Raw genomic sequence first — 60,678 nt, forward strand, 5'->3', positions numbered from 1 at the left:
TAGATTGAAGAGAAAGACTGAAGAGCCCATTATCAAATATTTGTTCCCCAGGTAGGTATGTTTAAACTGTAATTAATTCACTCCGTAATCTTCTCTTTGTTAAACTAAATAGATTGAGCTCCTTTAGTCTATCATTCTAAGATGTGTTTTTCTAATCCTTTAATCATTCTCATGGCTCTTCTCTGAACAATCCCCAATTATCAACATCCTTGAATTGTGGACATCAGAACTGGACACAATATTCCAGTAACGGTTGCACCAGGCCAAAGACAGAAGTAAAACAACTTCTTTACTCCAATTCAAGAATCCCTTGATTATGCATCTCAGGATCGGATTAGCCCTTTTGGCCACAGTGTTGCACTGGGAGCCCATATTCAGCTGATTATCCACCACAACCCACAAATCTTTTTCAGAGTCACTGCTTCCCAGGATCGAGCCCTCCATTGTGTAAGTGTGACCTACATTCTTTGGTCCTAGTTGTATACATCTACCCGTATTAAAACATATTGTTTGCTTGCGCCCAGCTTACCAAATGATCCAGATCACGCTGTACCAGTGACCTGTCCTCTTGCTGTTTACCTCTCCCCCAATTTTTGTGTTGTGTGTAAACTTTATCAGGGATGATTTTGTTTTCTTCCATTGATAAAAATGTTAACTAGCGGAAGGCGAAGAACTGACCCTACTAGAAACACTCCTGCTTATTTTGATTCTCTATGTACGGTTACATTTTGTACATTATCAGCCAGTTTTTAATCCATTTAATGTGTGCCATATTAATTTTATATCATTCTAGTTTTTTAATCAAACTGTTGTGCAGTACCAAGTCAAATGCGTTACAGAAGTTTAAGCATATGTCTAAGAAGTCTAAGTTTAACCCTCACTTAATTCTACCAAAACAAGCTAAATTGATTTAGTCAGACTAGTACAACTTTTCTGGCATAAGCAAGGTCTATAGGATTTGCAAAAGGTCACATTGTGAGTCTGGCAATTGAACCAGCTCTCCAGAGCCCCAATCCAGTGCCTTAACCACAAAGTCATCTTTGCTGTCTGATTGAAATTAAGGGAGTTATCTAAGTGGATGAGTTTGTCCCATTAAATTCAAATTGCCTTAAAGATGTAACAAAAAAGACTCTAGTATCCAGGATCCTGTGGCAGGGAAAGATCTGAAATTACAAACAGAAACCCTTATCAATGGATTTGAGAAGGGTCAGAAATGGGGATAGAAAAAGTCCTATAACAGAAGGCAGTTAAATTACAGAGTGGCCACAGAGATCTTAAATGCATTCTATGTCTCCTTTCTCATTAATGCAGCAGGCCAACCTGTGGCAGACTACAGTCCCCAGCATGCCCTCCTCCATATCGATTTGGAGTAGCATAGGGCTAAGTGGGTGTGGATTTCAGCATGCCAAACCTCATCTTGATCCAAGCGCTTTGTAGCCAGTAGAGGGTCTGAACTCCAGCATATAATGTTCGTATTCTATCTTGGTCCAAGACAGACCCTGGCACGCTGGGATCTGTGAATGTGTCGGCAGGCTGCCCATATATTAAAGATGAGAGTTAGGTACTCATTTTATGTTAATTAGGTGCTGTCTTCAGCATTTGCAGGCTGCCAAGCTGTCCCCCTTGGTTAAGCAAAATCTGGACATTCTCGCTTTAAAAAAAAAAGAGAGAGAGAGAGACATTCCAGCCAATACAGCATAGGAAGCAACAAAAAATGTCAAGCGTGCTGCCAAACGCCACGCCTTCCCCGCCTCCCCCACCCACCCACCCACCCTTCGGAGCTAGAAGCGTTTGGGTAAACAGTGGTAGTCCTGCACGTTTTCCAGCCACATGGGGCTTTGCATCATGCCCATCCCATGCGTGTGCAAGAGAGACGGAGACCCGGCCAGGGGTCTAGGGGGGAGCCAACAAGGGTGGCTTAGGAGCTGCTGGGCTGCACGTTGGGGTGGAAAGTGGGCCTTGAGCTGGTTCCGCTCCCCAGGGAGGGTGTGGCGAAATCTAGCCGGGACCTTCCTCCCTCCCTAGTCCGGTCACCGAATTCCGGGGGGAGGGAGAAGTTGGACAGTGAGTGTGCCTTGTTTCCCTGCCAGCCACTGTGTGTGTGTGGGGGGGGGGGGGGAATCACTAAGGGGGTCACCCCCCCTCCTTTAATCTCCCTGCTGCTGGGAGAGGAGAGGAGTGGGTGGGGGTGAAGCGGGCACAGAGCGGCTATCTGTCCCTCCCGCCCCGAGTGAGCAGCAGAAATGGAGCGGCTGGGTGATTTCAGGCTACTGGATGCAGGAACCGGGGGGCTGGTGGGGAGGGGATCCCCCCCCCCAGCTGCCATTCCGCAGAGTGCGCACCCCCCAAAAGCCCTGGCTGTCCCGGCTTGGGTGTCAGGCCACAGGCGGACTAGTGCAGGACTCGCAAGGGAGGAGCCAGGGGGAAGCCACGGCAAGCTCGCCCCAGCCCCGCACTGTTTATTTTCTGCTGGCTCCGGTGGGGGCGTGTATTTAAAGGGAGCCGGGCAGCCAATGCGCGGGAAGGGGCTGAGCATGTGGGCAGCTTGTTTACACCAGACCTTCCCGAAGCGCTTTAACCCGGCCGGCAGCCGGCAAGAGGCAAATCCCGGCGCTGGGAGCACGTGTGCGGCGTGGCGCTGCCTCCCGGGCCGGCAGCCCGAGGGATGGGCCTGGAGGGCGCAGACCAAGGTAAAGCATGCGGCGCAGTCGAGGCGGCAGGTAACCACGGAACAAGGGAGGATGCCCAAAGGGCTCCCAAGTTTGCCCTTGTCCAAAGTTACAGGGGCTGCTAAACCCAGAGCTGCACCTGCTCTGACGGAAGGGCACCAGTGGCTGCATCACATGCCCCCCCTCTTTAATGCAGGGGTGGCCCATGGAGACAGCTGGTCCCAGCTGCTGGTCCCACCATACAGGCCACGGGTCTCAGCATCTGTGCATCCATCTCCAACCCTGGATACCCCTGGTCTCAGTGGAGGTTGAAAGAGAGAGGGCCATGAGGTATAACTCTGTCACTGCAGACTGTGTTTGGCCCTCGGGGCTGCACTTCAGCTAGCCCTGGCCTGGATCAGGGAATAGCTTGGAAGGGAGGTGGGAGGATGAATTTTCCTGGCCTCCTTCTCCTCTAGAAAGACGTGACCAGCAAAGTGGCTTGAGCGGTGTCCAGGGTATTTGAGAGTAACCATTATGGGGAATAGAGTAACAGCCGTGTTAGTCTGTATTTGCAAAAAGAAAAGGAGGACTTGTGGCACCTTAGAGACTAACCAATTTATTTGAGCATAAGCTTTCGTGAGCTACAGCTCACTGCATCGGATGTAGCTCATGAAAGCTTATGCTCAAATAAATTGGTTAGTCTCTAAGGTGCCACAAGTCCTCCTTTTCTTATTATGGGGAATAGGCAAGGGTGCTGGAACAATGTGTAGCGTGGGGGTGCCCAGAGCCATTGAACCAAACTGTAAACCCTGCATATGATGGAAACCACTTCAAGCCAGGGGTGCTGCTGCGTTCCCCAGCACCCGTCGTTCCAGCACCTCTGGGAATAAGGGTGCAACAACGACTTTGTTTTTCTTTGCAAGGAAGATGGTTGGGGTTTGGCTGCTCCTGCCTGCAAGAGACCATGCTTGTCTTTGGGTGCACCGCTGTGCCTCTTTCTGTGGCTACCTAGCGGCGGTCTACACTGGTATAGCTTGCCACGCCAATAAAAGATTAACATAGTTGATTACGTTGTGTGGCTGCATGCGTGTGTGTGGCAAATTATATGTGTGTGGGCACACACAGATGAGGCTGCATATATGTGTGATGGCATCCAACCATGTATATGCACCGTGTGTGTACGTATGCCTGCTGTACCGGGCCTTGAGTGGGACCCATGGAGTCATGTGTATGTGGGTGTATGTATTGGTGCCTTGCCCTGCCGCGATCTTGATCTTCAGAGGTGCCGAGCACCTATAATTCCAAAGGAATCAAATGCAAACTGAAGATAGTCAGCACCTCCGAAGATCCGGCCCTGCGTATCTACTTAGCTGTATGCCTCTGTCTGCACGGACCAAGCCCCGTGTGTGTTCGCACGTGTCCGTGTTTGCCGGCAGCTGAGTGTCTCCCTGTTAGGACGGGTGTCTGCGTAGGTCGAGGTAGCTCCCGCTGTGTCCCTGGCCCCACAGTTGTAGCTGTTCTCTGCCTACCGCTGTCTCGGGGTGTGGTGTGTGTGTGTGTGTACACCTGTTCCCTGGCTCTGTAGCTCTCTCCCCGAGCATTGCGTCTCTAGCTGTGGTGTGTGGCCAGTGGAGTCCCCCGCAGTCCCTTCCCGGCCGGGACTCCAGGCCGGGGGCTGCCTGCAGCCGCGTACGTGAGGCAGCCTGTGCCGGGGACTCGGGGAGGGGGAAGGGGAAGGTTAATTTCAAAACAAGCCGAGCTCGGGAGGGAGCGAGCGAAGCGAGCGGAGCGGGAGGTAAGTGCCGCGCCGCGCGGCCGGGCAGGGGGGCCGGGCCCCGGGTACTGCGGGGAGGCGCCCCCGGGGGACCCGCTGCCTGCAAAAGGCGGGGAAGGGAGCAAGGCGGAGAGAAGGAGGCGGGGGCTCGGCAGCGCGGGCTGCAGGGCACCGGCCGGGGGGGGGTGTGTGCGCGCGCTGGGGCTGCAACAGGCCGCCGCGTGCACCCCGCGTTCCCCGTGCGCCCCCCGTCCCCCCCCCGCGTGCACCCCGCGTTCCCCGTGCGCCCCCCGTCCCCCCCGCCGCGTGCACCCCGCCTTCCCCGTGCACCCGCCCCGTTCCCCCCGCCCCGTGCACCCGCTGTCGCGTGCAGCAGCCCCGCGCACCCCTTGTTTCCCCCGCCGCGTCGCGCACCCCCTGTTCCGATCTTGTCCTGCCACACAACCGTCCCGTGCACCCCCCCATTCTGCGCTGCATGTAGTGGCCCCTTTACCCTTATTCCCATAGTCCCCCGCCGCATACACCCGCTGCATGCACCCCCAGTTTTCCCCGCCATGTACAACCTTATTCCTCCCTGCATGCAACCTCCCCTTTTAGTCCCTGTTTCCGTATTCCCTCGCTGGGTGCCACCGCGCCGTGCACCCCCCCCCTCCCCATGTCAGCTTCCTCATGCACCTTCTGTTCCCATCTGTGTCCAGCTTCTCCATGCACCCTTAGCCCCTTTGCTCTCAACCTGCTCTACACCCTCTGTTCCCCTTTGTATACATCTGCCTTCCGCACCCACTTTCCCCCCACGTGGAGCTGTCCCGTTTGTCCCCATTCCCTTGTGCACCCCGTTTCCTCTGTGTGCAACACACCCTGTAGTTCCATTCCCTCATGCACCCTTGTTCCCCTCTGCATTCACCCCCAGCTCCCTCCGTGGCACCTCTCTGTCCCCCTGTGCATCACCCCATTTCCTCCTGCACGTAGCACTGTCCGGGTATTCCTATTCCTCTTCTGGGCTTGTCTCCATTTCCCACTGTGCAAATCCTTGGAAACTCACATGTTACTTCTGAGTATCCCCCCATTTCCCTCTGCACAAAACCCCCATGCTTCCCTAGTGCCTGCTGCATGTCACCCCAGTGTCCCCCTGCTTGTTAACTCCTCAGTCCTCTGTGCATGCACCCATTCCCTGTTCCTCTGCACTCATGCCAGGCCTCCTCTGGCACCTCTTCCCTCACGTACAGCATGCTGCTTCCTATTGCACACCTGTCCCAGGGCCCTACCCCCTCCCTGCTGCACTCCTGCTCTGGGCACCTCCTCCTGGCTGCACTTCTTGCCCTGTTTTATGCGTGCCACGCCCCCTCTTGGCTGTACTGTTGCTCATTGCATGGGTGCCACGCCCCCTCCTGGCTACACTATTGCCCCGTTTTATGCACGCATGCCACACCCCCTGCTCTGCTACACTCCTGGCCTGGTGCACACATGCCACGCCCCCGCCATTTTGCTACACTCCTGGGCCCTGTGCACACACGCCACGCCTCCCCCTTCTGCCGCACGCCTGCCCTCGTGCACACACGCACACCCCCCTCCTGCAGCACCTCTGTTCCTGGAGCTTTACAGTGCATGCCACACCCTTGTCTCTGCCCTTTGCATGCATTTTGTGCTTGTCCATGACTCTTTGTATGCCTTCCAGACCCCTTCCAGCTCATCAGCTTGCATGTCAATCCCTTGTACCCCACTGCCCTCTTTTGCATGCACTTCAGCGTTTTCCCCAGTGCTCCCCAGTCTCCTGGCGTGCAGGCCACTCCTTCTCTCATATTTTTCTGTCCTCCAGTTTGCAGGCATGCCACACCCCCGTTCCAACGTGCCACACCCCCTTCTGTTGCTCTCCTCTCTCCTGAATGATTGCCACACTCTTGCACTGCCCCACTGCATGCATTCCACAATCCGCCTTACAGCCCCCCCCATGCCGCTTTGCATGCCCCTCGTGTTCCCATCCTTGCCCTTTTGCAAGCGTGCCACAGCCCCTCCTGTAGACTCATCCCTGCCCCTTTGCAGTCATGTGCTGAGGGTATCAGATGGGAGTTTGCCAGCTGTAGGCTTGGTTTTGAGAAAGTAGCAAATCTCCGCCTTTTCCTTCCCAGACTCTGTTACCTTAACCCCTTAGAGCCGGCTGTCTTTCTCAAATGCTAGCAGATGGCTGGTGTTGGTTGAGGGGCTTTCTTAGGGTGGTGGGGCTGCTGCTGTTTTAGGGACAGCCTGGTGAATGTGTAGGTGTATGAGGGTTTATATATGTTTACTGCCCAATTAAAAATTCTCTCTCCTCAAAATCCTTATCTCCTTCTTGAACTCAGCAGCAACTCAGACATTCACACCGGAGTGAAATGGGCAAGATTCTCCCCCCCCCACACTCACACTCAGGCTTTCGTCCAGGCCCCAAAGGGAGGGCCAGAGACCCCTACCCACCCTAAATTAAGGCCTTCGGAAAAATGCAGCAGAGTACGAAATGGCAAGTCTGAAGTTTTCTGTAACTTCAGTGCATGAGAGAGAGATGGGTGGAGATGAAACTTGTCATAGTTGTCGTCAGCTTAGCCCCAGTTTTAACAGGGCTCTCTGGCATCCTCCAAGCTGGGACAGTAAAAAGTGTTTCTAATCAGAAGGATCCCAACAGCATTTCAAAGACCATGAATGAATACAGGCCGCATGGCTAAAATGCAGCCACCTCTGATACGGAGGGCAGCAGGCAACATAGCAGAATGAAATGGAGATTTTAGGAAAGGGTGCTGGAGCAAAGTGCTTCTTCTTTTACTGAAACACCATGGGATCTTCAGTGTCCATGAAGAGCAGGCAGGAGCTGGGTTTTTAAAGTCTCATCTGACAGATCCTCGTTCAGTAAAGTAGGGGGAATTGAATTTATGTGCCTTAGAAGGATGAAGGGGTGAATTGTCTCAGCTGGGATTTGAACCTTTGATTCTAAAGATTTGAAATATTCCAAGCCAAGAGCCCAATTCTGCCCCTGTTGGAGTCGGTAATGTCTGAGTGGTGTATAACACTTTTTATCCGTCACGTTCAGAGTTCTTTACAAGGGAAGGGGAATATCATTTTTGTAATGTTAAGGATGGGAACGCTGAAGCACAGATAGGTGAAGGTGAACTTGCTCTAGGCCAGACAGCAAGCCAGGAGTTAATCCCGGTCCACTGCACTGCCCACTTGACCACACTGCCTCCCACATATATAGAGAGGCTGGCTGTTATTCTCACTAATAAATGCATTTAATAAGAATAAGTAAAGGCCAGATTTATGCTGTGAAATTGAGTCTTACCCACTTGTAATTAAGGAACTCCTGGGCATTTTCTGCAGGAGTGGGGGTCCTGGCCAAATTTTGATTTGCCACTTTGTTTTCTTTCTTAAACTTTCCCCATGCAGTTTTAATAGGTGATGCAATTTTTCACTTCCTGTCCTAAATTATCATATATATCATCTATCATAATTATAAATAGCAGCCATGTTCCATCTCAGTGGTGTTTGCACTTCAGTGTTGGTTGAAGCAGGTTTTGAATACAGGACCCAAATCTTGCAACTGGGTCTGGGCAGGCATCCACGACACATGCAACAGCTTGCAGGATTGGGGCCATAGTCTGTAAAGTGTTTTCTGATCCTTCTGGAAGAAAGGCACTGTATAAATGTGAGTTAGTGGAGCTGAGGAGGCAGAAGTTATATACATTTTTCAGTCGGTCGCAGTACCATTTCACTTTTGACACCCTTATTCATGTTGAGTAACGTTTTACACCATGAGTAGTTCCAGTGACTTCAGTGCAGTAGGATACTGTGTTATGTGAGCTTGGCTTTAGCGTGTGCTAATTGATATTTCCAAGATGATGAAACCTACAAACTTCTGTTTTTAAGAAAGTAGGCAGCAGTTTAGATTGTAAGCTCTCTGGGGCAGGGACCGTGGCTCTGTAATGTGCTTGTACAGTACCTCGCTCAATACGGGAGGGGCTTCTAGTCACTTCTGTGATGCAAATGCTAATAGCAGAATTACTTTCCTGCTACATTTGGGTGTTCTGACTGGGGAGCATTAGTGATTAGAATGTGGAACTGGGGGTCTAGTCCGATCTCTGCTGTGGATTTGTTGGGTGAATTTGGGTAAAGTGTTTCACCTCTGTGCCTCAGTTTCCCCATTTGTAAAATTGAGTGAATGATACTTCACCTTCTCTGTAAAGAGTTTTCAGACCCCAGTTAAGCACCTAAGCATTGCTGTTATTTATTAGTATATGAATCCAGTGTGGAAAGGCTGAAGACGGACGGATGTCTTCCCCACTGCTTGTTTGAAGCCGAACGTTGACAATTGCCTCCAAAGTGTATGCTCAGTGTTCAAGAAATAATTCTGGATCTCTCTGCTGGTTCTCACCTGTGTGAAGTGTGGTTGCTAGCAACCGATAGGCACTGTGTGCGTTAGTCGGCAGTGTTCATACGGGTCAGAGTCTAAGTTGTGGGCATCTAAGCAGAAGACACTGCGTTCCTAGTTCTGCCATCAGAGCTTGCTTTGTAGCTGTGGGCAGGTCAGAGAGAAATAATATGCCTCTGTTTTTGCATCTGGAATATGGGTATAATGACCCCCACCTTGGTAAACTGCAGTTGCTGTATGTAAGAGGTAGGGTCTTTCAAATGCCATTGCTGTAGGTTGTTTGGAGCCGTGTTCATGACTGTCCAGCACAAATCTGAACAGCTTCCCTCTCAGAAGGGTTCTTGTTTCCTAGCATTTCAGCTCAGCTGCCATCGGAAGTTTTCACAGGGATTTCCCCCTTGTTCTTCTAAGTGGGGTGTGGCTCTCAGCGGACTTCACAGCGATCGATCCTAATACCGTCTCCACTCACCCTGTAGCCTTCAGCTAAAGCCCCTCAGCAGTCCTCTTTTCAGCTGAGTAGCTGTGTTAGCATGTACACTTCATAATCACAGGCCACGCAGTATGGGACATGGGGTTGAAAGAAGATCCACGTTTCACCGTACAGGGTCTGCTGAAAGCAGATGTGGCGCTGGCGTTCCTGAGCTCCCTACTCTTAAACTCTTTTTGCAAGTCAAAAATACCCCAACCCCCTCTTCTGGATCAGAGCCAGGTGCTGCACTGAAAGATTAGCACAAGTTAAAGGAACCTTGCAGCCCCGTTGGTTTCAGTAGTTGTTTGTTTGCATAGAGGAGATGAGCGGGACCTTTTAAAGTGGGAGAGGACTGGGCTTGGCCGGCAGTAAAACCTGCAGGGAAGGGTCATGTGAATAGAATTTACAAGGTATCTGGAAAAAAAAAAAAACTTTCTGGAGAGATACTGAAGTGTGCATTATATCCCAGCTTTTCTTTATATGGAGGAGTAGGGCCGGGCTGGTGCAAGGGGAAGTCTTTAAACTGTCAAGCCCCTCAAACAGCATGGAATAAAAATGCCACTGATAATCCAGAATCCACTGTTTGAACAGAGTTCTTGGCACTGGCAGTGTTTGAGTGCAAGTTATTGAAAGCTGGAGGCGTGGTCTATGGGCTGACGCGTGGTCTAGTGGTAAACACGGAGTCAGGATAGACAGGCCTTACCACAGGCTTGCTGTGTGATCTGGTGCAAATTTCTTTACCTCGTTCTGCCTCTGCTGCCCTGTCTGTAGAATGGGGAATAATGTTTTCAGGGGGTTAGATCTGTGAACCGAAGGCGATAAATCGAGATAGATAAATACACATTTGGATTGTTGCTACATAGCTTCCCTCTGCCTCAGGGAACGTGCATTTGTACCTTGAAAAAGTCCCCTGGTGTCCTATTTTTAAATTTCACGGTAAATTGGTGTGGATGAGTGCCCAGTCTGGGAACACGGTGGCTTAGTTATAAGGAGAGAGAGTGATTCCCAAGAGCCCTGCCGTTCTAGTAGCAATCCGGTGTGTTCAACATACTTGCAAGTTAGTTTGGATGCTGAGGGATTTCCCTGAGATTTTAAGGAAGGGTGGGGAGAAGTCAGCAAATTTGTCTCCATAAGTTCCCAAAAACAGAAAAAAACTCGGTATAGGTTTTCCATGTGACTGAGTTAAGAGAGGGAAGAGGTATGTGTCAGCGGTGGAGGCAATAAAAATGTAAAGGCTTTGCCACCCACTAAGAGGTGCTCCCGGAAGTGGTGCCAGTGAAACGGAAGGTGGTGCTATTCCTAAAGGCCTGGCCTGACCTGGCATAGGGGGTGCTGTGCTCCTGGGAGCGCCTTTCTGATGAAAAAGGGCCTACCACTTCCAGCACCTGGTTTAGCAAAGCCCTGAGGTGCACATGCTTAAATTTAAGCACTTGAATAATCCCAGCAAAGCACTTGGAGCACCTACAGAGGGAGGGAGGTGGTTAAGGGCTTGTCTGCACTTGAAACATGTATTACTGTAGTGCCTCAGTGCAGACACTACCCACGCCGACGGAAGGGGTTCTCCCATCAAGGTAGGTTATCCGCCTCCCCGAGAGGTGGTGGCTAGGTTGGCTGAAGAAGAATTCTTCCATCGACCTGGGACTGTCTACACAGGGACTGGGGTCAGCTTAACTACATCACTCAGGGGTGTGGATTCATCACACCCCTGAGTGCCGTAGCTGGGTCAATCTAATTTTCCAGTATATACCAGCCCCTATGTGTTTTGTTGAATCAGGGCCTTAGTTTTTAAAGATAAATAGCATGTTTCTTAAGAGTAGGGTGCTAGCCATGGTGTCCTGGTAACTGTATTGTGTCTGCTCTCCCTGATATTCCCTATGTGGTTTCAAGTGGATACAATATTCTTCTTAGAGACTAACACATTTATTTGAGCATAAGCTTTCATGAGCTACAGCTCACTTCATCGGATGCAGTACTCCTTTTCTTTTTGCGGATACAGACTAACACGGCTGCTACTCTGAAACCTGTCAATATTCTTCTTCACTTCCCATTGGAAACACTTTTGTAGTGTTACTATGGCTGTTAAAAAGCTGCTACTTTCCGCTTCAGTTTTGAAATGAGATGTTATTTGGGATCAGGGTCAGTTTGAAATTGTGATCTCTGTGGCTCCTTTTTTTCTGAAATTCTGTGTGACTGAAATGGTATGTAGGCTACCAGAGTGCTGTATAAACTACATATATCCATCACTGAAATGTGGCCATCTCTGGGGGAGAACTCCACAGCTATTTAACAGCACACAGCAACACCATGCAACAATTTAGGTCTGGAAATGAAAAAGAATGCTAAAGTCAAATGAAAGTACACGGGGAATTTCAGTGAGAGGAAGCAGAATATAGGTGCTAGAGTTGGTATTTAGTCAGGACACCATGGTTTAACACCCAAACTCTTTGGAAAACCACCATCTGTCTTAAAAAACCAAAAGCGGCTAGGACCTTAGTTTTATTTGTAATCAGGAAGCTGGCACGTCCAACAGCGTAGCGACCCCTGGAGGCATGCAGGTGCATTGCTTCAGTACAAAGTCATATGGAAAAGCACCACTTCCAATACCTTTCCCTGAAGCACCTACGAGGTGGCAGCTACTTTCCACTTCAGTTTCTCATCTTTAATGTAATATATTCATTTAGGGCTTGTCATCCCGTACAGCAGCCCAGCGGCATGGGGGGTTAGTTCGGTATAACGACGTCGCTCAGGGGGGTGGATTTTTCATGCCCCTGAGCGACGTTGTTATACCAGTCGTAAGTCTGTCGTGTAGACCTGACCGTAGTGTGGTGCATTTATTTCACGTTTGTCAGCTCCCTAGCTTCGAGTGGCTTCTCTGAAGCTTGGGGTGGGGTGGCAGGTTAAAGTTTTCATTTGGAATTCAAATCTACACAGTGTGAGTTTGGGCAAGTCTCTTGGGTACGTCTGTCCTGGAGCTGGGGGCGTGCCTCCCAGCCCGGGCAGACAGACTCTCGCTAGCTCTGCTTCAGCTTGTGTGCTAAATATAGCAGTGTGGGTGTTTCAGAACAGACGGCACCTCAGGAGAGTCACTCAAGTCCAAGCCTGCCAAACCCCTTGGGTGGAAGCCACTGTCTGTGTTGCAGTGTCCACGCTTCTGTGTTTTGTGCACTAGCTCAAGCAGAGCTAGCTCAGGTTGGGTCCTCAGGTCTGCCGAGGACGCTTTGCACAGGCCGCACAAAGTGGCCTGAAAGCAACCGGTGGAGAATTCTCTGTGGGCAGGGGAACTCCCTGCTGATGGAGGCAGCCCTGCTGCCTATGCTTGATGCAAGGAGAGAGAGACTAGGTGGGGCACAGGCGGGTGGGAGTGTGGTAGGTGGAGCAGAACTATGTCCTGTCTTCCACTGCCATAAGTTAGGGCCGGCCCTGTGCCGGGAGCTCCATCTGACTGCTTGCAGCCGCCCTCCTCTACTCCATTCAAGTGCTCAAAGCCTAGTGGATAGAGCATAGAACTGTGGGGGGCGGGAGGGGAGCGTTGTCAGGATTCCTGTGTTCTAAATCTAGTTGTGGCACGCACTCACTGTGTGTCCTTGGTCTAATCACTTCGCCACTCTCTGCCTCAGTTTCCCCATCTGTAAAATGGGGCACTGTGACTTTGTAATGTGTTTTGAAGATGAAGAGTGCTAAGTATTACTATAACACTGTTTACCCTGAACAGTGCATGTTACAGTCTTTTCTCTCTTTGGTTCTTTATGCGTAAAGTTGGAAGCTCTGTCCTCCCTTGGCATGAATTCTCCTTGCTCTTAGGAAAACCGATATTTTTACAACAGAAAAACGTGCAAATCTAAAGGAATAGGAAAAGCCAGACAGAGAAGTTCTCTTTATGTACTTGCTACATGCACCAGTCAAAAGGAAAATCCATCACTGCCTGTTTTCAGACGGGGGTGGGGGGTGGGGGCGGAAATAATTTTAGAAAAAAGCCTAAGAAAAATTACTGTGGATGTGTTAATGTTACCAAGAGAGAAGAAAAATGCTCCTAATGGTGCTTTAACCAAATAAAGTGGAGTGGTAAGACGTGGCTACTTCATTAATAACCCAGCATTCCACGTGTTTTACCGATATCCTAAGGGGACTCTTGCCCATTTCACAAGGCTTATGGGTGAGGGAACTCCATCACAGAGAAGCTACGTGACATTCCCAAGGTTACATAGCAAGTCAGTGTCAGAGCTGGAATTAGATTCTTGGAGTTCCTGGATCCCCTTCCTGTGCTTTGACCACTACAGCATGCTCGCTCTCTTCCTCCATCTCAGAGCTTTGTGTAACTCTTTCTCCTTTATTATTTTCTTTCCTCCTCTCATCTGTTCTCTTAAGTCCTAAAGGCACAACCCTGAGAAATGTATTTTTTTTATTGCGCTTTTATTTTTCTTGAGTTCTAGATTCCCCCCCCTCCTTTTTTTTTTTTATGATTATTAAACAAGTTTAAATTGTTGAGCCAACATTGCCTTACAGGGAGGGGGCGGTAATGACACAGTTTAGATTTAATTGCCCTCTTTGAGGGTTTGATCATGTTCCCGCTGAAGGTTGTGGCCATAATGCCTGTTGACTTCAAGGGGAACAGTGTGAATCTTTGTGAAAGAATAAGCTTTTGACAGTGGATTTAAAGCTGCAGTCGCATTAGAACACTGATTCTCCCTCTGCATGCTAAGACCAATCCACCTGTGTCAGCGGTGTAGGAGGATAGTTGGAACTCTGTGTCCTAGTCTGACTAGAGTCTTGGCCAAGGTGTCAAATTCATTGGGACTTGAGGGTCAAGCGTTGTGTTTAATTTTGGTCTGTGGGCCATGGTGCACATCCAAAAATACATATTTACTGCAGTGCAGAGGGAATCTTCTCTGGCCTGCGTTATACAGGAGGTCAGATCCCTTCTGGCTTTAAAGTCTAGGAATGTGTGCATGCTCACTGGTGTTAGTGGCTGGTTTTGCACAGAGATCAAGGGAAGAAACGGCCTTTAGGAGGGAACTACACATTTAGTTATTGATTATAGTCCAGTGCCTGAATGCTGCATTCATCATCAGGGAGAGAATCTACTGGACTGGCAGCACCCAATGAGCGTGTGAGAGGAATCCCACCCTGGAAAACGCATCTGGCTGAAACGCCTGTTCCTCCCAGGTAGGGAAGGGAGAGGAAAGGAATTCCTGAAGGATGCAGAAGTGCCAGCCCTAATGTGATGTTTCTGGAGGTGATCGTTTCTCTCTTGACGGGTCTGGTGGGTGCTCATCTTGTGGACTGTCTGCAGTTTTGGGCACCACCTGGCCAGAAAAACATTGGCAAATGGATGGGAATTCAGGGAAGAGCAGCAAAAGCGGTCACCGGGCTGGGGAGGCTGAAAGGGTTAAGTATGTGTCTTTTGGCAATATAGAGGTATGTAACCGCAAAACCCAAGGATTTACTTAGGTCGAACCAAGGGGATATAACTAGGAGGAGTGGGCTGGAAATTAGGTCAGGAAAATTTAGGCCGTATATCCCAAAACTTCCATAGAATCCATAGATTCATGGGTTCTAAGGCCAGAAGGGACCATTGTGATCAGCTAGTCTGACTTCTATAACACAGGCCTGCAGAGCAAAGCTCCATAGGCCTGTGGAATAGTCCCCGTAAGGAAGGGGTGGAAGCCCCATTGTACAAATCATTTAAAACTAGACTGGACAGGGTACTGGAGGGGACAGCCCTGCCTTGGCAGAGAGTGTGCAGGTGAACTTTGCCGTCACCAATTTCCATGGTTCTCTTGATCCGGTGGTTTGAGACTGCTGCATGTGTATTCTGGGTGGACTGGCTGCCACCTTAACTGTATGGGTTAGCAGAGGTACCAAAGGCTTAAAAAAACGCAAGTGTTGCCTGTGGGAACTTGAACCCTAGACCAGGAACACACAAGCGAGAGTGAGATGAGGTAATAGTGCTAAGGAGGGAGTGGCGCATTCGGGCACAGTTCTTCTGCATTTGGAGTCCTAAATTGGAATCTGGATTACTTGAGCAATAAAGTGGATCTTTGATATCCTGAGAGATGACTTTTGTCCACATCATGAGCTTGTCAGTCTCTTTAGGCACCACTGTCTCCCTGTGCCCAGGACTGACAAGTGGATGTTGCGGAATTGAGGGGAGCCCCTGATTGAGGTGCACTGGCAGAGTCTCTTTTGGAGGGCCAGGTCTGTAATAGCAAGGGGGCTGCAGGTTGTGTGTGGGAAGCCTTCCTAGCTGTTCTCTACATGATGTTTGGCTCTCCAGGGCCACGAATATTGCTGGGCCATAGCTGTGAACAGCGGATGAGGTCGATTTGGAAGAGCCATCTGGGAACATCATTTCAGTGGGTGGGGGTGGGGGGAACACCCACAGGAATGTTACAGGTTCAGATGAGGGGAATCTGATCAGAGGTGGCTGTTAGAAAACCATGGTTTGCAGCAAATGCAGTGTGTAAGTGTAGTAAGAGTAACTTTGGATTCTCCTGTCTATTTTTTAAGCTTTAATTGTTCTTGCTTTGCTGGGCTTCCCTGTTACGTATTGTAAAGCACAGTCTGGATGCATTATGTGGCTTTGTGGATCGTTGTTGAATCCCCAAAGGGCTTTGTCTTTGTCTGTAGATGGACTGTAGAACCTGATTTAGTGGCAGCTGAGCTGACAGCCAGGGTAAAACCCCTTAGCCCACTGGATCCGATACTGCCACAACTGATGAATGTCCTCAGAGCAAACCATAGCTGTCTGCTGGAGCTGTAAACTTGCCCGTGGTGCATTCCCATTAGCCTCTGACAATGTAATTGGTTTAAAAGTGTCTCTACTGATATTCCTGGGATGGCAGCCACCCAAAGAGACTGATGTGTAATGATCAATGTGGCCAAAGCCTGGGCTCCTGCTCCTGGTTTAACAAGATAAATTAGTGCTTGCAGCCCAGTGCTCATAGGCCACCGCACAGGACCATACCCATTGGTGTTGGCTCAGCCCTCGTGTGTCCCCCTGTGATAATATACCTCCTTGTGCTGCTCAGCCCTCATGTGCACCCTTCCGATAACAGCAATAATATTTATAGTGCTTTTTGTCAGTAGATATGAGAGCACCTCACAGTCTTTAATATGTGTATCCTCACAACACCCTGTGAGGCAGGGCAGCACTTTTGCGGACGGGGAAACTGAGGCACAGAGTGGCTAGTTGACTTGCTCATGGTCACGTGGGAAGTCTGATGGAGCAGAGAATTGAACTCCGGTCTCGCAAGTCCTAAGTTAGTGCTCTAACAGGGTGGATTGATTTAAATCACTGACTTTAATAATAATTTAAATCAGCAAACAGAAAACCTTGATTTAAATCAACAATTTTAATCTTGTTTTGCATTTGTACTTTTTAGTTAATTTCCTAAAGAAAGGTTGATTCTCATTAGTTGCTAACCATTAAAACATGTTGATTTGCAATTGACTATAGCTTTTACACTGAATTTGGTGGTGCTTTTTGCTAACGGGATGGTACACTGTATCTATACACATTCATTCAAGCAGTTATTTAACTTATGTTTATTCAGACTCTTAAAATAGTTAGCAAATTGTGTATGATGCATTTCTACTTTACAAGACTTTGATTAATCTTTTACTTGTGATTTATGTTGGGCTCTATTTGGATGGAAATTAAAATGCACAGAAACATTTTAAAAAGTATTTGTTTAGTTAAATACAACTACCTTTGACATGATGATAGATAAGACAAAACGTTTATCAAAACATGTTTTGACTATAAAACTAAGGAGGTATTTTCTGTAGTTAGTGAATTGAATTGATTCTAGGTCACAAAATCCTTCAGAATTTTAGAACTAGTAGGTCTCATCCTCTTACACCTCGCTTTTGTTCATAGATTGGAAGTGGAAAACAAGCTTTCCTGCTTTTTCAACTCCCAAGTGGTTTCTTAATTTTGAATGAACTAGTGGAATAAACGGAGAAGAATATATTCTCTCACTGAACCTGCGGAAGAGGCCACTGTTGTCAGAAGCTGGTTTAGCACTTTAAACTCCGGTTCCAGGTGCTTGGTCAGTGACTCCCACCAGTTCAGTGGTTTCCCTTTCTTTAAAACTTGGCAGCAGATGTTCTGCTTAACAGTATTTTTTTAATTAATGTCAATGATTTTAATAGCTGTATTGTAAGTTCAGGGTTTTGTCTCAATTTCAAATTCAATTTTAAATAAGATGTTTAAAAAAACTTCATTGACATAAATCTGTTTTGTTTTGTTTTTTAAATATTTGATTTTATCCACTTTGTGCCCTAACCACGGGACCTCCTTCCACTGTGTGCAGGATGGGAGGGAAGGAATGTCAGTCCAGGTTCAATGAAGAGGTTGAGAAATAACAGCGAGGGGGAGGGATGTGATTTTTCAAAAGGCTGTGAAATGGGCTGTGACGAGCGCTTTGTGTGGAGGCATCGTTCCTTCCAGCCAAGGATCTCAAAGCACTTTCCATTTGGCAGGTGGTCAGTGGTGTGATCTGTGTTTTACAGATGGGGGAGACTGAAGCACAGAGAGGTAGGGACGTGGCCAGGTTGGCTCAGTGAGTGTCCCATCAGAGCCAGTCACGGAAATGAGGCCTCCTGACTCCCAGCCCCCTGTTTTGAGCACGAGACAGTGCCGCTGGAGGAGTTCAGGGCACTCTCAGCCCAGTACCTTTCACCAGCACCCCAGATGCAGAGCAGTTTGTGTTTTGCACTGGAGGTAATAGCATCTGTCTGTTTGTCCTTTACAGAGTGTCAAGATGGCGAGCGTGCTGTCCAGGCGCCTGGGGAAGCGCTCCCTGCTGGGCGCCCGCGTTTCCACGCCCAGCTCCTTGGCAGACAGGATGCTGGGGACGGCCCAAATCCCCACGTTGCAGGCGGAGCTCAGCAGAGTGTCTTCCCACCTGGCTTCGTATGAGGGTGGTCGGTGCACGGAGCAGGCAGAGGAGAGCAGCACGAATCCCAGCTTCCCAAACCTGAACCGCTTACAGCTCCACCCAGGACAAAGAGTACGTAAGGAGGCTGTTTGTACAGTGCTGACCCGCAGTGTTAATCCCTTGAACCTGGGTGCAGTCCGGTGTGGGTCTGGCTTCAGTGCAGAGCTAGCCTGGGCTGTAGCCTCCCCCTTCCGTCCACACATAAGAACCTCTGGCCCAGGCTTGAGGGTGCTCTAAACACAAGCTAGCAGGCATCACTGAGGGTGGTTTAGGCTTGAGCTAGCATTTCACTTTCCAAGCTGGCAACCCACCCTCTATGCAGTGAAAACATGAGCTTGCCACGGTGCTGTTAGTCCTCCAGTCCTATCCCACAGTGTCACCTGGGCTGTACTTTCTTGTTGAACTCCTCCCTTCTTCGGCACTGGGTCTTAGCCCCCTCACCCCCCAGTTTGCCTGCTCCATTTCTGCTGTACCTCCATAGCATTTGGACAGAGGTGCCAGCCAAGAAATCCATCTCCCATGCGGCCAGTTGGCCAGAAGCTGTGACCAGCCTTCTGGTAACGCTGTGGTGTGATGCCAGTAAGACTCATCAGGGCACTCTCGCCTGGGAGCCCAGGAAGGACAGACAAGTTCTCTCACAATACACTGCGAATGAATTCATTGGGTTGGCCCAGTTTAATGCACCAGTGAGAGCCATGGGATATCTTGTGAGAAAATCCAGCCCAGCACACGGGCTAGTACAGCACCATTGGGGATGCAACCGCATGGGTCTGACCTGGGTAGGGCTTTGCAGGGGGGCCGCTCCAGCAGGACGGGGCTAACTCTGCAGTGAAGACATGCCCTCTGTGGTTCAGGGGATGGGAAATGGGATCAAAGCGTCTGACTGCATTAGTTCAGGGATTACAATTGAGTTGCTGGCTCAAATCTGGCCTAGCTTTGTAATTACCAAGTCATTAGCATCTGCTAGCTGTTGGGTAGCCAGTGTGGAATGAGTTTAGTGGGTTCCCAGTAGACAAGCGTCTCCGTCAGCAGCTCAGTAGGTACTAACTGGCTTCTTTTGGCAGCCTCAGTAGAGAGACTAGGGACTGTAGGAGCCAGGGTCACACACCTGTCTTCCTTGTCTCTCATGGATAAGGAGGAGGCAGAGATGTGTAGCATCTTGCCTTCCCCATGCTGAGTACCCTCCACCCTGGTTGTGCTCAGGGGCGTGGAGGCCCTTCGAGGGTCAGTGCAGTAGATTGCACACTGTTAGGGGTAGGGTGCTTTGCAGAGCACTGGATCTATCTTCAGTGGTATAGGAATGATTACTGTTCCCAGAATCCTAGAAATGTAGGCCTGGAAGGGACCTCCATAGTTTCATGTAGTCCAGTCCCCTGCACTCATGGCAGGACTAAGTATTATTCTAGACCATCCCTGACAGGTGTTTGTCTGACCTGTTCTTAATAATCTCCAGTGACGGAGATTCCCCAGCTTCCCTAGGCAACTTGTTCCAGTGCTTAACCACCCTGACAGTTAGGAAGTAATAGTAAAAGGTCTCAGAGTGTGGCTGTCCGAATGGAGTGGGGCAGCTGCTGATGTGCCACCAGGGCCCCTGAGTTCTGCCTGGAACAAAGTGTCAGTAAGGTCCTCGTTTGATTTTTTTTGGCTTGCACACAGAGCTGTCCTACAGGCTCACAGAGAAGCCAGATTCCTTTTGCTCTACGTTTTTAACCCCATGACAGTGAGGGCTGTTTTCTCCAGTACACATCAGTGTTGGGTTTTTTTGTTCTTCACACTAGAAGCAGCATAAAAATAGTCATTGGGAGTGGGGTGCTGAATTTACATACCAGTGACAGATGACTTTTTTGTGTTTGGTTGCATTGCAGCCTCAGCAGATGCTCGAGCATACGTGTTCTGTTGCTCAGTGCTTGTCTAGGTCTGGGGAGCCCGCTGGCGTAGTTCATTGTGGAGCCTCGTTCCTTATTGTCTGCAAAGATACTCTTGGAGAGAAGCAGGGTGTAGTGGTCAGGAGCTCCTGGGTCCTAATCCCTGCACTGCTGCAGCTGTTCTCTTTGAGTTTGGGCAAATCACATCCCCTCTCTGCTTTGGTTTCTGCATCCAGTGTCAGCTGAGACATTTTCTCTCTGCCTCAGAGCACTGTACGTTTATGTATCCATCATATACAGGCCTGTCCACACGTCACCTCGGGTATTTAGGTATAGGAGTGCATGTCCCTATAAATACCTACGAACGCTAACCTGCAGAAGTGTGCTATATTTCAGCACAGATATATTTACCTTAATAAAAACAGACACTTAGACATTAGGAGGAGAAGCAGCCTATTAGGTCATTGGGTGACTTTGAGAGAAAGGAAGAGTTTGAATATTTCCTCTACTTTCCTCTGTGGAGAAGCTGAGAATGGGGACCAGACATGACATGAATGAAATCTCTTCTCTGCCAGACTCTGCCTGTCTTGCAAAGGAGGATGCATATTCCATTGGTTTTGTCCACTCACTCAAATGAAGAAATGTCTCAGCTCTTGAGTTTTCTTTCCCTTTCCTTAAATGGTTGATCAGTCCTGTTCCTCTGAGGAGTTGATGGTTTTTAACCAAGGAAACCACCTCTCTCCCCCGCCTGTCTTTTTGTTTCATCCACCTGCTGTGTCTTGTCATAACACCCCCCCCATTGTAAGCTGTTTGGGGCAGGGACTGTTTTGGTACTTCATGGCTCTGTTCACCTAGTGCAAGGGACCCTGATCACTACCGTAATGCAAATACTGATAAGCGGAAACCCAAGGATGTGATATGGGGAGGGGATGGGGCTGGTTTCTTTCCTTTTGGGGAGGAATGTTGTTACTATGTCTGTTGCTTTGGGGGTCAGAGCACAGTCATTTAAGAGGATAGTTGACAGGGGAAGCTAGAGTACATTTTCCTTCCTCTGTGTGCCCCTCCCCCCCCGCAAATGAAAATTAGACTAGAAGGGTCAAATTTATTGCTGGCCTAAGCAGGTATAACTCCATTGACTTCCATGCAGTTGTGCCCACTTATGCCTGCCATGAATTTTGCTCTGGGGTTGTATAGTGGAGGTTCTACAAGAATGCCACCCTGTAAATGGGGTGGGGGAGAGGGTTTCCATAGTCCTGCTCTGACTGTTAAAGGGCCAGTTACCACCATCCCTGCTAAGGAGTCTCTTCAAGCATTATATCCTCCACTTTCTTTTCTGTGTGTTTCTGTACTGAATGCACCCAGCTGTTCACTCTGTCCATTTTGTACTGAAGTTTGGCTTTGCATTATGAAAAATCCATGCCCTTGTAGGACAGCATGGTTGTCACTGATGCTTTGAATAACACGGCCAGTTGGAACTTCTTGGTAATAATGGGGGTTAGACACCCTAAAGGCTCAAGCTCTCCCTGATACCTGGGCTAATCAAGAATCTCCTTTTAGCAATATATGGCCTGACACACAGCTGAGAAGTTCTGAGTGCAACCAGTAGAGGGCAATGGTATGTGTGTATGGTCCTTACAATGTTTCTATGCTTGAAATGAAGGGGTTCAAACAATTTCTTTGTAAATCTCCTCTAGCCCTGGGAGTTGTGTTTTACACTGTATTCCACACACCTTTGTCCAGCTGAGTTTAAAGGGACCTTGTTCAAGTTGAAAATCCTCTCCCATGTTTCTAATAACATTTTCAAAAGTTGAAATTGAGAAGTAAAGAAATCTAACTGACTTTCAGCATTTCTGCTGGTCTTGCATTTTAGATTTCACTCAGTCTGGCAACTGTCAGTTTTATTGTTTGTTTCTAGTCTGTTTTCCTTTCCTGGTCCCATGCTCCAGCACAGTACTGCAATGTTGTTGAGTTTTTTTAATTTCATGGGAATGTTGCTAGTAAGTTTTATAAAATTTTGTTGCAAAAACCTAAATTTGGCTGAAATCTGACCTGCTGGGGCCCAATTTTCCTCCCATTCAAATCAACAAAACTTCCATTGGGTTCAGTGGGAGCATTCTAGTTCTTCGTTATTCCACAGGGTCTCTGAGGAATGCCACCGCCTTTGTATTTACCCCCTTGGGGAGTCCCTGTGTTAACGCTGCTGATCACATGGAGTGATATCCTGCTGCAGCTCTGTTGCATCAGCCATGACCATATATTGAGGGGGGACCCTTGAGTCCCAACAGGCAAGTGGAGAAAGTCCTGAGATGGGTGACAATTGCTAATACTGTTTCACTCAGAGTGGTGGTGCAGGATAGGGGTGCTGAACTGGTGGAAAGGAAAAACCCTGGCTTTATGCCATTCCCGGTGATGGAATCCTTGCAACTGGGGCTTTGTACAGGAGGGTGCTCGGAGACAGGGCTGGTGAGTTTTGGCTGGATTTTGTTTAAAGGATGGAGAGTAACACTGACCAGCTGTGACTTGTGCTCACGTAGGTTTACGTCACCTATAACGGGCAGGAGTGCACTGGCCTGGTAGAGCAACACAATCAGCTGAGTGATGAGGTGAAGGTGCTGCTCCTGGAGCAGGGTCTGCACACATGCTGGAAGACAGAGGATGTGAGACTGGCTCAGATGCAAAGATCGCCGCACCCTACCCTTCCGATGGACCATAGTCCTGCCACTGCGATGGACCATAGTCCTGCCAATGGATCAGTTCAGAGATCGGTTTCTAGGAATATCGATGTGCCTAAAAGGTATGTGTCCTTGGCTGCTTGGTGCTTTTAGCTTTGGAGACTGATTCTGGTTCATCTTGCCTGGTTCAACAGCTGGGTTTGTGCACTGGTTGCTTACAGACTCCCTCCTCTCTTTCTGTTCTAAACTAGTATGTAGTGTTGCTGAGAGCTGTTAAACAGCGGCTGGATTCTACTGCAGAGGTGGCCGCATTTCCATGCGGGGCTGAAATGATCCCTGTGTATAGTTTATAAAATGCCCTGGAATCCTATAGCATAAAGCATATTTCTGGAAACAGTTGCGCATGGCTACATAAAATGTGAGATGCTGAATTCTGGTTCTGCTCAGTGTCACTATGGCTAAAATAGAATCAAAGTCCCCTGGGTTGGGAGGACGTAGTAAAAATCTAGCAGGAGTCTGCAGAGGAGCTGTTAGATTGCACTGGAAGCTCAAAATAAAGCAGAGGCGTTAATTCGAGAATGGTCCTTAGTGTTTGTTTACCCAGAGCAGTAAAATGCTGTTTGTTTCAGTGTATGATGAGAAATGAACCGTCTCCCGCCTCTGCCTTGTTCGTACGCGGGATGAGACCACGTCATTGTGACATACTGTGTCAGCCTCTCCAAAGGGTGGATTATCCAGAGTGCTGTTGAATTTAGGATTAAGAGGATATTTTTATGGTGGTTTAGGAGAAAAAAATGTTCTCTTTTAAAGCAAACTTCCCTAGTTGCAAGTTAAAATCGCTCTGGTCCTGTTTGGCCCCGGGGACAGCAGAGTGGGGAGAGGTTACAGGGGGAAAGAGACATGTGGCGGGCCATGCAGCCTCAGCGTGTGAACACTTTAGGACTGTGAAGCTAAGCAGGTTCAGGTCTGATCAGTGGTTGGATGGGTGACTTCCAAGGGAACCTCTTGGAAGCAGAGGAAGTTAGCCGCCGCTAATTGTAGACAGCTGGATTGTTTTCTGAACCCTGGCCTCTGTGTGGTGCTAGGGGCAACATGTTGCTACAGTGGTTGTGTAAATGCCTGATAATTTAAACGGAGGCCCTAGTCATTTTGTGGAGCAGTTCTTACCCCCAGAGCCACTGTTCACGTACCTCTACAATAATCCTCAATTTTGACTTCCACTTAAACCGTTAAATACAAAAGTCTCTCCCGAGCCCCAGCCTCTGTTCCCTGGTCTGTGCTGCACTGATGCCTTCATAAGCATGAGTCTGGGAGCAGCGGTATAGCTCGTGCTGAGAATAGGCAGTGTCCCCACCCAGGTGCTCGCTTTGCTGGGGTTCTGGGGGAGGGACAGACACCTCGGACTCAGGGCTGGATTTTTAAAGGTATTTAGGTGGTTAAAGATGCACTGGGAGGCACTTTTGAAAATCCCACTGGATGTCTCTTGCCATCTTTAGGCATCTAAATTCCTCTTAGAATCTGGGCTTGACTCCAGATGGGTAACAGAGTGAGTCGAAATCCACAGGCCGGCCTTGCTGCTGCAGGGGACTGGGGGAGCGAGTCCTGGCAGAGATGGGGAGCTCAGGGCCAGGCCACCGAGAAGCTGCAGCCACTATTAAAGAGCAGCCTCAAGGAAATGTCTCTCTTGAGGGTCTCCTGTCTCACTGCCAGAAGCTCCCTTCCTGCGGGGGCGGATGCAGCAGGTAGCATTTCCCCCCCCCCCCCCAGTTCCCATCCCAGCCGTCAGCATAAGGCTCTCGCATGGGTGCTGCGCTTTCTATATACAGGAAGGCACGCTGGGGTCCTGTAGAAAGGAAGGAGGTACCCAAAGGCAGCAATGATCATTAGAACCCCGTGGGTCCAATCAGCCCCAAGTGTAACACATCTGGGCTCTGTGTTTGCTCCCGTGGCCCTTTTGATTATATGGGGTCTTTGAAATCGAATCCTCGCCTTGTCTCCTGAATATCTGCCTTCCCCTCCCCCACTGAAGTCTTTAATGGTTCTCTGTCTCCTGGCGCAGGAAGTCCGATGCTGCTGTGGAAATGGACGAGATGATGGCAGCTATGGTGCTGACTAGCTTGTCCTGCAGCCCTGTGGTGCAGAGCCCGCCCAGCCGTGAAAGCAGCATGCCGGGTAAGTCCGACTGTGCAGCTGGACGCTGGGGTCCCAAACCTACCTGCCTCTGGATTGCAGCAACTGGAGGCTGAATTAAATTGCTTTTGTGGTGCCCCCGAAGAAGGAGGGGAAAACTGCTCACCTCAAACAAGGAGTTTTCCCAGGTAACCAGAGCCCCAAGTGCAATGTGAACAGATTGCTGTCTGACTGCCACGTCTGCCTCGTTGCACACTCCGGTGTCCCAGCATGCTCTCTGCTGGTGATGTCACCCTCGCCATGAAACTCTGCCGCAGACTGGAGCCAGCCTTTGGGGTCAGGTACGTAGAGAGGCCCCGTGCTGCAGTGGATAAGCCACTGGGCGGGAAGTCAGTTGTCTGACCCATTCTAATGTATCTCCGGATCGAGAATGTGGCTGGAGATGTTCTCTGTCTGTGCTGGTGAAGGGATGAATGGTGGGGACTCGGCGGGTACAGAGCTCTGCCCGCACAGCTGTGTTGGTGTGGGGTGTCCTCTGCCCGACGTCGCTGTGCCAGCAGAAGCCCCTCGTGTAGACGCATTGTTCTGTCAGACCTGCCCTCTTCCCGGTGTGGGGCAGCTGGAATAAACCAGGCTGGTAAAAGCGCAGGTTTGCTGGTAGAGGCTGCGTCCACACTGGGAGTGCTGTGGCAGTAGAGTACAGTACGAAACCCTGTTGTCTGAACCTCTGCATTATCTGAAGCCCTTCCTTGCCCCCCACCGACCTGATGGTGGGGGACGAGGAAGGGAGTCAGATAATGTGGAGGTTTGGGTAAGAGAGCACAGACCCCCAGCCAGGACTGTGAGGGGGAGGGGGAGCAAGAGGAGACCCGGGCCGCGGGGGAGGCCACGCTGCTGCTGAATGGCTGCTCTGGCAGCGCAGGGAGCCCTCTGCCGCCCCACTGTGACGGGAGTGAGTGAGCAGGGCTGTGACAGCGAAGCTGCAGAGGGCTCCCTGTGCTGCCGAAGGGCCGGTGGCACCCGATCCCTGCAGGCACCAGGTGCAGGGAAGCCTGCAGTTTTGGCGGGGCAGAGCAGAGTCCTGGCCGGGACTGTGAGGAAGAGGAGGATGAGCCCCACACCATGGGCGAGGCCAGTCTGCTGGTGAATGGCTGAATGGCTTTTGCCCTCTCGAGTATCCGAATAAAATCCATGTCCCCTCTGCTGTCTCTCTAATCGGGAGTGGGCGTGTGCCTCTGTTGGTAAAGTGCTCCTAGCGTGGACAGGTGCAAGTCAATGGTTACATTGCTCCATGGCATGTAGCTGTCGTGGGACAGCCTGCCTGCAGAGGGAGAGCGATCTCCCAGGGTGATGGGACCAGTCTCATAGGGTGTTGGAATATCAGGACAGAGACCTCGAAACTGAGCTCCATATTTGTGAGGAGTTGGTGTATCAGGTTCCTCATGGCGACCTTTGTTACTAAGCACATGGGCTGTATTAGCTGGAGCTCTTCCAGGTTATCATTCCTAGACCTAAGGAATAGCAGTGATGGAACCTGAAGGGTTAGCATGGACGCTGCCAGGCTGTGCCCGATAGGATGGGATGTGATCTTCTGGCCTGTCAGAGATGGATGTGGGCAGTGTTTGCTGCCGTGGCTATTTCGGGTTCCAGCTGAGCTGAAGACTCTCAAAGGACCCAAAGCTATGGACAGCCTTAACAATCTGAGAGCAGGTGCCCTCGAAGCAGAGGAAGCAAGTTCTTTAAAATGCTTCCCTCTTCCTCCTAGCATCACCGTAGTCTTGCCAGGGCTCAGTTCGAGCCTGCTGCTTTCAATCCAGCTGCTGATTGTAGCTAGGTGCTGGGAGTTGCCGATTGCATTGGCTGTAAGCTGGGTGGTGTCTGTGCATTCAGCCTGCATTTTCCCAACAGCATCCTGTAGACCTGGAATAAAATGCGGGAGAGGATTGAGACTGCAGGGGTGGGGAGGTTGGAGGGGTCCGTGATGACCCTGTGAGCTCAGTCTGAGAGGAAGGACTTGAGCCATTTTCAAGTGTTTCCAGGCACCTTTGCAACTTCTTGGAGGCTGGAGAAGTGTCTTTGGTGATGAATGGCAAGTGAGTCAAATGCAGCAGAGAGGTGCAGCCAGCTGACTGGCTGGAATTCCCCTGTCAGTGAGCAGGAGGAGGCCATTTACCAGGTGCTATGTCTGACCCATGCCCTGGCCCATCCTGACTGAGAAGGATCCAGGATACTGACAGCTGTTAGCTTCTTGGTTAGACTTGAGTCTAATTCCCAGCTCCTTAGCAAGTCACATAACCCTCTGCGTCTCAGGTTCCAGGTCTGTGCAATATGGTCTATGACTAAAAGGCATTTTATTGTACGAGCACCGGCTTTTATTTTAAATATTCCTACTGGGCTTGTTAATTTTGTTTTTTCATATTTTCGATCCAAAAGTTTTGTAAAGTAACCTTTTTAAACCCCTCCCTACTTCAGAGAAATGCACGGGGTCTGGTTCTGACCTCGCTCATGCTGGTGTCTGTCAGGAGAACGTGAGGTCCGGATCCCACTTATAATATTACAAAGGGGAAAAATGCCAGGGACATGGCCATTCTGCAGAAGTGTCCCATGGCATGTGTGGGACAGCCGCAGATCATGTTCTGTGTATCTCCTGCAGAGGGACCTTTACTGGGCTTTTGATACAAATCCCTGTGTAAGTGTGTCTGGGTGTCGTGAGCAGCATGCGGCTGGGAGGATAGTGTAGCTTAACGTGTTGAATTCCTCCCGGAAAGCCTGAGTTATGAGTGCCGGGAGCCCCTGTTTTAATTGGGAGATGGCTCTTCAGGCTGGCCCCCTCCTCCTCTTATTTATTTGGAATTGTTTGTTCGAATTATCAGGCCTAACAGATTGGGATGAACCAACTAAGAATTGGAGGGTGGGGGGGACTGGCTTTCCAAAAGAGTCTGCACATGGGAGTGCTGGCTGTTCAGAAGCCGTGGGGCTCCGTGAGCAGGGTGCTTTGGGACAGCTGCTTTAATGCGGGTCTTCCTGAACAGCTGGCCAAGCTGTGAGGCCATGTACATTCCTCGAGAGAGAGAGAGGAGAGCGTAACCCTGCCCGCAGCTGCCATGTACGATAGAGCGGCAGGACCTATTCTGGGAGCCACAGGCATGGGAGCACGGAGTGGCCCGGCTCCTTTTTTTTTTTTAGCGGCGGCTCCATTCCCAAGTAGTCAAGTGGATACAGGTGGTTAAAAATAGACGTCTGCAGCTGTGGGAAACATGCAAGTCCTGCCACCGGCTCACTCTCTGCACGCGGACTTGGCTCTAGCTAGCACCAGGCAAGTCCTCGAGGGGCTAGGCCTGTGAGTCTCTGCCGCAGCCCTGTCCGGAACGCTTGGACGTGGAAACCCGGTTAAAGCGGAATAAATGAACTTGCATTCAGACCATGGGTCACTAAAGGCACAGCTAAGCTCTTCCAAGGTGAGGGTGCGTGCAGGGCAGCTATGCCAGTGTCCCACATTATAAAGCGCATTCCCCTGGAGAGCAGCTGTGTATCGCTGAACAGCCCAGCAGCCTCCGGGCCCTGAACTGAAAAAGACGCTGCAAGAGTCCATATAATCAGCCTTCTGTGCCATCTGGGGAAAAGTTAGTCTTCAGGTCGATGGAGGCTTTTGGTTCCTGGGGGAGTAAATCTCCATTGTTGGGAGAAGGAGGAGGAAGATTCTCTGCTCTTCTCTTCCATCCAGGGCTCTCAAAATGCTTTGCGACTGTGATTAAATGAGGTAGGCAGCATTAGCTGCATTTTACGGAAGGAGGCGCGAAGGCAGAGGGAGGCACAGGGCCACGCAGTGAATCGTTGGTAGAGCTGGGTATAGAATCCAGGGCTCCTGGCTCGCAGCCCTGTGCAGTGGGGAGAAGGTAAACGTTACACACGTTGTTTTGATCCTGAAGCCTGTGGTTTAAGTTTTGGGCCAAAGGTCTCTGTTCTGGTTGCATCCACGCCATCCTTAATGGCGACGTAACCCAGGGGGAAGTGCGTTATGTGTCTCCCCACCGTGCCTGATCCACAGAGGATGTGAGTGTTACAGGGCCTGGCGCTTGGTGGAGCTGTAGAGACAGATGCTCGTAGCTCCAGAGGTCTGTGATTCAGTCCTGGGTGTTGATCAAGATGAAGGTAATCGAACAGACCGACTGGAGAGGAGCAGGGGCTGGGAGCAGAGCTACCGCATCCCGCAGGCAGGAGCTGTGTTTGTACCTGTCGGTTTTAATGTCTGTTCCCTTCTCCTCTTTCCCCTGGCTCAGCGTCCCAGGCAGCCTGCGACTCGTGGAAGGAGAGTGGCGACGTTTCAGACAGTGGCAGCAGCACCACCAGTGGTCACTGGAGTGGCGGAAGCGACATCTCCACCCCATCACCCCCGCATCCTGAAGCCAGCCCCAAGTACTCGAGCGAGGCCTTGAGCTCCCCTCAGGCTGACGATGGCTTTGAGACAGACTCGGATCCCTTTCTTCTCGATGAGCCTGCCCCAAGAAAGAGAAAGGTACCGAGGGCGGGAGGGGCAGGGGGAACTGTGCTGTGAAATCTCAGTCATGGGGTCTGGGCTGCCTAGTGAAACTGACAAGGTGTTGGTAAGTTTCACCTGTCTCTGAAGCTAGCAGGAGAGAGTGGAAGCAAAGTGCCTCTTACTAACCCCTGGCAAGCTTCACCTTGAGATCCCAGAGCAGAAGGGGTGCTGGGGATGGGAGAAGGGAAGAGACCCCAGGAATGCAAAGGGGATTGGCGGGGAAGAAGAGACAGTAGCCCAAGGGTCAGTTGCCTGCCATCTCCCCAGATCCTGCTAGTGACTCCAGAGTGCTCCCTGCTCCCATTCACTCCTGTCCTTTACTCATCAGCATTTCCCACTCTGCCTGATATCTATGACCAGAGCAGGGAGCCAAGGGCGGGTTGGGGAGTACTCCGTTCCATGCATGGAGCTCTTTCTCGGCTCAGTTCCCCCCTCTGTCCACATGAGCCAGGTGGAGCAGGCGCACTGATCATCAAAGGAGCTGGGGGAGGGGGAAAATAATGTATGGGAAACAAGCAGCTTTGATGTCAACTTTAGGGCAAGAGAAAGAGGAGCAGAGAGGGAGAAACAGGCAGGATGGGAGGGCGGAAATAAATCCAGATAACTGGAGTCTTCCTTGTGTCTGGCTGAAACTTGGCACCTCTGTGAACTGGCACCTTGAGAGGGCCAGGGAGGCCCAGGAATGTGTGTGGGGTGGATGGGACAAAACGGCAGCATCATGCAGACTGTTTTCAGTGATCCTGAGTGAATCTTAATTCTCTGGGGCTGTTTCTGTCCCTTCGGAGCAGGGCTGGGGTGTAACCTTTCTGTGACGTGGGGCTGTCTTTTTCCTAGAACTCGGTGAAGGTGATGTACAAGTGCCTGTGGCCAAACTGTGGTAAAGTCCTGCGATCCATTGTCGGTATCAAGCGTCACATCAAGACCCAGCACCTTGGGTAAGACCTTGAATGGCGATTAACCTGCAGAACCCAAGCAGGGTCTGAGGGGCTGGGGGCAGAAGGAAGAAGGAATTTCAGAGGCTCACAGAATTAAAAGTCGGAAAAGATTTGGCAGATCATTGAGATTATCCCTCGGAAAGGCAGGACGTAGTCTCCCAATTGAGGATATATTGGGTATCAAACTGGTACTGCCCTGGCCTGTGTGAAATGCGTTTGGAAGTTCTCAGTCCAGTGCCCACCAGTTATCCATGTCCCCAAAGCCACCATCATTGTTGTCCCTGTGTGTCCGCAGCCTCTGCAATGAGGCCAAGGGTTGAAGGGGCCCTGGAGAATGAACTTCCCTCTCACCCTTGAAGAGGAATCCCTTTGGGGCAGGTCTAACACGCTGCGGCTGTTTGGTGGGTAAAGCTCGTCCGTCTCCAGAGTTGTGGGTGCAGTACCTGTCACCAGTGCTTAGGGCAGATGCCAAAGGATTTTCTGCTGCACTTGACCTCCACTAAACCTGCTGCTTGGGCTAGTAGGGAACGCAGGAAACTACCCTGGCTAGAGAATTGCTGCTGGCCTAGATGGCTGATGTCTGCCATAACCTGCTTTCCAGCCCTCCCCTCTCCCTCTCGGACACCACTGAGATGGGCCCGGTACGGTAGCTCAGGGCTGCGTTGCCCACCCCAACCCTTGCCTTCTGTGCTCTTCTCCATCTTTCCTTTTCTCCCTTCCCCATTTCTCTGTGTCCCTCTTCCCTCATGTTTCCTGCTCTCTTGCTCTGTTAACTCTTCTCCTGCCTTCCACCCCCACCTTCGCCCAAGAATACAATAAGAAAAGGTAGATTTGCCAACCATCATTCTGCTCGTGTATTGCATCCCTTCTCTCCAGCCTCTCTCTGCCTTGTCTATTTTAAAGCAGAAGCGCTTTGGGACAGGAACAGTCTCGTGTGTTTGTGGGATGGCTGCCACTTGGCCACCACCAGGGAACGAACCGGGGACATCCAGAGCTTAAATTATGAGTCTCTGCAGCCCAAGCTAAGAGTGGGGCTGGCAGGGAGTTTTTATCCGGCTCATACAGAGGGGGATGCATAACTGACACTGACCAGTGCGTTACATTTGTATAGCACCTGGCACAGTGGAGGCCCTAATTCTGTTTAGGGCCTTTGGACACAGCTGAAATACAAATAAATAACAATGACGGAGACTGGGGGGTATTGAAAAGGGGAGATGGGATGTATCTTTAAGGCCCCCCCCCCAGGGTAAAACTGGTATTTCTTGGAAACAAGCCCTTTGCTTTATGCTCCCCTTTAAGCTGCTAATTAACTGAATAGAACTCAAGTAATGACTGTAGTTGCTCAGTTCAGCTAAGGCTTGTTTCTGGTGTGGTGGGGCCCCCTAGTTGCAGTTCAGGGTTGGTTCTCCAGGCATTGCAAATTCCCTAAAGCGAAGGGGTGTAAAGGTGGGACAGGAGTGAGCTGTAAGCTCTTCTCTCCCTGACCATCAAGGGCCCAGAGTAAAGAAAAAGTGGTTGCACCTCCAGCCAGTGGGCCCCTTGCTGCCCCATCCGACTGATACAGGCACAAGCCGCAAAGCTTGACACTTCTGCATTTGTACAGCAACTGTGGTACAGTGAGGAAAGAGGCTTTTATCACACAAGAGCAGGACGTGCAGGGGAAGCTAACGTCCCGTCAAACCTCCTGCTTTGCTCAGGTTTCCAAGAAAAATCCAGCCTCGAATGGAAGTTGGTTTTGGTTTAATTTTTGTGTTCCATGGTCTCCCTGCTGTACTGTACAAGTTATCGCATAAGAGAAGCTGGGTCTGAGCATAGGGCTGGGGGCCAGGAACTCCTGGGTTCAAAGCCTGGCTTTGCCACTAATTCTCGCCAGGGGCAACTCACAGTCTGTCTGTCCCTGTGTGCCTCAGTTTCCCCATGTTCAAAATGGGGATAATTCTTCCCCTCCTTGTAGGGATATTGTGGTGCTGTCCATTCTAAAACCCATGTCTACCACTCAGTCCCCCGTGCCAGTGTGGTTTTACAGCCTCACGTTTTTCTGTTTTGTGAAATGTTTTTTCTCTCGCCTTGTTTCCATGTGAAAGCTCCAAACAAACCATGGGGGAAACTGACTATACAGAGGATGTGGGGAAACTGACAATTCACGAAATACTGTCAGGAGCACAAAATAAACATGCTGGCAATATCGAGGGGAAAAAAACCTCTTTTCTAATCTCTTTCCTACACTCCTCTTGGGTTTTATTTGCAACAATGGTAGATAAAACAAAATTAGTAAGCAGTGAGATTTTTAAGCCGATGATGTCTGTTTAACTAGTTAATGCTTCTAAATCCCTTTGAAGATACAAAGCACCTTCCCATCTAAGTGCTAAATATTACTGGTGCAGTGACTGTAGGCCATATACCCTGAAGCTTCAGGGTATGTCTACGCAGCAGTTCGGAGCCCTCAAGAGCAAGCCTCCCAGCCCGGGTTGACAAAATCGCTGTGTTGACACCGCTTTGAAGGTGCAGTTTCAGCCTCAGCCACAACTTCAAAGCGTTGTCTACGCAGCGATTTTTACAGCTCTCACTCAAGTCCTGCTAACCCAAGTCTGTCGGTCAGGTCTGGCATGCTCGCTCCCGCAGGCTCTAAAATGCTGTGGATAAGTGCCCTTAGAGTCCAAAGGTTTGCTTGACACGTCTTCCGTACTTTCTGAGGTACGTGACACAACACAGGCGATGCTGAGCAAAGGAACTGAAGTAACTGAATCTTTATGCAGCCAACGAAGGGAGAAAGGAAAAATATTCATTTCCCAAAAGCAGCTAATAACACTGGATCTGGTGGCAGGAGACATTAGATGGTACGAACGGGGCTCATGAAATATTGGCAGAACTGCATGCTGATGTTGCGTTACAATGTTTTACTGGGTCAGCATGTGCTGTTGCTGCTGTGTGATTATTTCATAGCCCTTTGCATCCCCATTTGGGGCCAGCCAGCTCTCCAGGTTTCAGTACGACTGGTGTGCGCAAACCCGTCTGCATTCCTGCACTGAGCAATAGCTCGCTGTTGTCTTGAGCGTCAGAACTTGCTTTGTTGGCAGAGGCAGTGTTGGCCAGGACACCTGGTCTCTTGGAAAAGTGCGTGGAATCTTTAATCCCAGCCGGGCCAAAGAGACCTTGGTTTAATAGCATAACCGAAGAAGAGAACCCTCCGCAAGGGTGACCCCACCTGCTGCCTCCCACTGTCAGCTCTGAGAATGAGCTTGAAACTGGGGCGGGTCTTGAACCTGTGATGATTTTTTTTTTTTTTATAGCTCATTGGTTGAGTGTTGCCACCTGCATCATGCTGGCACCTCGCACAGATCTGATTGGAAGGGGGAGTTACTTATCATGATTACTGACTCATACCCTTTCCCCTTTTTAAACCACCACAGAGATGGCGCAGACTCTGACCAGCGGAGGAGGGAGGAAGACTTCTACTACACCGAAGTGCAGGTGAAAGAAGAAGCTGCTCCAGAGTCTGCCACCAGCCCCACCTTTGGGTCCTCACCCATTGTCATCCAGCAGGCCCTAGCCAAGCCAGAGGCTTTGGCTTTGGACCAGGCAACCTTGGAGTCTCACCTCCCAAACAGTGCCCTCAGTCAGTCTGCCCCCAGTTCCTTCTGGCACATCCAGGCAGATCATGCCTATCAGGTATGTTGGCCACTTACGGAAACATCATGATGGAGTGGCATCTGGCATCCTCATTCTTAGGGGCATTTGTTTTCATATCTAGTGACAAGGTTCAGAAACCAGCTGGTTGCTTATAGAATCTTCCTTACCACATCAGACCATTGGTCCATCAAGTTCAGGGTCCTGTCTATGGCAGTGACCAGTGCCTGATGCATCAGAGAAAATAACACATAATGAATTCTGTAGTGGTTGTGCATAGCAGGAATGAGAAAATCTCCTTCTCGGACCCAGCAGTTGATCAGCTAATGGTCTGATTCTCCTTGTTGTTTTGGCTTGGATAGCTACAAAAGTTAGTGATTCTAAAATGATCCAGTTCTGTTTTAAAATCCAGCCACAGAATTTGACTGTACCTCCTGCTCAGTGAGTTCCACAGATTGGCTATAGGTGACATAAAGTATTTTGATTTGTTGGTTTCAAATTTACTTAGTTTTGATCCAGTGTTTCCATAATTTTCGTACTACAAGACAGCATATGGGAGGAACTTCATTATGTCTTATAAACATTTGCAGCCTTGTTGTCCTCCTACCTGCTGGCTAGGCCTCAGAACCATGGAGCTGCGTATCTGTTACTCTTTGTTTAAGTGATCAGTGGATTTCTTTCGCTAGCCTGTATAACGCAGTCATTCTCTTGCTGTGAGCACTCTAGTTTCCAGCCACCCTGTAATTAGCCAGCTTGGTGGTATGCAGCACATCCCTATGTATGCAGATAAAACACAACCAGGAATGTAACTATACCGGATCCTTGCACGTCTTGGGTATTAGGAGTCCCGAGTTCAAATACATGGGAAGCATGGGGATCCGGTGTAACTGCATCACTTGCAGTTCCTCATGCTGCTAAAACTGTTAGGCCTTCTCTACACACACACACACACAAGCGTACCTAAACCAGTTTAGTTAAAGAGATACAACTTTCCTGTTGTAGGGGGTGTTATACCAGCATTGGCGTGTTTAGGCTGGTGTAGCTTATTCCTTTATGGGGAGGGGAATAAGCTGTACTGATATAAGGCACCTTTATATCTATTTGCCCGCTAGGGCTTGTATTGGTATAACTACATTCGTTAAAAAAAAAAAAATCACACCCCTTCCCAACCTAGTAATACTAGTGGACAAACTGCGTAGACCAGGCCTTACAGCCCAGGATATCTCTGTGTTACACAGGGGACAATTTGTGGAGCTAAGGCAGCATAAGCATTTCCACTGTAGCTGCCTGTCTTCAGTCACTTTCACCTTTCAGGCGTGGTCTCTGCCTGAAGGCAAACTGGGGGCGGGGGGCAGGTTGTGTGGAAAGTCTGAACAAAAAAAATGTATCCTGTTTTTTTAAGTAAGAGAGAGAGGGGGGAAAAAATACACTTTACACATGGGGGTGTGTGGGAGGGGCAGGGAATCTTGTAACATTTTTCTGACTAGCCCCACAGCCCAATCAGTTGGGGGTTGAAATTGAAATTTGTGTAACTACCTTGGAGAAATCCGTTTCAGGGGGAAACGTTTCTTAGTGCCCTGGGGCAGCTTGTTCGGAAGGAAAGAAAGCCGCCCACTGTGCATGAGCAGTACCCCTTGCACAGAAAGAGAGCAGTTAAGGTTGGAGAGGAAGGGTTGCTCTGTAGTCAGGGCACTAGACTGGGACTGGGGAGATCAGGGCTCAATTCTAGACTCTGCCACAGAGTCCATGGGACCTTGGGCAAGTCATTTAAGGGTAAAATTTTCAAAAGTACCTAAATGACTTGGGAGTTTAAATTCCAATGGCTCTCAGAGCCTAAGTCTGTCGTAAAAATAGGACTTCGGCTTCTAAATCACTTTTGGAAATTTTACCCCTAATCTCGTGACTTGGTTCCCATCTGTACAATGAGGATAATATTTCCTCTCCTCCCCTTTTGTCTTGTCTCTTTAGTTCCTATCTTGAGGGCTGTTGCTGTTTTTTGCTGTATATGTGTATATACGTACCTACCACAATGAGGCCCTGGGCTTGGCTGGGGTCTCTAGGCACTCCCGTAATACAAATAAATAATCGTAAGGAAGGTTGCTATGCACATATGGTTGCTGAGGCTGCATGCTGAAAAGTGAACTAAAGGTGCAGCCCTCCTAAGGGTGGGGGACTCTGCCTCTGGGCTCTGAAGCAGGCCAGCAGCTGTTAGGTGTCTGCCCAGTGGAGCTCAGAGTCTGTGCTGGAGTAGGGGCTCTGAAGGCTGGTATCCCACAGCTCCTGTGGCTGGCAGGTCAGGTACCCTCTTCTCCAGACCTTATAATGGTCCTGGAGAAGGTGTTCTGGTGGGACCTAGTGAAATCGTTCCAGGTTAAGGAATTTACCTAAGAAACATCTTTTAAAAACTCCATTAAGAGAACATGCAGGCTGCATGGTTCAGAGCGCAAAAGTCAGGGAGGAGGGATATTGAGGCTCCGAGGTGTTTGGCCAATTCACTCAGTGATAGTCAGATGGAACCCAGTGTTATACCAATAAAATAAAATCCAGCAGGATCTTATTAAAGGGGAAAAGGCAAAATGCCACATTTATTATGAATACAGAAAGAATCATAGTAAGCAGTTAGTTATAGCTATAACATTCCATTCAGTTTCATACTTATTCTCACATTCATTCACACACACACACACACACACAGGTTCTGCAAGGTTGTTATCCTAGTTACCAGCCTTAGAGTTGCTCATGCCAAGCCACTGGCCAGGTGGCCTGAACATGAGGAGGGAGCAGGGCCTTGTCAGATACTCATCTGATGCTCCTGGAGGTTGGTTTGCAGAATCAGATCCCAAAGTTCTCACTTTCTAGAGTCCATTTTTATAGTAATTTCTTCCTATGCCAGTCTATGGGAATTGCTTCATCATGCTGTTGCTGAATCAATCAGCAGATGGCACATTCCTGACGGCTCCGTGCTGCCAGATGTTATCTTGTTCTTTGGTTCTCCCATTCTTGAGGCTGTTGGGTGGATTCCAGTCTGCTCTCCGGGGGTCCTCTGGTTATTTCCACTTGACGCCTTCTTCAGCCGATGGACACCGGATTCTTAGGCTGGCACCTCCCTGATCATTCAGTTGTTATCCACACCAAGCATCCATCCACATCCATCCTCTATCTCTATTTTAATCACAATTGTTAACAAAGCGAGATGAATACAACAAAAGGACGGGGAGTCTCTGGGTGCTGTTTCTGTTGTTACAGAGTATTGCTTTGAGTCTCTCTCTGTGTGAGTAGTTGTTGTTACAAAGAATTGCTTTGAGAACAGACTCTGTCTTAGAATGTACTAACACAATTAGCAGCTTGCAAGTTTCACACATAGAGGGAGAGAAACAGTACCAAAAACCAAGAGACCTCTTAATTAGTAATACCCTGGAATTTAAACTATGGGGGATCAAACTCATTTGTGATTTTAATACAGAACTTCTTTAATATGATCCAACACCAGGAGTCCTGGCTTCCCTGTCCTTGCAGTTACCAACACTGCCTCTGAAGGGTTAATGTTAAACCACTAACCTTTGCTCCCCTTTCCTTCTACAGGCCTTACCGTCAATTCAGATTCCGGTGTCACCACACATATTCACCAGCATCAGCTGGGCTGCTGCCACCTCCACCATCCCTTCTCTCTCCCCGGTGAGTCACGCTTGCTTGGCTCTTTTTTCTTTACACAGTTAATTGCCCAGCACCTTTGAAAGGGTGATCGGGCAGGGGTGGGAGGGCATAGGGAGTGGGAGTTTTAAAGAGAACTGGTTTAGCCTTTGTCACTCCCTGAAGCTTATGTGCTGCCTGAGAGGAGATCTGTGCATTGCCACCAGCTCAGAGGACATGGCACCACATGGTTGAGCTATGTTCTCTATGCTGCTTTACGCACGCAATAAAACCAGTCTCCATAGGCTATTCAGTACAGAGACTGGGCTGGATCCATCTGCCTGGACAGATCTCAGTAGCAGAAAGCGAGCTCTGGTGTGTGTGATGACTCATATATCTGGAATTGATTCTCATGTGCAGGTTCGAAGCAGATCACTGAGCTTCAGTGAACACCAACAGCCAACATCAATGCTGAAGTCACACCTGATCGTCGCGTCTCCTCCCAGGGCTCCCAGTGGCACCAGGTAAGAGTTTGCAGAGAGGGGAAGCGGGTGGGGACCATGCTGCCCTGGTACTGTCAGAGAAGAGAGAGTGTTAGCATAGGTAGTAATGAGCCGATACCATATCCTGCACAGGGACAGCTGGGTATGGTTACACCATTGCAGGTGGGACAGTGAGAGAGGAAGGTTTCAGAGTAGCAGCCGTGTTAGGCTGTATTTGCAAAAAGAAAAGGAGTACTTGTGGCACCTTAGAGACTAACAAATTTATTTGAGCATAAGTTTTCATGAGCTACTGAATGCATCCAATGAAGTGAGCTGTAGCTCACGAAAGCTTATGCTCAAATAAATTTGTTAGTCTCTAAGGTGCCACAAGTACTCCCTTTTCTTTTTAAGAGAGGAAGGATGCTGTTATGGTTGTGTTGTATTAATTTAGGTGGATTATATGGGCCCAAAGAGTGAAAGGTGTTAATGTGGCCCTGTCACTGACCAACATTAAACAGTGTTAAACAAGGTTCGGGGTTTAGTAGAGAGATTTAGTACCATGGCAAACACACCATTTAAACATCCTTTTAACCTTTTATTAAAGATATACAGAAAGAGGGGAAAAACAGTTAAAGCATTTGGAATGTAAAAGTATTACGTGAGGCTCTCATTTTAACCATGTCCCTTGTTGCCTTTAGGTGAAGAGAGTTTTTAGATGGAAAAACTTCTTGTTTGACAGTCTTTTAGGTGGTATGAAAGATGGTTGTAACCGTCCTTCTGGGGGAAACATGGGACTGAATACCTGAAGTCCTGGGTTCTCTTCCCAACTGTGCAACAGACTCTCTGTGATCCTGGGCAAATCACTTAACTTCTCTGTGCCTCAGTTTCCACATCTCCAGAATGAGGATGACGTTAATAATATTTTCCCAGAAACTTTGAGGCTAAGCTCTTTGGAGCAGTGGCCATCTCTTTGTTCTGTGTTCGTATGGCGCCTCCCACTGTGGGGTGCTGTTCCATGAGTAGCTGCGGTAACAAATAATGTCCTCAGAGTTCTTTGATATCCCCAGAGAGAAAGTGCTGTTCAGGTGCCAATTATTATTGACTCACTTCTGCCCTGGCCCAGACCTCTGGCCTTGTCTCCTACCAAAAAGAAAAGGAGGACTTGTGGCACCTTAGAGACTAACAAATTTATTTGAGCATAAGCTTTTGTGAGCTACAGCTCACTTCATCGGATGCATACTGTGGAAAGTACAGAAGATCTTTTTATACACACAAACCATGAAAAAATGGGTGTTTACCACTACAAAAGGTTTTCTCTCCCCCCAACCCACTCTCCTGCTGGTAATAGCTTATCTAAAGTGATCACTCTCCTTACAATGTGTATGATAATCAAGTTGGGCCAGAGAAAACCTTTTGCAGAGAAAACCTTTTGTAGTGGTAAACACCCATTTTTTCATGGTTTGTGTGTATAAAAAGATCTTCTGTACTTTCCACAGTATGCATCCGATGAAGTGAGCTGTAGCTCACGAAAGCTTATGCTCAAATAAATTGGTTAGTCTCTAAGGTGCCACAAGTACTCCTTTTCTTTTTGCGAATACAGACTAACACGGCTGTTACTCTGAAACCTGTCTACTACCAAGTTTCCTCCTATCTCTTCCATTCTGCAAAGGAGGACAGCCTTGTATTTTCTAAGCCACTTTCATGCAAACCCTGCTTAGAATTCCTGTTAACCAAGCCACCAACCTCTCCTGGCTTAGGAGCCTCCCTTTGAACTCCCTTGACCACCTGGCTTACAAGAAGCATGAACTAAAATAATAAGAATGATAGGTAATGAAATCTCCTGATGCACGTACCCAAACTGAGGTACCCCATGACCTCGCTACAGACCTTGTCCTTCCTGTGTCATGTCCCTGGCTAGCTTGGAACCTGGCATCAGCACCTTGTCTTTTGATATGTTCCTCTGAGGCGCTCAGCGTGCTTTTGGGCACTTTAGAAATCATGGATGCTCTGGGACTGGGTGATCTAGGATGGTGAGATGTTAATGGGGATGTTTTAGAGGCTTATAATCTTCTCCTGTGGCTATTTTGTATTGATTAAAGCCTAATCACCCCTCCAGTCTGCATAGCCTCCTTGCTGGGGCTTCTGCCTGAATAGGTCTTTTCAACCCAATCTCTTTAGCCTTGTACAAGACATTAACAGACTAGCCCAGACATGTCTAATGTGCATCCAGGTGATAGGCCTGGTACTGTCACACCTGCATAACTCTACGTTGGGCCGGGGTCTACACTCGTGGTCCCCTGAGTAGGTTAGTGCCCTGCAGGGGAATTGCCCCATGTTTCTGAGAAAACCCCAAGTGTTCAGGAGACCAGGTGCATTCCTGCCTAGTCCAGGATTACCCTGGGGCCCTTCCTCAGCAAAGACCAGAGCTGGCCCTTCCATATTTCAAAAGATGTGTGAGAATCTTCTACAGTAGCCTCAGTATCGCCCATCCCCATCCCAGAAGGCTCCTGTTGCTCTGGGGCCCCAAACCTGAGGGGTCAGGTGCTGTCCTCTGCCCCCTTCCTTCTTGTTCCTGTTTAAAAAAGGAAAGTGATGTGCTTTCTGCCAGCCCCAGCTCTGGCATGGAGCTGTGTGTGGCACTTCATAAATAATAACGGATGTCCCCTGTATCATACCTTGGTTCTCAGATTTCTGGAGACGAGCCTTCAGGTGAAGCCATCAGACCTTCCCACCCTGCTATAGAATCATAGACTCATAGAATATCAGGGTTGAAAGGGACCTCAGGAGGTCATCTAGTCCAACCCCCTGCTCAAAGCAGGACCAATCCCCAACTAAATCATCCTAGCCAGGGCTTTGTCAAGCCTGACCTTAAAAATATCTGAGGAAGGAGATTCCACCACCTCCCTAGGTAACCCATTCCAGTGCTTCACCACCCTCCTAGTGAAAAAGTTTTTCCTAATATCCAACCTAAACCTCCCCCACTGCAACTTGAGACCATTACTCCTTGTTCTGTCATCAGCTACCACTGAAAACAGTCTAGATCCATCCTCTTTGGAACCCCCTTTCAGGTAGTTGAAAGCAGCTATCAAATCCCCCCTCATTCTTCTCTTCCGCAGACTAAACAATCCCAGTTCCCTCAGCCTCTCCTCATAAGTCATGTGTTCCAGTCCCCTAATCATTTTTGTTGCCCTCCGCTGGACTCTTTCCAATTTTTCCACATCCTTCCTGTAGCGTGGGACCCAAAACTGGACACAGTACTCCAGATGAGGCCTCACCAATGTCCAATAAAGGGGAACGATCACGTCCGTCGATCTGCTGGCAGTGCCCCTACGTATACATCCCAAAATGCCATTGGCCTTCTTGGCAACAAGGGCACACTGTTCACTCATATCCAGCTTCTCGTCCACTGTCACCCCTAGGTCCTTTTCTGCAGAACTAGCTGCTGAGCCATTCGGTCCCTAGTCTGTAGCGGTGCATGGGATTCTTCCATCCTAAGTGCAGGATTCTGCACTTGTCCTTGTTGAACCTCATCAGATTTCTTTTGGCCCAGTCCTCTAATTTGTCTAGGTCCCTCTGTATCCTATCCCTACCCTCCAGCGTATCTACCTCTCCTCCCAGTTTAGTGTCATCTGCAAACTTGCTGAGGGTGCAATCCACACCATGCTCCAGATCATTTATGAAGATATTGAACAAAACCGGCCCCAAGACTGACCCTTGGGGCACTCCACTTGATACCAGCTGCCAGCTAGACATGGAGCCATTGATCACTACCCGTTGAGCCCAACAATCTAGCCAACTTTCTATCCATCTTATAGTCCATCCAGCCCATACTTCTTTAACTTGCTGGCAAGAATACTGTGGGAGACAGTGTCAAAAGCTTTGCTAAAGTCAAGGAACAACACGTCCACTGCTTTCCCCTCATCCACAGAGCCAGTTATCTTGTCATAGAAGGCAATTAGATTAGTCAGGCATGACTTGCCCTTGGTGAATCCATGCTGACTGTTCCTGATCACTTTCCTCTCCTCTAAGTGCTTCAGAATTGATTCCTTGAGGACCTGATCCATGATTTTTCCAGGGACTGAGGTGAGGCTGACTGGCCTGTAGTTCCCCGGATCCTCCTCCTTCCCTTTTTTAAAGATGGGCACTACATTAGCCTTTTTCCAGTCGTCCGGGACTTCCCCGGATCGCCATGAGTTTTAAAAGATCATGGCCAATGGCTCTGCAATCACATCTGCCAACTCCTTTAGCACTCTCGGATGCAGCGCATCCGGCCCCATGGACTTGTGCTCGTCCAGCTTTTCTAAATAGTCCCGAACCACTTCTTTCTCCACAGAGGGCTGGTCACCTCCTCCCCATGCTGTGCTGCCCAGTGCAGTAGTCTGGGAGCTGACCTAGTTCGTGAAGACAGAGGCAAAAGAAAGCATTGAGTACATTAGCTTTTTCCACATCCTCTGTCACTAGGTTGCCTCCCTCATTCGGTAAGGGGGTCCACACTTTCCTTGACTTTCTTCTTGTTGCTAACATACCTGAAGAAACCCTTCTTGTTACTCTTAACATCCCTTGCTAGCTGCAACTCCAGGTGTGATTTGGCCTTCCTGATTTCACTCCTGCATCCCCGAGCAATATTTTTATACTCTTCCCTGGTCATTTGTCCAATCTTCCACTTCTTGTAAGGTTCTTTTTTGTGTTCAAGATCAGCAAGGATTTCACTGTTAAGCCAAGCTGGTCGCCTGCCATATTTACTATTCTTTCTACACATCGGGATGGTTTGTCCCTGTAACCTCAATAAGGATTCTTTAAAATACAGCCAGCTCTCCTGGACTCCTTTCCCTCTCATGTTATTCTCCCAGGGGATCTTGCCCATCAGTTCCCTGAGGGAGTCAAAGTCTGCTTTTCTGAAGTCCAGGGTCCATATTCTGCTGCTCTCCTTTCTTCCCTGTGTCAGGATCCTGAACTCGACCATTTCATGGTCACTGCCTCCCAGGTTCCCATCCACTTTAGCTTCCCCTACTAATTCTTCCCGGTTTGTGAGCAGGAGGTCAAGAAGAGCTCTGCCCCTAGTTGGTTCCTCCAGCACTTGCACCAGGAAATTGTCCCCTACCCTTTCCAAAAACTTCCTGGATTGTCTGTGCACCGCTGTATTGCTCTCCCAGCAGATATCAGGGTGATTGAAGTCTCCCATGAGAACCAGGGCGTGCGATCTAGTAACTTCTGCAAGTTGCTGGAAGAAAGCCTCGTCCACCTCATCCCCCTGGTCCGGTGGTCTATAGCAGACTCCCACCACGACATCACCCCTGTTGCTCACATTTCTAAATTTAATCCAGAGAGACTCAGGTTTTTCTGCAGTTTCATACTTGAGCTCTGAGCAGTCATACTTCTCCCTTACATACAGTGCAACTCCCCCACCTTTTCTGCCCTTTCTGAACAGCTTATACCCATCCATGACAGTACTCCAGTCATGTGAGTTATCCCACCAAGTCTCTGTTATTCCAGTCACATCATAATTCCTTGACTGAGCCAGGACTTCCAGTTCTCCCTGCTTGTTTCCCAGGCTTCTTGCATTTGTGTATAGGCACTTGAGATAACTCGCTGATCGTCCCTCTTTCTCAGTATGAGGCAGGACCCCTGTCCTCTCATGCGCTCCTGCTCGTGCTTCCTCCTGGTATCCCACTTCCCCACTTACCTCAGGGGTTTGGTCTCCTTCCCCCGGTGAACCTAGTTTAAAGCCCTCCTCACTAGGTTAGCCAGCCTGCTTCCAAAGATGCTCTTCCCTCTCTTGGTTAGGTGGAGCCCGTCTCTGCCTAGCACTCCTCCTTCTTGGAACGCCATCCCGTGGTCAAAGAATCCAAAGCCTTCTCTCCGACACCACCTGCGTAGCCATTCGTTGACTTCCACGATTCGACGGTCTCTACCCAGGTCTTTTTCTTCCACGGGAAGGATGGACGAGAACACCACTTGCACCTCAAACTCCTTTATCCTTCTTCCCAGAGCCACGTAGTCCGCAGTGATCCGCTCAAGGTTATTCTTGGCAGTATCATTGGTGCCCACGTGGAGAAGCAGGAAGGGGTAGCGATCCGAGGGCTTGATGAGTCTCGGCAGTCTCTCCGTCACATCGTGAATCCTAGCTCCTGGCAAGCAGCAGACTTCTCGGCTTTCCCAGTCGGGGCGGCAGATAGATGACTCAGTCCCCCTGAGGAGAGAGTCCCCGACCATCACCACCCGCCTCCTTCTCTTGGGAGCGGTGGTCGTGGAACCCCCAACCGTAGGACAGTGCATCTCATGGCTTCCAATCGGCAGAGTCTCCTTCTGTTCCCTTCCCTCAGATGTATCATCTGGTCCACTCTCCACATTAGTACCTGTGGAGAGAACATGAAAACGGTTACTTACCTGTATCTGCCCTGCTGGTACATGGATGCTCCCCTTTCTTCTTCTGGAGGTCACGTGCTGCCAAATTTCTTCACCGTCCTCCTGTCCCTGCTGCGCAGCCTGCTCTGAATCTTCAGAACATTGTGCCCGTAGAAGCATATCCTGACGTCTGTCCAGGAAATCTTCAGTTTCTCTTATGCAATGCAGGGTCGATACTCGTTTCTCCAGACCTTGAACCTTCTCTTCCAGTATGGAGACCAGCTTGCACTTCGTACAGACAAAGTCGTTTCTGTCCTGTGGAAGAAAGACAAACATGGCACATCCAGTGCAGGTCACAACAGCTGAACACCCCCCATCCATATTATCTTCCTTCTATGAGCTCACTCAGGAGTTGTAGTAACTTCTCAGAGAAGCCGGCAAGATGTAAGCCTCAGCAGGTTCTCCCCGGGGAACTCCCAGGCAAACTCCCTGTGTTAGCCACTCTGCTGTTCGCTGCTCAGCTGGTTCGCAGCTGACTGGCTTTTATACAGTCTAATTTAGGTCAGGTCCGTAACTGTTCCAGTATGTCCATTCAATCCACCAGCCTGTTGTACACTTCTTCCTCTTTGCTGTCTGCATGTAATAGCTTTGCTTAAATACTTAATAACTGGGGACTCTGTTCTTCATTTCTCCTCCTAAAAACTCTTATGTAGCGCTGCTGGTACAGAGTAGCTTCCACATTCCACCCCAGAGGTGACTGCATTTCAGTGGTGAATGACTGAACTCTGTATGTAGTTTGTCTGCAGCTTTGTGACTCTTCAGAATGAAAGCGGGTATTATTCTGTATTTGAATTATTTGCCCCACTAAGATCAGCTATTATGCATAGGCACTGTGCATAATACACATAGTAAGAGACAGTCCCTGCCCCAAAGAGCTTATGATTTAAGTAGACGAGAAATAAAGTGTGGGAGAAAGGAAGTGTTGTTATCCCCATTTTACAAATGGGGAATTCACAACACAGATCAAGTGGTTTGCCATGGATCACACATGGAGCCTGTGGCAGAGCTGTGAATTGACTCTCAATCTTTTGAATCTCAGTCCGGTACCCTAACAATAAGACCAGCCTTCCTCTGTATTAGCATTCTAATAATGGTGCTGTGGAGATGGCTAGTATTGCTGATTCTTGACTGAAAACAGTCTAAAAGAAAAGAAGGAAACCCCTTGGTTTAAACTTCCACTTTCTTTGGACTTCCTCAGGATGGGACCAGCCCTTTGATGTAGGCCTGGTCTACCCCAAAAAGTTAGGTCAACCCAGCTACGTCACTCAGGGGTGTCAAAAATCCACATCCTTGAGAGACTGTTAAGTTGACCTAAGCCCTGGTGTAGGCAGTACTCGGTCAACAGAAGAACTCTTGCGGAGAACTCTCGGGGAGGTGGATTACCTACACCTGTGGGAGGATCCCTCCTGTCAGCATATGTGGTGTCTACACTGAAGTGCTCTAGCAGTGTACTTGCAACTGCGGTGCTGTAACATTTCAAGTGCAGACAAGCCCTTAGAATTCTAGAAGCTGCCACATAAGCAAGAGATGATACCGTGGGTTCAGCCCATCCCTCTGCTATTGCAGGGTTGCTCTCTACTGTGAACGTCTAATGCTTTGTTCACACTGGGGCTTCCTCCTCAGGTTTAGCTCAACCTTGCATTGCGTTGCACATGCTCTTTTCTCCCCTGCGCTCTGTAACGCTTTAATAACCATGTCACCGTCTTGGTTATTTTTGTTACTCTGCAGAAAAGTCCGTGGCGAAGCCAAGAAATGCCGTAAAGTGTATGGAATTGAGCACCGAGACCAGTGGTGCACGGCCTGCCGGTGGAAAAAGGCCTGCCAGCGATTCCTGGACTGAGCACATGAACATTTCAGGAGTATTGAATTTCTCTCTCTCTCTCTCAGCCGAGAGCACCCAAAGTTGGTCATTGCTGCAACCAGGGCACAGCAAACTTGGAGGTATCTATCTCCTGTGGCTTCAGCAGAGATCTCAAGAGCTGTGTGTAAATTCCAAGTTCTGTATATTGTATGTCAGCTGGATTTATTAATTTTTTACACTTTCTGTGGGTTTTTTACAAATGTAAAAAAAAAAAAAAAAGTCCTCCTATTTTATAGTAAAAATAGGGAGGGAAAGAAAGAAAGCTGGTTGCTTGGTGTTCACAGCAGACTTGTTATTTGGTGGTCCAGGGACCAAAGAACTTTTTACTGATCTCCCAGCTCAACAGTACAGTCTACTGAACTTTCAGGTCAGTAGCTGAGATAAGGAGGTGAGGATCATCTCTCTCTGTTACTTGACTGGCTAGAAAGCTCAAAGTCTGCTGTTGTTTAAAGGGCACTGTCAGAATAACAATCATAGTTTAAAAAAGGAAAATGATGTTCATGTTTTACTAGTAACACCTTAAATTATTGGAATGGGAGGAATTTAAAGTTCTTTCCTTTGCTTTTTACCAATGATACTGTGTTTACTTTTTACACCTCTCAGCTCTGACATTAAAGCTGGACTTGCTATGTCTCTGGTCAGTTTCACTTCCTGGTATTTATGTGTTCTGATACAGCTGCATCAGCAATGCTGAAATCTTAAAATAAACATCTACATATATTTTTATCTTTTAATTAAAAACAAATTTTTTTAAAACTAATTTTTTTGTTAGATTCATGAAAACAATGTATTTCTTTGAAAAACCTATTTTTTGGGTCTCACAGTGTCTCTTTAACCTACAGGGAATGAGTTTTTATTTTGAAACCTGATGTAGCTTTCTGCGAAGTTGGCAGGATCAATATTGTTAACCCAAGAGGACTAGAAAGGGTGGACACACAAAAATTTAGGCCCCAATTCAGCAAAATGCTTACATACATTTTTACATTATGTTGAAATCAGTGGGACTAAAGTACATGCTGAATGAGTTGGGATTACTTGCATGCTTAAAGATAAGCACGTGCTTATGTCATTTGCTGAATCAGCATCATAGATACGTATGTTACGAAATCCTGAATTGTGAAAGATGTCTGAACCCAGCTTTCTGGCTTTCATTTTTTAAAAATTCATATTCTCTTTACATGATTCAAATGTTTCTGGTTTGATCTGTCATTGTGTACAGTTTACTGTCCTCTGGGGGTAGAATTTATCCCTGTTTGCCTGCTTCTCACTTATAGCAGTGTAACTTCAGTGGAGTTACTCCTGACTTGCACAGGTTTAAATAAGAGAAGAATCAAGCCCAAGGAGTCTTTCTGGAATTGCGGGGGGAGCTGGAGGGAAAGATCAAAGGTTCCAGAGGCCCCTCTGATTTTGGAGAAGAGCACCATTTAATCCACCACCAGCAGTCAGGTCCAATTTTTATTGTTTTTGGTCTTTGCACTCATGGCTGATCAGCCACGTGTAGGAAGTGCCCAATCTACTGTCTGAGCTGTGAAAAGCCACTTGGCAGCAAGTGCAGTCCAGCCACAATACCAGCACACACATTGCAGCTGCTGTGAGGAGCAGCAGAGTGCATCCCACGGCACAATGAGCTGTCCTGTGGAAGCTTGGCCCTGCATGGACAGGACCCTGGCGACCAGGTTGCTAATGTCAGTGTCTCTGTCCATCTCACTGTGTGGCCTTGGAGCACAAAGGCAAAGATTTTTGTTCTATACATCCCCATTTTGTGTCTTGGGGAGTCAGTGGTGTTTCCATCATTGAACTCAGTACAGTATGCGATGATAGCAGTGCAGGTTGACTGGGACACTGCCCCCAGAGGGTGCCATTTTGATCGTGTTGAACTCAACGGGTGTCACAGAAGTGCTCTGTCACAGTCACTAAGGAGTCGTGGTTTCTCTTAACAGGGCAAGGAATGCCCCTGTCACTAAAGCCATTCAAATGCTACGCTCTGTTGTGCAGAGAATCCTGGCGCTGTGAAGTCTGTTTTGTTTGTAAATACAAAATGGCAGCTACACACGAGCCATGTGGTCCATGTTGTGCATAACTCGGCTGCAGTCAGAGTTGAGGGTTTTGTATTAATGGGAGTGGGTGGGAAGGGGATCATTGAACTTTTTGCTGCGTTTTTGATAATCGTAGGCCATAAACTGCAGAGCTCAACCCATGGGCAAGGCAGAAACAAGCCTGGTGTATTTTTAAGGACCATAGGATTGACTACACTTTCTTTGTAAAAAACAATTCATGTGACCAGGAGGGTGTTATTTCCTCCTGGATCAACGTGAGCCTGGTTGATAAAGGGGCAGGTGGTGCAGTCAAAGGGGGTTATATATGGGGGTGCTTGTTGGTATTTTTTTGTAATTTTATACATATATACAGTATATTGTTTTAGAACCCAGTCTTCTGCTCGCTGTTAAATTGGTGGTTGCCAAATTGGCCTATGGGAAGCAGGAACAAAGTGAGTGTGTCTCCCTGTTTCTTTGTTTTTTACTTAGTCCACTGGTTCTGAGCCAATGGAATCATCTAGGTCTGATTCAGTAGGGTCAGGTTCTCTAGCTGGGTCCATGTGGGTCTGATGCAAAGTCCATTGAAGACAATGGGAGTCTTTCAGTTGACTTCAGTGACTGCGGTTCAGATACTTTATGAAGGAAGGAGTTCATAAGAGGCCCTCTCTTACACTTTAGTCCCTCCACTGTGACTCTTACTCTGATGACCACCATAAAGAGCTAGCAGTTTGAGATCCACTGTCTTAGTCTGATGAGAGAAATGTGGATTATGAAAGCAGACAAGTTGCTGAACTGTTCTATATAGGTGACCTGTAAAGGAATACTGCAGTGGTTTGTCATACCAGGTGTTATAATACCTTCCTGGGGCTTAATATTTTACTAAATACTGGAAAAGAATGACATTTCAAAAGAGATTTCAGACATAGTGGTTGCTCGCCTAAAAAGTACCATTCAGAGAAAGGGGTTGATGATAGTCAGTTGGGGCTGCCATTTTCATGGTGAAGAATTGTGCTTCCCAGCAGCCAGGGTACTACTTGAACCCCTCACAGGACATAGGTGAAAATTGGGCCATTCTAAAATATATTCTATTGTTTTTGAAACAGAAACATTTAAAAATAAATGTAAAAACCCACAAACCTTTAAAACAGTCTAATTTCCAGCTGTTTTTACTTGACTTGAATTTGCTGAATCCTAACCTGCCAATGCACCTTTCTGTTTATTAATAATTCGTCTTTATTGTATTTCAGGCACTTGGGGCCTACTCTTGCAGTGCTTGTTTGAGTACTCCCAGTGACCTCAGCACTGCAGTGGGACTATTCACATGAGAAAGGATTGCGGAATTGCATACATAACTCTTAAATGCAGTGGTTAAACTATCTCTTGGGTTACACTGCAGTTTTCCTTTAAGGCTGGCACCTGTGCCCATTGATAAAATTATGAAAGGAAACCTCTTGTCTCCCAGTTTGAACTCTTGATATTGGATGCTGCTTACTTGCATGCGAGTGCTTCTGTGTTTTTTGCACTCGAGTTAGGGAAGGATAAAGTAAAACGGACTAGAACCATTGCCTGCAATTCAAATAGAAGCCTCTTTTGAGGCCCAAAAAGTTCAGTTTCTGATATTATTAGTTGTTTTTCATTCCCAGTTCTGGAACCAGAGAAATGCCTCATCTCTTATTCCTGGCTCTGCTGTTTAAGGTTTTCATCCCTCATTATTATAGTATCTGAGCACCTCATAATCTTTAATGTATTTTTTCTCACAACACCTCTGTGAGGTAGAGTAGTGCTAGTGTTCCTATTTTATAGGTAAGGAACTGAGACACAGAGAGCCAGATTTCTAAATGTGTTAGATGCCTGTTATGGGGCTCACCATCCCAGAGCGCTCCCTTGTGGCGTTGTTGTCTCTCACCATCCTGGAGTGCCCTCTTGTGGTGGTGTCATCTCTCTCATGTCGTGGGGTACTTGGCCCTCTGGCTTCCTCCCTCTAGAGTCCCACCCCTTTTGGGGCATGTGTCCTTAATGTCCTTCATCAGTATTAAAACAAACATAGTGAACCAAAAAGTCTTCTGCCCCACCTGGGGTCTTCAGTTCCAGTCTCTTCACCGAGTGACAGCAAGTGAAACAGTAACAGCAACTCACTTCCAGCCCTATGAGTTTGAGATTTCAGTCTCTCTCTTCCAGTTCACTTTAGTCCTCTGACCTATTGTCATGATACTGACCTGCAGGGCCCCAAGTCCTCTCTCTCCCCCCCCCCCCCCCCCCCGTGGGGGGAGGGGGCATGGCTATAGTTAATTGTGGCTTCTGCAGTTTATTCCATTTTTCCCCGTCACAAATTTGGTCACCTCACCAGATGCTATGATCAACCTTCTTGATCCCCAGATGTTCCAATCTTGAGATCCCTACGCATACTTTTGGAGCACAGATCCTCTAACACTCCCTCGGGAGAGCTGTGATCTTGCCATCCACTACCCAGCGCCTGGAACCAATGCTGAGACACCATAGACTCCCCTTGTAGCTTAAAGATCCCCTCTCCCAAAACCGCACCAAAAATATGAGCCTTCTGCGTTACCGTTCAACCCTCTCAGGGGACACACAAAAGTTGTGACGCATAATAGACACTTTGCCCAGAGTTCTAGAACACTGTTGCTCTTTACTGAATCATACAAGAAACACACAGGTCCATACAAAAATAATAAAACCTATGCTCATTTCTCATTTTCTTCACCAGGGCATTCTTTGGGCTGGGGTCAGAGCCTCTGGGGCCAAACAGGTCCTTCTGCTGTGGACCCTTAGGTTCTGAAACATGGAGTCTTCTTCCCAGCTCAGTTACTAGTACTTTCACCTTGGCTGATCCATGTCTTTCCTTCTTTCTTCCCAAACCTCCTGTGTCTCTCAATCTTCTCCTGACCCACCCAATCTCTGTGTTTTTTAAAGGCTAGCATTAACACCTAGGTATCTTTGTTCTGCTTGGTAACTTTCCGCTCTCCACTTCTTGTTCCTTCCTTCAGAGAGGTAGAGTAAAACTGTTTGTGTTTATTTCCCCCCCCCGGCCTAAACTCACCCACTGTTCCAAGGTGTTATCACTTAATAAGTTCTAAGGACCTTCTGTTGTATCTGGTCTACTCGGAGGATGTGATACAGCTCTGCTTAGCCCATAGTGGATACGCATAGCTGGAGGAGCATTTGTGATACAGCATTTTTCATGGTAACCACTTCATAATAACTTTGTAGTATCAACCAGAAGTTGCAAGTTGTACAGATATGGGGTGTGACAACTTGAAGGATCTATATCAAGGTCCTTCTTCAAACTCTCCACCCCGGAGAGGGTTCCACCCTGCATTTCCTCTAAATTCCTCTCCTCCCTACCTGGCCACACCCTCTCCAGGTGTAACCAGTAGGGTCACTCAAGCTGTCCAGCTGTTCATTAAAACCTTCTTTGCTGAACTTCTCCGATCAGCCTCAGCCCAGGGCAGTTAGCCCAGCTGCAGACCAGCTCCCCCTTAAAGGGGCCCAGGCACCCCATGACACCATCTAATTCCCATTGATTTCACTGGGAGTTAGGCACTTGCATACATCTGATCCAGGGAGACTAAGGGCCAGATTTCTAAAGATCCAGATATAGGCACCTACTGGGATTTTTCAGAAGCCCCTAACTCATGGGAGGGTTTGTGGTGGAGCAAGGAATTGAACCCCCAAGTGTTTTGAGTTACAGCCTAGCACCCTAATCGTTGGACCCATTGTGTCTTTCAGGAAGTGGAGAGGTCCAGAAATCTTCTTAGAGAGCCTATTTTATGACATTTTTAGTACAATTTGCAGACTTCAAATGAAGCCATCTTAGCAGTTTACTGATCGTAGTCTCATCTCTCTCTCCAGCCGTGAGATTGGAGGAACAGGACACAACTCACCCTGACCACTCTTCCCTCTCTTTCTCTGGGACTCTTGGGGCCCTTCTTTTGCTTAGGACCCTGCAATTCATAAGGTCAATCTGGGTCACTCAGGAAATTAAAATATGCATCCAGACTCACGGGTGCTGATCAAACCAATCCTATGAGCCTCTTTAAGGTTCACCCCTCAGTAACTGGCCTTGAACAATCCAGAGTCCTCAACCCAAACATTTGTACGTGTTATATATGTGTTTATTTCAAGGATAATTTTTTTGCTGACAGAAGATTGGGTTTTGAAAAAAATAACATTTTGCTTTTGTTAAATGTGATTTTTTTTTAAAAAGTGTAAATGACTTTGGAATAAGCAGTCACCTATAGAAGCATGTGGTATACCGTATACCCTCGCTAAGCTGCACAAACTCTTAGGCCAGAGAGGAATGCAGAATCTATCTGCTATTGCCTGGTATCACAGGCGTGTGTGGGATGGGAGGAAGGTAGGCAGAAGAGAAGAATTACACCACTAACACACACTAAATACTGTCCACTGGCTTTTTTTCCCTATCTTGCAGCACCTTTGTTTGTACACATAGCCATCTTGCAATGCCTGATTCCAAAATGAAGAGCACTTAATCATAATAAAGAAAAAAAGATCTTACATAGGAATATTTTGTATCAGTGTTTTTTAAAAGATTTGAAAGGGGATGGGGGATTCTTACACTTTATTTTGAGGGCTTTTGCGGTACAGATTTAATTGGACAAAATAGTTCTTAACAATATGGTGGTTGTTTTATATGTGGGTGGTTTTTTGTTGGAACAGCTGGTGCACGTATTTTTTAATTTTATTTTTTACACTTCTTTTGTTGGCAGAAATGACACAGCAAGATTTTTAAAGTTTTTTTTTTTTTTTTTTTTTTTCCCTTCGCTTTTCTCCGCCTAATTTTCTGTCTTGCTTCCAACCACACTTGGTAGACTCTACTTTTCCTTCTGTCACTCTTGCATAGACTCCATACTTTAGAGCTTTTCTAATCTTAAGCAAGTCCCCCTCAACCTCCAAACATTAGGTAGCCGTGACTGGTGAATTCAGCTAAGAAACACCTCCCATATGCACCTGTTTGGTCTGATTGTCTTTTTGTGCATGTATATGTATGTACATAGGAACCTTTCCGCTAGGCATTAACTGGAGTGTGTCCAGCCTACACGTTGTGACCCTTCATTGTTGATGGGAGATTGGACCCCTAAAAGAAGCAAAGCAGTTGTGTTGTGTGAAGTTCAGCACCTGGTGACCCCCCTATTCTGTCACTCTACACCCCCATTGGATTAAAGAAATGGGAAGTCTTCAGGTAGATACACAAAGGTAGGGTAGGGTGTAACGTGTTTTTCTGTGGAGTTATGGGATATGAGAAAGTGTGGAAAGGATGGGACATTTGTTGCCAATAGCTGCTCTTTGGCATGCTATTCAGCTTAACGGGGATATGCCGTATCAGTGAATTTCTGTCTCATTGGAGCTTTTTTCAGCTGTCTTCCAAGTATTATTTTTTATTGTAATAAAATAAAAATGTGAAATGTAATTTTTACAGCAGCAATATAAAATATATTTTATAAGAAATAAAATGAAAAGTTGCCTGATATCCGACTGTGTCCTTTTACCTGTTCTTGTACAGAAGGAAGAAAAAGCAAGAGAACTCGCTGTACTGGACTAGGGTAGCTATTACATGTTTCACTGTTTAGCCTGATGCTCATGTCCCAGAGTACTGAAGGGAACATTTCTTCCAGCTTGATGTTTCCTAACGTGAGACCGCTTTTGCTTGGCTAAAAAGTCTCGTTCTTTATACATTGTATTAACCTAGTTTTTAAAGCAGACGAGACTGGAATGACAGCTGCATTGCGTCCATTATGTATACCACAAGGGTGGGGAACCTACGGTCCGCGGCAAGTCTTTTGATTGCACCTCCCCAATAGCTGCCCCTCCCACTTGGGTTTTCAGGGTGGGGGAAGGTATGTGTAATGGTCTCGGGGGGGGGGGGGGGGAGCACGGAGCCAGCACAGGTCTTGGAGGCATTGACACTGACCCACAAGCTGGGTGGCTCACTTAAGTGAGTCAGGGGGTGGAGGTGGCGCTCCCTCCCCAAGACCCACCATGCAGGGCTCAAGCCAAAGACCAAGCCCCGCTGCACAGGGCTGAAGCCTGAGCTGCCTGGTGTCTCCGCTCACCCTCCACAAATGTTCCTTTGCCCCCCTAGGGGGCACGCACAACAGTTTGAAAATCTCTGACCTAGAGAGAGAGATCCAAGTCAAAGATGACACCCAGGTTACAGGCCTGAGTGACAAGCGCAGGATGGTGGTTTTGAGAAAGGAGATAGTGGGTAGGAGATTTAGAGCTCCTGAAGTAATCTGCTAATAACAAATATAATCCTTTTTTGTCTATAGAGTTATAGAGTTTAAGGCCAGAAGAGATCACCAGATCATCTAGCCTGCCTGAAAAAATGTGTGCTATTCAGCAATCTTTCGTACTTGATTTAACCATTCTAACAGGGGTTGAGGATCCATCTTTCTCCAGTGCCTGTGTGCTGACCAAGCTTTCCTCCTGCACATGAAGCTGTCCCAGAGTTCAAAGACACTGAACTTGTACTCCATCACATGGAAAAAAATTCACAAGAGACCAGAATAAGTTTTGGTCAGGCTCAAAGTATATAAACAGTGAGGCGTTTTAGTTATAGTCACTCTAATATTTAGCCCATCTATTGAGCCAAGATTAGGGTTGCCAATTTTGGTTGGATATATTCCTGGAGATACAATCACATGACATAATCTTTAATTAAAGATTAATCTTTCATTCTTGGCGACTCCAGGCCAATCCTGGAGGTTTGGCAACCCTAGCATTTTACCAAGAGTTTGATACCCAAGGTATATTTTCTTCTGGAATTCTACAATATCTACAGATATGGCATTGTATTAGCACGAATGTTGTAAGCAAGACACGATAATGAATTCTTCTGCTCTACTCTGTGCTGATTAGGCCTCAGCTGGAATATTGTGACCAGTTCTGAGCACCACATTTCAGGAAAGATGTGGACAAATTGGAGAAAGTCTAGAGAAGAGCAACAAAAATGATTAAAGGTCTAGAAAACATGACCCATGAGGGAAGACTGAAAAAAATTGGGTTTGTTTAGGCTGGAGAAGAGAAGACTGAGAGGGGACATAACAGTTTTCAAGTATATAAAAGGTTGTTACAAGGAGGAGGGAGAAAAATTGTTCTTCTTAACCTCTGAGGATAGGACAAGAAGCAATGGGCTTAAATTGCAGCAAGGGTGGTTTACATTGGACATTAGGAAACACTTCCTAACGGTTAGGGTAGTTAAGCATTGGAATACATTTCCTAGGGAGGTTGTAGAAGATTGGAGATTTTTAAGAGCAGGTTAGACAAACACCTGTCAGGGATGGTCTAAATAACCCTTAGTTCTGCCATGAGTGCAGGGGACTGGACTAGATGACCTCCTGAGGTCCCTTTCAGTCCTATGATTGGAACATAAATTGGTCATTATATTTCCCCATCTCAACCCACATTCTTTAGGAAAAATTAATAACCCAGCTCCCTATTCCTGCACTTCATTGTACTCATGAGTGCGTTGTATAAGCATCTCATTAACTCTGAACTCACTGACCAAAAATACAACAGATTCAACCATTAGCTCCCTTCTGCTCTGTGCTGTCTTCTTAGCAGGCAGAGTAAGGAGGCTTTCTGTTTGAAAATATTAAAAGTATAGAAAGGAGTAAAAAGAAAACTATCAAATTCCGCTTCCTAAGCATCTCTGCCAGGGAAATAAATTTATTCTCAGAATATTGGGAGTAAAGGTGTGAATTACAAATTATAACCGACAGATCTGGGCAATGGGGAAAGTAAAATGGAAGACATTCTATATGAGTAAGAGAAGGCAAGCTAGTAGGAATTTTAAATTTGGCACAAACAATTTTCCAAGAAGATAGTGATTCATAGAGTTTAAGGCCAGAATGGAACATTAGAACATCTAGCCTGACCTCCTGTGTGTCACAGGCCACTACATTTCACCTACTTATCCCTGTTTTGAACCCAATAACTTGTGTTTAGCTACAGCATCTCATCCAAAAAGCTTCCATTCTTGATCTGAAGACATCAAGAGATGGTCAATCCACCACTTCCCTTGGTAGTTGGTTTCAACTGTTAATCACCCTCACTATTACAATCTTGTGCATAATTTCTAATTCGAAGTTGTATGACTTCAGCTTCTAGCCATTGGTTCTTGTTTTGCCTTTCTCCACTAGATTAAACAGCCCTTTAGTACCCAGTATCTTCTACCCATAAAGTTATTTCTCCATCACTTTGATAAGCTAAAGAGATCAAGTTCTTTAAGTCTCTCACTGTAAAGCACTTTCTCCAGCCCTCAAATAATTTTTTGGTTCTTTTCTGCACCCTGACCAATTTTTCTACACCCTTTAAAAAAAATGTAGACATTAGAACTCTTGGCAGTCTTCCAGTCTTGGTCTCACCAATGCTGTATACAGAGGTAAAATCACCTCACTGCTTCCTTCTTTATACATCCAAGGATCACATTAGCACTCTTTGCCACAGCAGTATACTGGGAGATCATGTTGAGTTGCTTGTCCACTGTGACCACTAAATCCTCCGTAGAGTCACTGCTTCCAGGATACAGTCCCCTCATTCTGTAGGTATGGCCTGCATTTATTGTTCCTAGATGTATATAACTTTGCATTTGGCTGTATTAAAGCACATTCTCTTTGAATGGACCCAGCTTATCAAGAGATCCAGATTGCTCTGTATGACTGTCCACATACTCATAATTATTTACCACTGTGCCAATTTTTGTCAATGGCTATTAGCCAGGATGCAGCGATGGTGTCCCTAGCCTCTGTTTGCCAGAAGCTGGGAATGGGCGACAAGGAATGGATCACTTGATGGTTACCTGTTCTGTTCATTCCCTCTGGGGCACCTGGCATTGGCCACTGTTGGAAGACAGGATACTGTGCTAGATGAACCATTGGTCTGGCTCTGTACGGCTGTTCTTATGTCATCTGCAAATTTTATCAGTAGTTATTTTTATAGTTAATTCCAGATCACCAGATGGATAAAAGATCTTTTCCTTCTCTTCTTTCTATGGTATCAAACCACTCTGGCTAAGCATATTAGCGTGATGTTTTGGCTCAAAGGATCGGCATGTTAGCTTTCAGGGTCAGCTTAACTTGACATCATTAGACTTCAAGGTAACAGTAATTTATTATGTATGGAGACTGTTTATACCTCTCAAGGTTATATTTTTTAGATAGCTGCCTGGATGGTCAGGTAGATAACAGTGCATTAGTTTATGCTGGGTTCACATTTGAAATATTTTCCTTCACAATCAGAAAGTTTAGAAACATAACTCTTCAAGTGAAATCATAGATGCTACAGAAACTGATGGTGCCTCCAGAGAGGTGTTAGAACTACATTTCTGCCTGTTCCTGCTCACTCTGAGCCCAGGCTCTCTGAGAGGAGGAGGAAAAAGGTGAAGGGACACCAGGAAAGAGAGGGAAGAAGTCTAGTAATTCCACTCATGTGGCCATAAGATCAAAATGAAAGGATACCCCAAAACTCCAGCCAGCACAATCCAAATTGTGCAGGTAGCGTGACTCATATCTAACTCCACTACTTCAGTTCATTTAAACAATGCAGACCACTCAAACAACCCACACAGAATCCCCTTTCTTCCCAAACACCTCAGCAGACCTCGTGAGGAAAAATACCAGTAGCATTTGCAGCTGTGATAACCCAGCCAGCAAAGAAGACTGTCAGCTACAGTCTGAAATACCCAGCAACTCTAAAAATGAACCTGGAAAGCAACAAGAAACCCTTGACACTGACAAACACCTCCTTTTGGTTGTATAGTTAATAATGCCCTCTCTAAATGAACGAATGAGCCAGAGTATGCAAAGCACTGATGGTGACTTGTACACTTTAACCTTCTAACATTACAGTCTCATTTAAGCCTCTATCTATTCTTACAGACTGAATAGTTTTGCCATGACACCACTAGATAGTGCTATCCACCAAGGTTTTCATCTTTACTGTTTATTCATCGTGCCCTTTTCAAACCACCAGGTGGCAGTACCAGTTCTGCAAAGACACCTAGTAGAATCAAACACAAACATAGCAGCCAAGTTTTGTTCAACTCCATGTTTCATACTGATTGCAAAAAATATTAGTGAACTTGCATATTTTCAAATAATTTGCACATGACTTTCAATAGAAGTTTATAGTCAATACAGCCTTTGACCCTTCCTCTAGTAGTGGTGAGTGTAGGATATGGAACTGTGCAAAATACAGGCTAGGTGTCTAGGGATGCTGAGGTATCTGAATAGGGGAGTGCTGGTAGGAGTCTGGAATTGGCTGGTTAGGTGAGTGCTGGGGATCTGGGATGCCTGGGTGCTGCCTAAGGGTAGCAGTGGTGTCTAGGTGGGTGCTGTCAGGGTAGGGGAGTGTTGGGATTCCTGGGAGTGCTGGGTTAGGTGAGTGGATGCTGCCTGGGAGGGGAACTGAAATCTGCCTGTGGGACTGATAGCTAGGATGTTTCTGGAAGGCAGGGAAATGGGATGTGATAGGGGCCTCTCTGGATGTCTGGAGTGTGCCTATGTGGTAGAGGTATCCTCGGGAGCAGTGTGTTAGTCTGACTGGGAGCAGGGGTGCCATTTGTGTGGGGGACAGAATTTCATACCTGAGTTCTGCTCACAGCCCACGCCCTAGCCCCAGATGGAGCTCGTAACTGCAACTCAGCTTGAGTGTGATATGTGATGAGTAAGGCTACGATTATGTCACAGAGATCACGGAAGTCACACAATCCATGACTTCCAGAGACCTCCGTGACATTTTCTGCCCCGGCGCTGGAGCTGTCAGCAGGAAGCCCCGCAGCTTTCAGCCACAGCTCCTAGCCGCAGGACAGCAGGGGGACCCCGGAGTTCCCAACCCCTCCTCCAGAACTCCCACTTGCCGCAGGTGGTGCGGCTCCCTGCAGCTGCCCAGCCGCAGCGGGTGGGGGGGGGGACCACAGAGCTTCCAGCCGCTGTGGGGGGACAAGGGGATCCCAGAGCCCCCAGCTGCTGTTGATGCTGGATCATCCTTCCTCCCCATTTTGTCTGGGATATTTTTAGTAAAAATCAGACAGGTCATGGGCTTCTGTGAATTTTTGTTTATTGCCCATGAGCTGTCCATGATTTTTACTAAAAATATCCGTGACAAAATCTGAGCCTTAGTGATGAATCACAGAATCATAGAAAATTAGAGACCGCAGGAGGTCATCTAGTCCAACCCCCTGCTCAAAGCAGGACCAACCCCAACTAAATCATCCCAGCCAGGGCTTTGTCAAGCCTGGCCTCAAGGATGGAAATTGCACCATCTCTCTAGGTAGCCCTTTCCAGTGCTTCACCACCCTCCTAGTGAAACAGTGTTTCCTAATAGCCAACCTAGACCTCCCCCACTGCAACTTGAGACCATTGCTCCTTGTTCTGTCATCTGGTACCACTGAGAACAGCTGGACTTCATCCTCTTTGGAACCCCCCTTCAGGTAGTTGAAGGCTGCAAGCAAATCCCCCCTCACTCTTTTCTTCTGCAGACTAAATAAACCCAGTTCCCTCAGCCTCTCCTCATAAATCATGTGCCTCAGCCCCCTAATCATTTTTGTTGCCCTCCGCTGAACTCTCTGCAATTTGCCCACATCCTTTCTGTAGTGGGGCACCCAAAACTGGATGCAATACTCCAGATGTGTCCTCACCAGTGCCGAATACAGGGGAATAATCACTTTCCTCCATCTGCTGGCAATGCTCCTACTAATGCAGCCCGATGAGTTCTGTGCTGCTCCCAGCGTCATCTTTGGGGCAGGGAGTTTGTTTATTTACAGAGGCAGGGTGATTAAGATAACAAAAGGCTTGTCATTAAATTAAATTAAATAAAATTAAGGATTGTTAGATGATCCTGAAAGCATTGTCAGGCACTCCAGTTAAAAGATAGGAAAAAAAGGGTAGGAATAAATGATGAGAATGGAGAGAGGTAAACAGTGGTGTCCCCCCCAGGGGTCTGTACTGGGACCAGTGATGTTCCACATATTCATAAATGTCTGGAAAAAGGGGGTAAACAGTGAGACGGCAAAATCTGCAGATGATACAAAATTACTCAAGATAGTTAAGTCCAAAGCTGACTACAAAGAGTTACAAAGGGATCTCACAAAACTGGGTGATTGGGCAACACAATAGCAGATGAAATTCAGTGTTGATAAATGCAAAGTAATGCACATGGCAACATATAATCCCAACTCTACATACAAAATGATGGGGTCTAAATTAGCTGAGAAAGAGATCTTGGAGTCA

The 60,678-nt window shown here is 47.8% G+C and overlaps 1 protein-coding gene across 6 annotated transcripts; it reads left to right on the plus strand.

The window, feature by feature from the left end:
* Positions 1 to 2,498: 2,498 nt before the first annotated feature.
* Positions 2,499 to 53,918, plus strand: ZNF395 (zinc finger protein 395). 6 transcript variants are annotated; one of them, XM_037893821.2, is made up of 11 exons: positions 4,380 to 4,446; positions 17,164 to 17,335; positions 18,041 to 18,298; positions 22,626 to 22,885; positions 24,823 to 24,935; positions 29,174 to 29,409; positions 30,268 to 30,368; positions 33,779 to 34,037; positions 37,578 to 37,670; positions 38,046 to 38,149; positions 46,241 to 53,918. In XM_037893821.2, the coding sequence occupies exons 3-11, from the start codon at positions 18,050 to 18,052 to the stop codon at positions 46,350 to 46,352; spliced, it is 1,527 nt and encodes a 508-aa protein (XP_037749749.1). In that variant the 5' UTR covers positions 4,380 to 4,446; positions 17,164 to 17,335; positions 18,041 to 18,049; the 3' UTR covers positions 46,353 to 53,918. The 6 variants fall into 6 exon arrangements, with proteins under 6 accessions (XP_027684972.2, XP_037749752.1, XP_037749749.1 ...); XM_037893825.2 differs by having other exon boundaries at positions 17,164 to 17,328; XM_037893823.1 differs by lacking the exon at positions 4,380 to 4,446 and adding an exon at positions 14,354 to 14,447.
* The last annotated feature ends 6,760 nt before the right edge of the window (positions 53,919 to 60,678 follow it).

The sequence above is a fragment of the Chelonia mydas genome, chromosome 3 (genome assembly GCF_015237465.2).
Source record: "Chelonia mydas isolate rCheMyd1 chromosome 3, rCheMyd1.pri.v2, whole genome shotgun sequence".
Taxonomy (NCBI): Eukaryota; Metazoa; Chordata; order Testudines; family Cheloniidae; genus Chelonia; species Chelonia mydas.

Excerpts from the sequence above, each read along its gene's own strand:
- ZNF395 (XM_027829171.2), top strand. The coding sequence starts at position 2,514 with ATGCGCGGGAAGGGGCTGAGCATGTGGGCAGCTTGTTTACACCAGACC. Across the intron at positions 18,299-22,625 it reads AGCTCCACCCAGGACAAAGA|GTTTACGTCACCTATAACGG; the intron begins GTACGTAAGGAG and ends GTGCTCACGTAG. Across the intron at positions 30,369-33,778 it reads ATCAAGACCCAGCACCTTGG|AGATGGCGCAGACTCTGACC; the intron begins GTAAGACCTTGA and ends AAACCACCACAG.